Here is a 72,089-nt window from a genome sequence, read left to right as displayed (position 1 = left end):
AAAAGTATATTGATTTTTTATCAAATTAGGGCCGTTCCCCTGCCTCTTCTTTTCCACTGAAAGTTAAGCTCCATTAACATAGTTTTACAAATAAATTGCTATCTACCATATTTCAACAACAGGAACTCTTGTTTAGACAACACTTGAAATATCATTGAAGTTAGGCTAATAATTATATTTTTATATTTTTAGCAACAATTGTCTAGAAATAGATTTTGTTTTATGTAAATTTGCAATATTTGAGATATGATTGATGGGAAATTTGCAGACTAACTGAATGGTGAAAACAAAATGGAATATGAAGATAAGAAATAATATTCAAGTCCATTTAGACAATGCAAATTAAGAGTATAGCAAACAGAGCCCTCCCAAAACATCAGCGGTAGAATCAAGTGTCATGGAGAAGCATCCAATGCCAACTGCAATTGGTCACAGCCGCCGTGTACTCCTTTCATGAAAAATCCCGAAGAAATCCGTAGACAATTTGTGTAAATAATGGCTTTGAAATTAGTATGAAAAACAGTCATCATTTGACTTAATGATAAGTTGTATTTGCTGAGAAGGTCATGGTATCAACCGCCAACCTTGCGAAATGATATATTCAAATGAGACTGTGTATATTCATGTTTCATCACCATGTTTCTGAGTTGCTTGCATCGTGTTTAAAACTTTTCAAAGGTAGAGCTGTTCTTGCGTATCGAACTAACTGTGAGACATACCCCATATGTAGGTGATAAGGAGTACATGTATATTGCTGCTTAAAATAAGTAGTCTATCTGGCTATTAATACGGTTTGGTACGAGATCAAATTCACCATTAAGCACTTGGTGATCTCGTGACCAACCCGTAATTTATCCCGATGTATTTAAAAATGACCTCATTTCTTAAATATGTAGGATTTTTTTTTTTTAAATCGTTTTAAAAAAACCGGTGAGTTCTGCAAGTTTTAATTCAAAATGCGAGGTCCATGATGTCATAATTGGTAGTTAGTGCATTTATAAACATTAAGTTTCTAACGAGACTGTAGCTCCTCCGGGTTGTATTTATATTGCCCTATTCACACGGAGAGTTTAATTCGCAGTAAATTTATCTGAGGTAAACTAATGCAAATCAAAATAATGCTAATTAAATTGCGTTCAGCCGACAGCTAGAGTAAAGTACACAGGGCATAAGAGTGTAAGTTTGTACTTTTAAGAGAAGCGGAAAGAAGCATCTTGACTTGGAACATTAGGTTGAATAATGATTTTTGGTCTTGTCTCTTTTTAAAGTTAACATTTTTTGTGTTAGAATAGAAATGTTAATTCCCTCTAAGCATTTTAAGTCATATCTTTCTAATACTTGTCAGTTGATTCCCTGTAAGCATTTGAATTTAAGTCATATCTTTCTAATACTTGTCAGTCAAATGATGTTTAAAATAAAGAGTATTCAAATTTTTAATTCTTAATGTCTAATACAGTGCAAAAATGTACATTTTTTAAAACATGTACCCCGATGTATCTATTTTTCGACAACCGTATAAAAGAAATGCACAATATTGTGAAAAATATTTATTGTCCAGATGTTCCTGTTCATGACATATTGTATACAGTAGTATATTTCGTGAATATTTTTTTTTTTCAATGGGGTTCCCTATAAAGTAAAATTGTCCATGTGTTTTTTCTTCACCTTCGGAGAGGTATCTATATATTGGTGGATGTGCTATAAATAGAACAGGGAACCTCGTTCAGTGTGTATTTCACTACATGGTTTTGAAGAACATGTATTTGTCAGTCACATAACATCTGTAACAGTTATTCTGTATTGTTTTACTATCCAATATTGCCTGAAAAAGTGATATTATCAAAATTTTCTCGATAATTCGAGGAATTTATTTTAAGACCAGTGTTGCTATAAATCTTCATTTTGAAAGCATATTGTAGAAAGGTTAATGTTTGTTAAGTCTTTTTCTATGAAGCTCCAAATTAGTTAAAAACTGCCATTTTTCCAAATATTCAGACATATATCTATATTCAGCCTCTTGATACTACAAATAGAAATGGAAATCCCCCTCAACCATTGTCCACACCAGCTTGTGGTGCCCAGCTATTGTCATTAACATCTTATATTTACAATATACTTCCTAGTTTTGCAGCAATGACATCGAAGATTTGATTTTTTTTTTCAGATTTTTCTAAAATACATCTATTTATAGATACATGTTACTAAAAATGTAGAATAAAAGCCCAGTGGTATTTTACATGACCCGACACTACTACTTCTCAAGTATTAAAACAAACATAGGATTTGAAAATTTTCTGCGGACAAATTTTCTTCAAAATCTCAAAAATACAAATTCCCCAATTTTCTCAAATTTTAAGAGGAAATGTCAGGTTGTAAGACCTTTTTCCTACAGGAACAAAATTCTAGAATCAACGATTATATGCCCTGTGTACCTTAAACGTTCATGTTAACATATGAACCAATGATTTTATTATAATTGATTAGATACCCAAAAATATTCATTCACATTTCCTCAATTTTCATGCATTCTTTTAGTTGACAAGGGTAAAAAATGGGCGAATTTAATTGATCTCCCTGTCAACCGAGTGCATGTGTGGAACTTCCAATACCATATATACTAGTTTTGTTCCAAGACACACTTGTGTAAATTTCATATGCGTAATTTTCTTGCAAGTTAATGCATTGTGACGTCATTTATTGTGCCATTATTCACAAATACTGAATATGCCTTACAAAAGGCAAAAGAATATGTTATTTTTCAAAAGGTCGAATGAACACAAACTCCGATCCAAAATGTACAAATATATAATGAAAGAACTGCAGCAATAACATTTTAAAACATATTTATGACTATTTTTTTGATCGATGATTTGCTCAAATTAGAATACCATGTAGAAATTTCTGAGATTCAACTGTCTTCGGCAAAATTCGAACACATTGCAAATTTAAACAACTCGTTATTCAATATCTGGTATCTTAAAAGGTAAATAGTTATACAAAATGAAAGCACAAAGTCTCTTTTATATATTGATGATGAAAAATGGACTGAGGCTGTTGGCATTAAACTGATACGTGAACAGGGCCATTTTGTGCCTAAAGAGATCCTAGTTCTTTGATGAAAAGTTTTGACGACTAAAAAAGTCTTTATTGTAGAATTTTGAACTTCTTTTCTACCTTAGAAAGTAAAGAATGGATCTACTTTTTGCGTAAAAATTGGCAATATCTGATTTTCAAAGAAGGGATGTTTGTAAAACACCTATGCCCCCTCCCCCAAATTGTAATTTTTCAAAGTTCAAGGGACATACCTCTACCAAAAATGGCGCGATCGTACCCAAAACAGAACCTGACAAGATTTTCAGCAGATAAATATTTATACTAAATTTCATTTCAATGTGTGCAACATTTTGCAAAGAAAATGAACGGACACTGCAAATAGATGGAAGTTTTCTAAGTCGAAGGGGCATACATTGTATCTCTAACAAAAAAAGTTCGATTGTTCCAAAAACAAAACTTGACCTAGATATTTAGCAGATAAATCTGTATGCTAAATTCCTTTCCAATATGTGCAACCTTTTTTTGAAAATGAACGAAAACTGCAAATAGATGGAAGTTTTCTAAGTCGAAGGGGCATACATTGTATCTCTAACAAAAAAAGTTCGATTGTACCAAAAACAAAACTTGACCTAGATATTTAGCAGATAAATCTGTATGCTAAATTTCTTTCCAATATGTGCAACCTTTTTTTGAAAATGAACGAAAACTGCAAATAGATGGAAGTTTTCTAAGTCGAAGGGGCATTACTCTAACAAAAATGATTCGATCGCACCCCCCCAAAAAAAACCTGACAAAAATATTCCACTGATAAATCTGTTTACTTAATTTCATTTCAGTATGTTTAACGGTTGTGAAGAAAATGAACGGAAAGTAAATAGACCGACAGACCGACGGACAGAGCAGCAAAGCAATATGCCCACCCTTCTCCGAAAGGAGGGGGGTATAAATATGTTTCAGATTCTGAAATTAAATTCTAAGGAAATATTTGATAAAAAGAATCAAGATGTAAATCGAAAGGTTTTATAGAAGACACAAAAATGAAACTGTGTCAAAAAGAAAAACAGGTAAAAAAATTACAAAAAAGAATCGTTTGAAACTTCTTACGAATATGATTTATAAAATTACGTAAAAATACGAAAAATTATTGTCACACATCTTTTTTCTTTTTAGTTTTCCATGTCCTCTCTTTTAATCCTTCTATGTGCTCTCTCTCTCTCTCTCTCTCTCTCTCTCTCTCTCTATCTCTATCTCTCTCTCTCTTGGGTTGGACATACAGTAAAATGAGATTCAAAGTTTTTTTTTAGGAATGATGAAGGGAAAAATCTTACAAAAACGTTCTCATGAAGGAAAGAACAAGAAGATTAGAAATTTACGTAAAAGCTTTGTTATGTAGTATTGAATTAAGTTTGTTGAAATAAATAGCCCATAGAAAACGAGAGGCCCAAAGGCCACATCGCTCACCTGAGCAAATCGTCTGGAAAAAAAAACACAAATTAGATCAGAACTGAGAAGTTTACTGACATGGGGGGGGGGGGGGGGGGGGGGGGGGGGAGCTTGAATTTTATATTAGTTTAGAAAGCCTTCATATTAATACAGCATATGACTTTGCTGTTCTTGATAAAAAGATTTTTTAAAAACATTTTTCTTTCCTGGCCCAGTGGTTCTTGAGAAGAAGATTTTAAAAGATTTTCCCTATATACTCCTATGTAAAACTTTGATCAGCCATTGTGGCCTCACCCTACCCCAGGGGATCATGATTTGAATAAACTCGAATCTACACTATGTGAGCATGCTTCCACATGAGTTTCATCTTTCCTAGCCCAGTGATTCTTGAGAAGATTTTTAAAGATTTTTCCCTATATACTCCTATGTGAAACTTTGATCGGCCATTATGGCCCCACCCTACCCCCAGGGTTCATGATTCGAACAAACTTGAATCTAACACTACCTGAGGATGCTTCCACATGAGTTTCATCTTTCCTGACCCAGTGGTTCTTGAGAAGAAGATTTTAAAAGATTTTTCCCTATATACTCCTATGTAAAACTTTGATCGGCCATTGTGGCCCCAACCTACCCCAGGGGGATCCTGATTTGAACAAACTTGAATCTATACTATGTGAGCATGCTTCCACATGAGTTTCATCTTTCCTGGCCCAGTGGTTCTTGAGAAGAAGATTTTAAAAGATTTTTCCCTATGTACTCCAATGTAAAACTTTGATCGACCAATGTGGCCACACCCTACCCCCAGGGGTCATGATTTGCTTCCACATAAGTTTCATCTTTCCTGGCCCAATGGTTCTTGAGAAGATGATTTTAAAAGATTTTCCCAATATACTCCTATGTAAAACTTTGATCAGCCATTGTGGCCCCACCCTACCCCAGGGGGATCATGATTTGAACAAACTTGAATCTACACTATGTGAGTATGTTTCCACATGGGTTTAATCTTTCCTGGCCCAATGGTTCTCGAGAAGATTTTTTTTTAAATGCCAATAATTTTTCACTAATTCATAATTATCTCCCCTTGGAAGAGGGCATGGCCCTTCATTTGAACAAACTTGAATTCCCTTCACCTAAGGATACTTTGTGGCAAGTTTGGTTGAAATTGGCCCATTGGTTCTTGAGAAGGAGATGAAAATGTGAAAAGTTTACAACAACGACGACAACGACGGGCGACAGAAAAATTTTGATCAGAAAAGCTCAATTGAGACTTTGGCTCAGGTGAGCTAAAAAGAGGGCGACTAACCTTCCTCATACATACATTCTTATTGAAAGTTCCAGTTATTAGAATAGTAAATGTGAGTTCATAATATGAAAACTACGATTAAAATGCAATTTTACGCGTGCAGTCAATGATAATGTAAAATTACTTGGTTTTCTGTAAGCTATGTTGTCTATGATGTAAATGTCCAAGTGTGGATAGGAGCCAATACAAGATCTCACGATATCAAGTCTCGCGTTTGCCATGTTTCTCCAGAGCCAGGTCAGGTTTTGTTTGTGGTCATTGTGTGACTCTTTTCGGCGTTTAATTTTCTCCCCTGTCTGTTTTAATTCCTTTTGAATCTGTGTTCTCTCTTCTTCACTTTCTTTCAAAATTCTCACAGGAACATTTACTAGAATAATGATAAAAAAAGCTAAAGTATATTCCTAAAACTAACAGGCTTTGACATTCAAGGAGTCAAACAAATATATTTAAGTTCCTTTAATAATGATATGTAGAATGAATTGTTTTGTACATGTATCAAAATCAAACAGACATACATAATTATACGATTTTGCTGATTGCAGAAGCGGTTTTCACTTTTATAAAATGCATACTATTTTTTTCTGAATCAATGTTGAATTTCATTCGTGTCACTTTTAATTGTTTTCATATCAAGGATTTTTTAAAAGATTATTCTGCAATAAAACTACTCATATTGTATAACTCAAAATCACTGTGAAATAAAGGGGTCAGAGTTCATCATACTTAGGTACGTTACCATTAATTTGACCTTTTTGCATTTAGATTTTAAATCTTTTATTCATCACTTTCAGTCACAGGCCTTTGGATCGCTTAAAAAATTGTGTGTGTAAAAAAAAAATGAAGGTACTGAACTTTTACACCGGGTACCTAATTTCGCTAATAAAATATTTTTTATTCTAATGCTCTAAAATTCTACTCTCTATTTAAATCTATTCATAGATAAATATTCTTCAATTCTACCAAAGCTCATTCCGAAATTCCATATATTTCTTGAGATATTCTGAAATCAGTTTAAAAAATTACTTACTTTCTTTTACTCGACATTAGCTTGGACCCTTGCCCCGAGATCATGAAACAAACTTAGACTTAAGTCAAAATTTCAATTATCTATTAAATCTTTAAAACTTGTTAAAGGAAACTCATAATTTGCATACAACAGCAGACTGATGATACAAAATAGGAAAGCATTTTCATTTTGGGCTGCTTGACCTCTAAAAAAATTCAGCATCTAAGGCATTTTTTGACTTCAGCTTAAGATGCTTCATGATCTCTGGTCATTCACATGTAAACAGACGGTGTTTGAAGTGCGGCGACGAGTTGCATAGTATTTGCAAAATCTTTCAACAATTTAAATTTCTTACTCCAGATTGTTAAGTCCGTAATATATTCCTTTCGCGAGAAATTAATTTGAAAACGTCTACAGCAACAACTACCGCCATGTTGATTATAATGTAAATGAAGCCATGGTAGAACGATTTTTTCCCGGAATGCATTATATACCTTTCGATTTTCAAAACAATTAGACCGCTAAAATTTTGTTTATGACTTAGTTACACCATATGATCAAAAGAAAAACTTTGTAAAGCTTGAATGTAAATGAGCAAATATGAATTGAGTTTAGAATAAATTCGGGGGAAAATTTGTCCCATCGTCCCCGCTTTACAATTAGTGAAGGCCTAAGCTGATGTCGAGTAAAAATATTATTGTCAGTTTGGGAATTGATTTTAGAATATCTCGAGAGGTATAAGGAATTACGGAATGAACTTTGGTAGTGATGAAGATTGTTATTTGAATAGATATGGATATAAAGTAAAATTGTAAAGCATTTGATTTAAAAGAATTTTATTGGCGAAAGTAGGTACCCTATGAAAAGAGTTGGTTCCATACCTTTATTTTTTTTTTCAACACCTCAATATTTTTTCTAAGCGATCTGAAGGCCTGTGTTTCAGCTTAAATATATAGAGGCAACTTAGCAACATAGGATCCACATATGATTATCATATGATTCTCATAAGATTGGTTTCATATGAGACTCATAAAAAAGGGCATCATATGTGTATCATATGAAGCAAATCATATGATTTACATATGTTAATCATATGAAAGTAACTTCATATGATTTGCATACGAAAAATTTTAGTTCGTTTCAAGCCATTTACCTATCATTTGAAAATCAAATGATTTACATATGATACAAATATGTAAATCTTATTAAAATAAACTTCATATGATTTGCATACGAAAAATATAAGTTTGTTTCAAGCCATTTACCTATCATATGAAAATCATATGATTTACATATGATACACATATGTAAATAATATGAAAATAACTATATATGATTTGCATATGAAAAATGCAAGTTTGTTTCAAGCCATTTACCTATCATATAAAAATGATATCATGTGTAAATCATATTAAAAACAACCTATGTGTGTTCTCTTTCATTATTTGTCAAAGGGAAATACACATTTTTATACACATTTAAAAATCAGATATTTCAGCTTTAGATGAAAATTCATTACATTCCAACGATCTATCTTCATGGGGTAAATATTTGAAACTATCTTATGATGCTTACACATTTTTTTTGATAAAATTATTTTCATATATTATGGGAAATAACTTATTTTTCACAGTGTACATTCTAAACAAGAAAATATACAAACACGTCAGTAGTATTTGTCAATATATGTACATGTATTTAACTTATTCTAAAATAGATACATTGCTGAGATTCCAGCAAAATCATTAAGTAGTTAAACATGTATACATGTCCAAATGAATAACATAATTTGGTCATGTACAAATGTACTTGTATAAAAGTACCATATGACATGAACGTGTTCACAGCAAAATTTATATATCAGCAGTAACATTTGTCATGTATTCTCTATTGTAAATTTATGAAAAATAAGGTTATTTAATATTCCAGGATACAAATAAAATTGGGAACTCTTTACAGGTCAAATTCAAACAAGATTGTTGACATCTTTCCCATTTCATAATTATTCCATATATTTCTTGTTTCTTTTTCCTTCCAGTTCTCCCCTTCCTGAACAATTTCTTTGTGGCACAAAATGATCTCTTTCAAAATTTCAAAAGTAAAAATAAAATAATTCTCAAATTATAAAAATTTCTACTAGTTATATTAAAGTAACTTTTCATCAGCAAACAAATGTATTCCCGATTCATCGCCACAGATATGATACAAGATAAAACTAATGTAATTTATGTTATACTTGGTGTTTTGTGGAAACCTATGATGTAATTTGCAAGACAATTACACTGTTGGAAGATATGCTTCATATTGAAATCATAAAAAGCATTTTTCTTTTTTACAATTGAATATTGAATTTGGAAAGTTCAAAAAGTATATATTTATTCAAATGCCAAAAATTAAGAAGATTCTGACACAAATATATTATTTTTGGACATTTGAAAGAACGATTTGAAGTAATGCCTGCTGTTCAATCCATTTCTATGAATAATATATATATATATATATATATATATATATATATATATATATATATATATATATATATATATATATATATATACTTTAAAAAACTACAGACAAACTACAGGCAGAAAAACGGACTTTGTGATTCCAGGATATCCAAGACCTTGTTGGATCTTTGAATTTTTTTCTTATGAGAGGCTGACTGTATATTGAACCTGAAAAATAAATATTCACACAGTAGATATTTTCGAAACATAACTAAAACTTACCTAAACTACAAAAGAGAGAGAGAGAGTACAAATTTGTATGTTCTTAATAGTCTTAAATATCTTACATTTTACCTGAAACTAGGTTCTCTAGTGTTGGAAAAAAATTCTAAATTCCAGTCAATGAATACATAGATGTAAATATTCAATGGATACTTTCAACACATACACATGTTCATGTATTTGTACCTTGAAAGTTGCCATTGTTATTTTTTATTTTTAACTGAAATTCAAAAATTCAATTTACCCCCAACCACTGAAGTTACTGTATAGTTTCAGAGCTCTTAAAGCAAGCAAATTCTATTCATACTTTCTATATTTTATAAGTGCACTGGATTAAAATTGTTTTATATTGTAGAATAAAACTTCTATATTATTGAGAAGAATTTGTTTTTGATGAAGCCATGCAAACAATGTAGAATTGTAAAGAAACAAATAGGAAATTATCAAGAAATATTTTAGCATAAAGGAGTCATTACAGATGCACACTTTGATTTTTTATTGCAAGTATTTATTTTTACCTTTAATATTGTGATGATGCAATCGTCTGTCAAATCAGCTTTAGGATCAATCGCCAATCTTATCAGATTTGGGCTTTTGGACTTAATAATAAAAAAAGCAGCACTGTGACACTAAATTCAAATTGTTGAATGCATCTATAGGCCATAAAAACAAAAATTTATTCGTCAGTAAGCTGACGAAAGATTCGACTCGATAACGATCTCAACATACATAAATGCCAACTTCTATACAAGGTTTCTACTTCTACTTGTCTTTCAAATCAGTACGAAACAAAAGTCAAAATTAAAACAAAGCAATGCCTTTAGCCTAACACATGTAAACAAGTAAATTGTAAAGTTGACATCCATTCACTGATTCAAAAAGAACATTTATCCAAAATTACTTACTGATCCCCAACGTTAACTAGGTTTACGAAATGCATTAAGTTAACAATTGCAAGTGATGAGAGTGTTATAGAAATAAGTTCATGCGAACCTGAAACCGTAAATAAAGGATATTTAAACAATATGAATTAAATGTCTATAAAAATTGTTAGGAGATTTCTTACTTTTTCCAACACCCAGCACTTCTGTTGCAGCAGTGACGTCAAACATGACGTAACCTTTCATCCGATAGGTCAAAACCGGTCCGGAAAAAGATGCGGATTTTATTTTGATTTTACTCAATAACTCAAGTTATAAACCAAACCGAAAAGATTTCAAATAAAAAGCAAATTAATTTATCCTTTATCAATTTTGTCTGGGAAATGCATTATAACCGGGAAAATTGTGAAAGGTTTTTTTCGTATGGGAAAGGGGGGGTAAACAGAGTAGAATTTTATATAAGTAATTTCTAACAAATTCTTTTGAAATAATGTACATTTAAATATCTATTGATGTTCAATTGAAATTGCAATTTTACTAGAGTATACCAAGGGCAAATCAGTAAACACTGATTCATATGATTCTCATATAATCACTGATTCATATGATTCTCATATGATCACTGTCAAAATATTCATATAATTCTCATATGAATGATTTTTCATATGTGAATCATATGTACATTACTTCATAGGATTCATATATGTGTGATAATATGATCCACATATTATTTTCTACAGATGATTCTCATATGATTGTATATACATATGTTTCTCACATGATTCACATTTGATCCTCATATGAAAGGCAATGCATATGTGGATCATTTGTGGTTAAATTGTATATGTATTTTATCCAATGATTATAATTTTTTTAACGTATATTAGTTTGAATAATACTTATCATTGAAGAAATATTGGAAATTGATGCGCGTAAATCATTGTGCAATCATTTAAATTTGAACAAAATATATTTGGTATTAAATTCTAAATAGGATATTACATATTTTTAAATTAAACTTTAGAAAAAAAAAACGGGACTTTTTATATATCTTCATTTCTGGGCAGATTTTGTTTAGGGAGGTGTAATTTTTTTTCTAATAATATAAATTTACATTTTCAATATTCCTTGTATATCCAAAAGAGGGGAAAATATTTTCCGAAGAAAATTATGGGAGGCTCAAGTATATAGATATTAAATTTGATAAAATGCGGAGAATTTTCTGCTACATATCCTTCCACCACAAGATATAGTCCCTCATAAATCTTACTTGTTTGTGAATTTTGAGGAAGGTTTTCATTAGATGTTGAACAATTTTCACTGCTTAATTTAAATATTTTTTAAAATGGAAATATAATAAATAGAATTTTAGATTTTAAATTTAAAGTTAAAACGTTAAAAGTTTTGCCTGAACTTGTCTGAAAAGCTGACGTTTGACATACCTTGATATGAATGAGGAATTATTTTCGAATTACTCAATACGAAAGTTTGACACTGTAAAAAAATAACTAGTTAATGTCACGAAGAAAACTAGTAGATTCAGTATCCATACAATCACTACCTTAATGGTAGTTTTACCAGATATTGGTATATTTACTAGGTAAGATTAGTAAGTTTAGAATTGATGAGTAACTTTCACTAGGTATCTTGGTATCTCTACGACCCCCGCTCCTCAATTCACTATCTTAACCAGTAAACTGAAAGTTTACTAATCAGACCAATGCTTTACGAAACAAACTAGTTAAATTCACTAGGTTTTTCTTTCAGTGTATCAATTTCATTTTTTTAAAAATAGATATGACGAAATGAATGCCTGCATGAATTTGAATATTACGTATCATACAGAATTGTATTATCATGTGTTATAACATTGGGAAAAGTTGGCTTTTACGAATAAGAATATTGATGGCACTTCAAACAATTATTTGCCAGTTTGTGCCTTTGAAAAATTAGCTGATAAATATATTTATTATAAACCTAATTCTTATAAACTTAAAAAACTTTACCGCACTATTAGAGATCTGCGTGTCCTTCTAAAATATTTTTTTCTCATACGAACACAGTGTTTCAAATTAAACAAATAGATATAAACCAGTTATACATGCATGTTACACTTACATATTTGAGACACTTTATCACAGATCTCCGTGTCTTCCATGGTGACGTGAGTCAATATGTTCATCTGTAGACGGCGTATCAGAATGTCATCAAAGTAACTCTCATCACTACTGACACAATTCTCCCCCTTTTTTTTGTTGTATCTGCGTGATCTCAGGTATCTCTGTGCTGTGATTAAACTGGATAAATCAAACAGGATACCAGTACCACTGACACCTCTTGAAATACGGTACACGATCCAATCCTGTGCGTCCTCGGTGAGATTGCCCCTTGCTTGGTCCGCCCAAAGGTACTCACGTAACTTCAATCTGTTCAGTGTATGCTGTGCTTCCGCACTTGTTATAGGATTTTCTTTATCGTACACTTCCTCTCGTATCTTATTAAACATGTCTAGCCACTCAGTGTTAGTGAAGTCAGGAGGACCGTAGTCAGAACACATAAAACAAAATAATACCGTCACCTCGTCATCAGTCATTAGTTTGGAGAACTCCAACTCTACAAAATAAGTTTTGCATTGTTGAAATCAATTTAAGGTACAGTTCCGACAAGACCCAACCTGATACCCAAGCAGTCCTAGAAAGCAGTCCTCGTGACTGTTTTTGGACGACTGTGTGACTGCTCTGGAACCGCTGTGGGACTGCTCCGGGACCGCTATGGGACTGCTCTGGGACTGTTGTGGGACTGCTGGGACTGCTCTGGGACTACACAATAGAGAGTAGACCCAGCAGTCCAAGCAGTCTCTGTGACTGCTTTGTTCACTAATGCGTGAAGAAAGTTGATATGACATAATAACTCCGCCCCCTTTTGTATTCTGAATTTGCAGACTCCCTGTTCTTAATTTGTTTACTTTAAGCACAGATGCTCTTAAAAATTAAAAACAAGGATATTTTTTTAATACGAAAAGATCAGTATAGTTACTGAATGTCTTCAGGGGTTGTAAATTTACACAAATGCAGTCTAGAAATATTTTTTACCAAAAAATAAATAAATACATATAGTAGTTAAAAAGGGAAGTTATGAGATGATTTTAATCCAATTTAAACTAAATTTTTTCTTGAAAAAAGTTTGGACTTATTTAATTAATAAAGATGGTAATTTTTTTTTCTCAAATTTTACATTAGCACTATTTTAAAAAAATCATTAGAGTTACACGTAGATTTAAGAGTTGTTTCAATTGATTAAGCAACATGTAAAACAAGTACGGTGTCCTAAAAGAGTTTTTCATACAGCCCTTAAATTAAACCTAATAATTTATTAAATTACAATGAAATAAAATTATGCTACAATTCTTCAGGAACATAAGCAATGTGAACAATTAATTATACTGGTGAATTTATTTAAATGAATTAGTTTTAAATTATAATTAAGTTATTAAAAGAGTACATAAATAAACAGTTGAAGTTATCGGGAATTATGACTTTTTTTCTTGTTTTGCTTGTGTTTACCTGGAGGAATAATATGGTGAGAACACCTGCGGTTTCAATCGCCTTTGGTCATGGTAAGCAAAAACTCAATGCATATTATTTGGGTATCAGAGTTGTGCATCATTGAAAATGCTGGTCATTAATGACCCAAATTTCAATCTATGTAGTGCAAAAATATGTAGTCATTAAATATGTTTAACTGTCTGTCGGGATTAATTAATTCTGAACGTAATGAGGTTTCCATCATTGCGGTTTCCAGATGTACACTCAAAAGTTTACCTGATGAAACACACAATTCAAACAGCGTGCTATCGTTTTTTTATGTTAAATAGAGTAACTAATGATAATTAAATTGACATATCTGTAAAAATAATCATGACTGAAAATATTCGGCAAAATAAACAAAGAACTTCCCAAAAATCCATCACATGTACTTAAAATTATGCTTAAGCAGTCTCAGAAAGCAGTCCCCATGACTTCTATGGGACTGCTTTGTCTCAGGTTTGGTCTGGTCAGAACTGTCGAGTATTTTAAAATTTTATCAACATTTTATTGATACATTCAATAAACCCTGTTCTGATGAGACTTTTTTTTGAAACTCAATTCAAACTAGTGCTAATTGTAACGGGAACCGTTACAGATGTTCCCCAAACGCTCCCCAACTCCCTTTTAGTGCCATATTCCCTGTAATATACTATATAGGAAAGCATTCAGTCCAAAAGTATTAAAAATCACTCATTCAAGTGTATTTCTTATTTCATTCGTTCCAAATGCATGCACGTGCGTGCACGTGCATGATGACCATACCTTCTTGTAGGAGTCCCTTATATTTATCTATGTTCTGAATCCCATCCTGTTTGGTTGAAAAACAAGGGAGTTAAAGCCATTTCAAGTTTCAGCCAATCAGATTGCAGCACACGTGCATGCGCGTGATTTCATGATTTTTTTTTCTATATCGTATTGTAGGATATCCTAATGAATGACTATGTTTTAATTTCAAAGCATTTCGTCAAAAAACAAAGGAGATATAGTCATTTAAAGTTTCAGCCAATCAGATCGCAGCACACATGCATGCGCGTAATTTCTTGAAATTTTTTGTATATCATATTGCAGGACATCCTAATGTACGATTATGTTTTAAATTTCAAAGCATTTCGTCAAAAAACAAAGGCGATATAGTCATTTAAAGTGTCAGCCAATCAGATTGCAGCACACGTGCATGCACGTGATTTCATAAAAATTTTTCTATATTATATTGTAGGATATCCTAATTCATGACTATGTTTTAAATTTCAAAACATTTCGTCAAAAAACAGAGAAGATACTGAGATTTTTGTTTCAGCCAATCAGAGCGAAGCGCATGTGCATGCGCGTGAGTTCGTGCTAATTTGACAGTGTCACATTATCTACACTATTAATATATCTTTATATAATGAGTTTCAAATCATTTCATTAAAAAATTTAAAAGTTATAGCTATATTAAGTATATAAGTCATTTCACGTGTTGCACGTGCACGCACGTGCAGGCGTATGCGCGCAAAATGACCTTCGTTCCGCGCACCTACACTACACACCCATTAACCCTAAAAAGGTTTTAGGTCAGTTGGGTGAACAGTTTCTGAGAACACTTCCGGAAAAAAAAGTACCGGAGAACAAATAAGAAAAAAAAGAATAACTAGAGCAAAGCTCGTTGCAAAGCAACGAGTAGGTCTTCCGTCATGTTTGACCGGAAGTAGCTTTCATTTTTGACAAAAAAGAGTAATAACGCCCAAATATGGTTTGAATCTTTTAAATCCATGCTAATTAATGCAAAAATAAGCCATTTTTTTGCTACTTCCGGTTTGACCGGAAGTGACGACGACGGACAGAAAATTAATTTTAATGCTCTTAGAGACTTTGGTACCAAAAAAACTTATCAAGAAAGGCAAAAATACGCGTTTTCCGTCTACTTCCGGTTTGGCCGGAAGTGACGATGCCGGACGAATTTTGACGACTCCAATAGATGTAGCTTGACATTTTGAACAATTTTGCTTCTTTGACGTATTACAAATTCTCAATACTTTTTGAGATATTAAAGAAAAATTTTCGACCCCTCTAGGCCCTTAATTTTAGGGGTCAGCCCTTTTTTTGAGATATCATTTGAAAGATCTTGGAATTCTACACTTCTTTTGTAATACATGTTTTAACAAAATATTTCTAGGTAAAGAGTTATCGTTGAAAAGGTATCAAAATTTTTGAAATTCGTGAAATGACTATTTTCTGGCCATAACGAGCTTCAGTACACAGCAATTTTGGTGAATATGAAAAACGTTCCGCACAACTACATTTATTGCTCTATTATCACTGAAAATCTCAAGTTTCTATCTTGAGCTGTTTTCGAGAAAACTTGCGGACAAACTAACCCTCAAAAATTCACTAAAATGCACAAATCTTGGAACCGGAAGTGACGTCATCAAAATGAAAAAATATATGTCTAGATTTTTACATGTTCCATCAGCCCTGAACGTTTCATGAAAATCGAACAAGCCGTTTTCGAGAACTCGCGTGCACAAAATCGGTAAGAAAAAAAAGAAAAAAACTGTGGAAAAGAAACCTAAGAATAACAGAAAGGTCTTCCGTTGGAAACGGAAGACCTTAATAACTAGAGCCGAGCTCGTTGCAAAGCAACGAGTAGGTCTTCCGTCCTGTTTGACCGGAAGTTACTTTCTTTTAAGAAAAAAAAGACAAATGAGGTCCAAATATGGTTTAATCCTTCAAATTAATGTTAATTATTGCAAAATTAAGCCATTTTTGGCAACTTCCGGTTGGACCGGAAGTACCGTCGACGGACGGAAAATTAAAACTTAAGCTTCCAGTGACATATGATATCCAAAAACCTGTCAAGAACAGCAAAAATATGCAATTTTTGACTACTTCCGGTTTGACCGGAAGTGACGTCGCCGGACGTATTTCGACGACCCCATTAGATAAAGCTTGACATTTTGTACAACTTTGCTTCTTTGACGTATTAGAAATTCTCAATACTTTTTGAAATATAAAGGAAATACTTTCGGCCCCTCTAGGCCCTTCATTTCAGGGGCCAGTCCTTTTTTCGAGATATCATTTGAAAGGTCGTGTAATTCTACACTTCTTTTGTTCTACATGTCTTAACAAAATATTTCTAGGTAAAAAGTTATCTTTGAAAAGGTGTCAAAAATTTTGAAATTCTTGATTGGACTTTTTTCGCGCCATATCGAGCGTCGGCGCTTCGTACTTCCGGTAAAAATGATATACTTAATTCACTTCTCCAAAGGTTGCTCTATCATCACTAAAAATTTCATACCTCTATCTTCAACGGTTTTTGAGAACATTGCCGGACAAAGTGACCCTCTAAAAATAACAAAATCGCGAAAATCTCCGAACCGGAAGTGACGTCATCAAAATAAAAAATTTTATTTCTAGATATTTTGATGTTCTATCAGACCTGAAAGTTTCATAAAAATCCATTGAGCCGTTTCCGAGAACTCGCGTGCACAAAATCGGTAAGAAAAAAAAATAATAAGAAAAATAGTGGAAAAGAAACCTAAGAAAAACAATAAGGTCTTCCGCTGAAGACGGAAGACCTTAATAATAATAATAAGAAACAGAGTAAAAACAATATGTTCCCAAACTCCGTTTGGGGAACATAATTTTCCTCTATTGGTAAGATACACCGATTAATATTCTTTGAACTTGCACAAAATAAGTTGTCAGCTGCGTTCTATTATGTTCCCCAAACGGAGTTTGGGAACGTATTGTTTTTACTCGGTTTCTTATTATTAAGGTCTTCCGTCTTCAGCGGAAGACCTTACTGTTATTCTAAGGTTTCTTTTCCACTATTTTTATTATTGTTTTTTTTTCTTACCGATTTTGTGCGCGCGATTTCTCGAGAACGGCTCGATCGATTTTCATGAAACTTTCAGGTCTGATAGAACATAAAAAAATCTAGATATATATTTTTTTTATTTTGATGATTTCACTTCCGGTCCGGAGATTTCTGCGATTTAGTGATTTTTAGAGGGTCACTTTTTCCGGCAGTTTTCTCAAAAAGCACTTAACACAGAAGCATGAAATTTTCAGTGATGCTAGAGCAACCTTTGGAGATGTGCACTAAGTATATCACAACTACCGGAAGTACGAAGTGTCGACGCTCGCCATGGCTCGAAAATAGTCCTACCAAGAATTTCAAAATTTTTCACACCTTTTCTACGATAACTTTTTACCTAGAAATATTTTGTTAAAACATGTAGAACAAAAGAAGTGTAGAATTGCATGACCTTTCAAATGATATCCAAGAAAAAGGGCTGGCCCCTAAAATAAAGGATCCAGAGGGGCCAAAACGTTTTATCTGATATCTAAAAAAGTGTTGACAATTTGTTATGCATCATAGAAGGGAAGTTGTTCAAAATAATTAATAGCAGAGGCAGAGATCATTTAAAGTCGTTAAAATACCGTCACTTCCGGTTAGGTCGGAAGTATTTGTAAATGGCTCGTTTTTTGCACACATAACCGTAAATGTCTATCAATCTCGATATCATCTTCCTCAGAATTAGACGGAAGACTTATTTGTTGCTTTGCAACAAGCTCGTCTAGTTATTATGTTCCCCAAACGAAGTTGGGGAACATATTGTTTTTACTCTGTTTCTTATTAAGGTCTTCCGTCTTCAGCGGAAGACCTTCTTGTTATTCTTAGGTTTCTTTTTCACTTTTATTATTATTATTATTATTCTTTTTTTTCTTACCGATTTTGTGCACGCGATTTCTCGGAAACGGCTCGATGGATTTCCATGAAACTTTCAGGACTGATGTAACATTACTTGAACCTTATGCATTTTTTTTTATTTGATGACGTCACTTCCGGTTTGGAGATATTGTCGATTTTATGATTTTTGAAGGGTCAGGTTGTCCTCGAACGTTCTAAAAAATGGCTATAGATAGAAACGTGAAAATTTCAGGTATGATAGTCCGAAGTCTATAGATATGTAAAATTTATTTCATTTCTATCTGAAGTGCCGCACGTCGGCGCTCGGTATGGTGCGAAAATAGTCCTATCGCGAATTTCAAAATTTTTACCACCTTTTCTACGATATCTTTTTACCTGGAAATATTTTGTTAAAACATATAGAACAAAAGAAGTGTAGAATTCCAAGATCTTTCAAATGATATCTTGAAAAAAGGGCTGGCCCCTACAATTAGGGGACTAGAAGGGCCAAAAGTTTTTCCTTTATATCTCAAAACGTATTGATAATTTGTAATACGTCAAAGAAGCAAAGTTGTTTAAAATGTCAAGCTTAATCTACTGGAGTCATCAAAATACGTCCGGCATCGTCACTTCCGGCCAAACCGGAAGTAGTCAGAAAACGCGTATTTTGGTCGTTCTTGACAAGTTTTTGGGTAACATATGTCTCTGGGAGCATAAAAATTAATTTTCCGTCCGTAGTCGTCACTTCCGGTACAACCGGAAGTAGCAGAAAATGGTTTATTTTCGTATTAACTAACGTAGCTTTAGAGTATTCAAACCATTTTTGGGCGTTATTTCTCATTTTTATAAAAAAAAAATAAAAACTACTTCCGGTCAAAAGGACGGAAGACCTACTCGTTGCTTTGCAACGAGCTTTGCTCTAGTTATTATGTTCCCCAAACGAAGTTGGGGAACATATTGTTTTTACTCTGTTTCTTATTATTATTATTATTATTATTTTTCTTCTTCTTCTTCTTCCTGGGTACTTTTTTGTCCGGGAATGATCTTGTAAACTGTTCGTCCGATGTAGGTAAAACCTTTTTAGGGTCAGTAGACATGTTATGTAGATTTGCGGAATCAAGGTCATTTTGCGCGCACGTGCTTGCAACAGCGCGCACGTGCAACACGTGAAATGACCAATATAAGGGATATCGCCGTAACTTTTCTATTTTTTGATGAAATTTTTTGAAACTCATAATGTAAGGATACATTAGTAGTATGCACAAGCTGGCATGGTCAAAATAGCAAGAACTCACGCGCATGCACGTGCGCTTTGCTCTGATTGGCTGAAACTAAAGTCTCAATATCTTTCTTGTTTCTTGTCATAATCCTTTGAAATTTTGAACATAGTCCTACATTATGAAGATCTACAGCATGATATATAAAAATGTTCATGAAAGCTTGGGCATGCGCTGTGCTGCAATCTGATTGGCTGAAACTTTAAATGGCTATATCTCCTTTGTACTTTGACGAAATGCTTTAAAATTTAAAACATAGTCATGCACTAGGATATCCTACAAGGTGATATAGAAAAAAAATCATGAAATTACGCGCATGCACGTGTGCTGCAATCTGATTGGCTGAAACTTGAAATGGCTATAACTCCCTTGTTTTTCAACCAAACAGGATGGGATTTAGAATACTGATAGACGTAGGGGACTTCTACAAGAAAGTATGGTGATCATGCTCGTGCACGCACGTGCGTGCATTTCGAACGAGTGAAATTACAAAAACACTTGAATGAGTGATTTTTAATACTTTTGGACTGAATGCTTTAATATATAGTATATTAAAATATATAGATAGTGTAGACAAGATGATATGGTCATATCGCACATGTATTCACATGCGCACAGGTGCAATGGTAAAATTTGAATATAATTGGTATCCTTCTGGGAAAACGTTGTTAAAGTCATATATGCACAGAGTTTGTCTTATTTAATGAAGCTTACAGGGAATATTGCACGAAAAGGGAGTTGGGGAGCGTTTGGGGAACATCTGTAACGGTTCCCGTTACAATTAGCACTAGTTATTATTATTTTTCTTCTTCCTGGGTACTTATTTGTCCGGGAGTGATCTTGTAAACTACACATCCGACTTAGGTAAAACCTTTTTAGGGTTAGTAGGGATGTTACGTAGATTTGCGGAACGAAGGTCATTTTGCGCGCACGTGCTTGCAAGAGCGTGCACGTGCAACATGTGAAATGATCGATTTAATTGATATAGGCGTAACTTTTTACATTTTTGATGAAATGCTTTGAAACTCATAATATAAGGATATATTAGTAGCATAGACAATACGACATGGTCAAAATTGCAAGATCTCACGCGCATGCACGTGCACTTCGCTCTGATTGGCTGAAACTAAAGTCTCTATATTCTTCTTGTTTTTTGACGAAATCCCTTGAAATTTTAAACATAGCCATACAGTAGGATATCCTACAACATGATATATAGCAACTATCATGAAAACACGTGCATGCACGTGCGCTGCAATCTGATTGGCTTAAACTTTAAATAGCTATAACTCCCTTGATTTTCAACCAACCAGGATGGGACTTGGAGCATAGATAGATATAATGGCCCTCTACAAAAAGGTATGGTCACCATGCACATGCATACACTTTTCTTATTTGTTCTCCGGTACTTTTTTGTCCGCGAGTGTTCTCAGAAACTGTTCACCCAACTGACCTAAAACCTTTTTAGGGTTAATGGGTGTGTAGTGTAGGTGTGCGGAACGAAGGTCATTTTGCGCGCATACGCATGCACGTGCGTGCGCGTGCAACACGTGAAATGACTTGTATACTTAATATAGCTATAACTTTTACATTTTTTAATGAAATGATTTGAAACTTATTATTTAAAGATATATTAATAGTGTAGATAACGTGACACTGTCAAATTAGCACGAACTCACGCGCATGCACGTGCGCTTCGCTCTGATTGGCTGAAACAAAAATCTCAATATCTTTTCTGTTTTTTGACGAAATACTGTGAAATTTAAAACATAGGCATACTTTAGGATGTTCTACAATTTGATATATAGAAATTTTCATGAAATTACGCGCATGCACGTGCGCTGCAATCTGATTGGCTAAAACTTTAAATGGCTATAACTCCCTTGTTTTTCAACCAAACAGCATGGGATTTAGAACATAGACAGACGTAATGGACTCCTACAAGAAGGTATGGTCATCATGAGCATGCTTGCACGTGCATGAACGTGCGCTTCGCTCTGATTGGCTGAAACAAAATTCTCAATATCTTTTTTGTTTTTTGACGAAATGCTTTGAAATTTAAAATATAGACATGCTTTAGGATATCCTACAATATGATATATAATAATTTTCATCAAATCACGCGCATGCACGTGCGCTGCAATCTGATTGGCTTAAACTTTAAATGGCTATAACTCCCTTGGTTTTCAACCAAACAGCATGGGATTCAGAACTTAGATAGACATTATAGACTCCTACAAAAGGGTATGGTCATAATGCACATGCATGCACGTGCGTGCACGTGAAATGAGTAAAATTACAAATACACTAGATTAAACATATTTTTGGATTAAATGCTGTAATATTTAGTATATTAAAATATATGATTAGTGTAGACAAGATGATATGGTCATTACGCACATGCATTCAAATGCGCATGCGTGCAATGCTGAAATTGATTACCTCTGGGAAAACTTTGTTAAAATCTTAAATGTATGGCGTTTGTCTTATTTAATGAATCTTACACGGAATATGGCACAAAAGGGAGTTGGGGAGCGTTTGGGGAACATCTGTAACGGTTCCCGTTACAATAAGCCCTAGTTTGATAATTGATTTCATTGTGAGTTTGAAAACAACTATCTCTCAATTTACAAAATGCATTTTTCAGTCTTTTTGTAAATCATTTTAGGTGTAATAACCCTTTGCTCTGAAATTCCCATTTAAAAGAAACTATTCAACTTCTTTTTCGACCCCTTTCTAATGGTACAAAATAAAATATTCCGATATTAGCAGTGTTAACAAAGTTTTAGAGACTTGTTTACATTAATCATGTTTTTCTTGCGTTTATCCCATGTAAGAAAAACTTGTAAGAGATTCATGCAAAAAGCAATCCATTTTTATGAAACAGCGCAGATATGTGGAGATCAAGTTGATTTTGGCTTCGTGAAATGAATAGTTTTTTTACGTTCATACCTAAGACTAACCAAAAAGGGTGGATAGACTGTTGTTTTAGTCCTTCGTATGAAACAAAAAAAGCAATTTGAAAATAATCCGAAGATAACATTGTTCAGTGAACTTGCAAACATTCCGTTGTTGTTTTTTCCAACCATTTACAAAATTACACAAATTTTGATAAGCAAGAAAACACATCATTTGCAATAATTACGAAGATTACGAAGATTTTTTTTTTTTTTTTTTTTTTTTGCTTTTTTTCATAATATTAGCATTTCATATACCTCTGGTCAGTAAATTCTAATTATATTTTACAGGCCTAAATTGAATAATATATATATCAAATACAAATGTACCTCCATACTCCCTGTGGCGCTTTCGTCTTTGCCAACGTCTCCAAAATGCAAAAGATATCAAAAGAATCCCCACCAGTACCAGGAAAGATAAGACGACACCAAGGATTGTTCCTATGCTAACGGCTCCATCATCTATTGCAACCGTCGATGCATTGGAATAACTAAAATAAGGCATCTTAATAAATATAGGCCAGAAACTGAGATGCCAATTTTCCCATCATTGTGGTTATTCAGATGTTATAATAAATTGAAAATATATACCGGTACATATATTTTTAAAAATAGAAAGAGCTATTGTTTTATGGACTTTGAGACTGAATACTGTTCGTTATCTCCATATCTTTCCATCTTACTAAGTATAAATATATTTTGCTCTAGCAGAGGATAAGTAAGAAAAAAAAACAAAACTTATTTTCCCGATCAGGATAAGGAACACACGGCGGGTGTGACAGTTCGGCGGGGGATCTTCAATCCCCCATGGCACCGCAGGAAAGTAAAGGTGTGCATTGAAAATATAGACATTTTTGTGATTAAGATGTATTCATATTCACAAAGGCCTTTATTTTATTATATTATTAATATCGGATAATTGTAATTATGGTAAATAGTTACAAGTACATATTGAGGACGATTAAATTTTATATTTAGACTTGTCACATGATTTAAGCAATTTTCTTAGTAGTATTGATGTCATCTACGAATTTCACCAGTGCAAGGGGATAACCAAGTTAGAGTTTAAAGTTTAGTTTATAAATGATTTCAACACGAATTATATTTTCTGAAAAAAGTTGCAATCCTATCTAAATTCTGCAATTCCATTCTTAAAATCATATTTGTACAGTTCCTGAAACGTTCTACTTTCCCACCTGAACGGTGAACGAACGCTGAACGAACGCACAGCGAACGGTGGGTGAACGATGTACGAACATTGAACCCAACTTGGTGAACAATGTGTGAACGGGGAACGATGAGTGAACGCCGAATGCGAACGGAGCGCGAACGCGAGCCCAAATTGAACGCTGAACGAACGATGAACGCAAGATGAACGATTTATTTGGAATGCCTCCGATATTTTACTTGCATTGAAATTATTCTATTATTCAATAAGTCTTTTTCAGGTGCAAAAATATAAATAAAACAATATATAGATAAATAAATAAATAATAAAACCATTTTTTTTCTGCACATACGAGGGTTGATCCAAAAGTAATGTCACAACTTCGATACAATTTCGCCTAGTCGACGTAAATTAACAAAATTTTACACGATGGAAGCTATATTTATTTTAAATCAGTCCTGAAAAATTCAAATTAAAATGATTTATACTTTTCGAAATATCGAATTAAACACAAAGTGCAATTATGGTAGTCGCTGCACCTGAATAATGTCATAAAACGGATATGCGCTTCACACACTTTTAAAAACGCCTTCCTATCGTTTTATTTTAAAAAAAATGATATTTACAAAACATTCACCTATTTTATTTTCTTTAAGAACAATTGGCAACAATTGTACACTTTATCTATAATTTTATCCTTCATCAAAATTCTTTGAACAATACCATAAGACAAACTTAAAAGTGTTTCATATCACTCAAAGTGCCACTAATCTCTTTTACGACTACGTCGACGCCATTGAACGTTTCCACCCGACCTCCTACTCGGACAAGATGATGGAAAGAGAAATTCCAATTATTATTAATAGACTTAATTTTAAAATTAAACTAAATACGTAATGTGCTGTCATTATTTTAATTGAACAGAGAAATGGACGAGAGAGAGAGAGAGAGAGAGAGAGAGAGAGAGAGAGAGAGAGAGAGAGAGAGAGAGCCTCTAAGATATCTCTTGTATCAAAAATATTTTTTTATATATATGCCAAGCAGTAACTAATCAAATTTTTAAGATTAACAAATCCATTTGACAGTAATCATCGGCTTTTATTTTCCATCTTCAACTTCACACGGTTCACAGGAAGTCCACGTGCTTGTCCTGTCAATCAAATTCATTGGACACAGTCAAGGGGTGGAAATCTCCTTTCACTGAGCATGCCGAAGGCAAAGAGTCACTTAGTATTTCCTAGAGGTTTAAATATTTACCCTATCATTACTAGATCTGATTTTTGCATGCCTGTAACTAATGGAAATATATACTTTGAAGGATTAAGTTTGAAACTGAATTCGATGCATATTCCCTGCCGTAATTTATATTACAACAAAGTGTTGCCGTGCGTAAAGCATTTGTACATTGCTCTTTTTAATTTAATATTTTAGCATCGTTCTACACATATGTAGGTACGTAATGTATAAATGTCAAGGGAAATTTCATGGATAAAGTAACAGCCAAATTATAATGATAGAAATATAAATATCGTAGATAATTTTTGCAATGCAATAGGTATTCTTCAACCACGATATCTTTGTTATTTAATTTAAAAACGTGTAAATCCTTACCATCAAAAAGATAAGTCCTTTCACTTCGGACTTTCGAATGACAATGAAGACTGAACTATAAGTGAACGGTGAACACAAGGTGAACGCAAGATGATCGCAAAGTAAACGGAACGAAAAGCGAACGGTGAACGTTTTGTGAACGGTGAATGCGAGTGCAAGGTGAACGGTGACACGAAACTGTGAAGGGAGAGCGAACGGTGAACGCACTCTGAACTAAGGGAGAACGAACGGTGAGCGAACGGAAAAATGGGAAAGTAGAACGTTTCAGGGACTGTATGACATAATGCTGCGTTTTTTGCTGGTCAGAAATATTGACATCAAGAAATTATTTAGCAAGATTTTATCAGGATTGCAGCACTTTTAGATACATTAATACCATTTGAGTTGATCTTTAAAAGCTTACTATGAGCCATTAAGTGTATGCCCTTGCAGTAGACCGTTTAATAAAGACCCTCACATTAACCTATGATTAACTTTAATCTTTAACTTTAAAGAAATACTGTGGATTAATTTACATGATTTTGTGGATTCAGAGATACTTTAATGAGCACTTTTGATTACTTAAACTGCTACTTTTAAACACCTAGGGATCGGACTACATTGAAGCAAACTTTAACTGGATCAGAGGATTTACAAGTACGATATAACGGTATAGTAAAGTATCGTAAACTTAAGTTGAATATGGCACATTTGTATTGGGAAAAACTCACGAATGACACAAAGGATCTGCAACAAAACACCGGTACTCCCTCCTAAGACGACTGCAAGCTGGATCTACGTAGAAAAATGGAGTAGGGTTATTGTAAAATTGAATTCAGTTCATGTGGAAACTTTAAAGAATTCGACAAAGTCGTAAGGTTTTCCACTTCCAAAATTTTAAAGAATATCGATTTACATTTTTACAAGCTGTGGAAGTAGATCTCAATCTATCCAATCGTCGTTTTTTAAATGTACAAAATCGTCAAACTTTCAACTCTGACCACTTTTGCGAAATATTAAGACTGACAAATGAAATTGATATTGAAGTGATTTATTATACACATTGTAAGAATTACATACATTTATACAGGTCTGTACTTCTGAACGGTTCTGATGGGCATCCCTTTGTAAAATTTTTACAACTAATGTGGTCCAAAAATCCATCTTGAAATGTTTTCAGACAATTACCTGAGTTTGAGAAAGTATGATTGAATTGAGTTTAAAAAAAAGTCATAAATCAATACAAAAACAATAGATCCATTTTTATTGTATTTACATCAGTCTTTAAAGTTTCTGCTATTATTCAATTCAGTTTTGTGAGAGCTTGAGAGAGAGAAAAAGAGAGAGGGAAAGAGAGTTATTTCTTAACTTTCGTTAAGAATCTCTATAAACTATATATTTTTACCAGCCTGATAGAGTGCAACAATAGATTTGGTATAACAGAATTCCACAATGGCTGTCAGGTCTTCATTCGGGATACACACATACTGATTGCGTCCGTTCTCATCAACACTGCAATTTAGTCTAGTCGATGCCTCCGTTAAATTTTCTTTGCTATGGGGGCATGAGTCCACAACGTATCCGAATCCCTTGTAAGACATTTTGTCATCTGCAATTAAAATTATTCGTAGAAATCAGCCATGGACTTTTTCCACCATATGGAAGGCACAATTGTTTGCATATTCCAATATTATACAATTATTGCAGGTTTTGAGGTCAATACAATTATTTAGTCAACTGAGGAGTACAGTATTCACCGAGTCCGAAGGCCTCAAAAACAGCAATAATTGTTTTATTATGTGATTCAATGTTTGAATGAGTGTGCTTATTTCTATGGAATTAAATGAAGTTTAACCTCCTTCTGTTTTTATCTCATTCTTTTAAGTAACCTATCGTATATATCAGTATATGGACATGCAACACTAGCTAAAGAAATGATTTTTTTTCTGATTTGTTTCCAAATCCTGCAGTTTGTTAACTACATCAATAGACCAGTCCAAAAATAATAAACAAGGCAGTTCAACAAGGTCATGGTCTTTAGATGGGTGAACATTTGTAAACCCGTTTCAGACAAGAACAAAAGATATGCAACCAGTACAAAATCTTGGATTTTTATTTCCACAAAAGCCTAAATATTGAGTTTCCGTATTTTATTATCAATAATATATATGGTGGTGGCACTACCCCCCCCCCCCCAATCCTTTTTAAGAAAAAAAAAATAATATTGAACACACATTACATGTGCTGCTGTTTACTTCATTCAAAGAAAATGTGTATTTTGATCATATCTTTTAAAATGGTTACATGTACGATGCATGATTCTATTACAGATATTTTTGATATTATATAATAGGAGTAATGTAGCTTTAAATTTTGATCCAACCACACATAATAACAACTCTTTCGTATACAGTGTAGAGATGATTCTTCTGTACGTTAAATAAAATCAAGGATTTCAGTTACACGGGGTTTTCAAAATTTAAAGTAATTTTAAATATTTTAAACCCACAATAGTATTGCTCAAATGTTTATGACTCATCCTGCAGATATTAATTGATTTAGTCAGGCAAGCTTTTTAAAAAGCTGTTACTTGAAATAATTGAAGGGCAGGCCGTCCAATATTTTGTTTAACTACAACGACATCTTTTCTGCATTTCCTCATTCATAATGTGCATTAAAAAAGGCTTATGAAAGACATTGTTTCATCTCGCCCTGTCAAGCGGGCAAAACATAAAGTAGGCCGCCATACTTAATGGCCACATAAAGAAGCCCTCTTACTTTCATTAATGTTGAAGAATTTAACAAAGTTTTGATGCACCAAATTCGTTCACAGACCTGTTTACCCATATCGTTGTCTCTCCGTACTTTTGATTAGATTTGTACATAAGATTTGGCTTTTGCCAATAAGTTTTCATTTTCCGTCAATTTTACATATGTTAATGGAGAACAACTGCTTTTCTGATTGCTCAAATATGGTTTAATAACTTGGTCGTTGTCATATCATACCATTGCATTTTAGCACCCCGATATCAGTTCTGCGTTTGAAATCTTAATTCTTTTTTAAGCGTGAAATTGAGACAGATCATAAAGAAATCTCACTGCTAAATTCTAAACAAGTGTATTTCGGATTTTCGTATTTTCATAATAGCAAAACGTGAGACGTATTTTGGACTAAAAATTCGTACAAAATACGGTGAAATCGTAAGAGTAAACAGGTCTGCGTTCATTAAAGCATTGATACAACGGAATTTATTGGCACATTAAAAATAATCAAATTTAATGAAGCTTTAATCATTCATTAAATATCAAAACAACCTGATCCTTGTCTATGAGTAGGCAAAATGTTTTGAAATTTAAAAAAAAATGAGGTTTACTTCAATTTCTCTTTAGAAAATAAGTAATTAGTAAAAGTGAAACAAAGAGAGTACCGTATTACTTGCAACACTTCTATTAATATTCATATCTTATGAATCTCAAGGCGAAAAATCAAAACGAAAGTTGAAATTATTTTTAAAAAATAGAATATAAAAAAAAATGTACTTACGTTATAGCATCCTCTGTCTGATATACTTTATCTGTTGATTAGAGATTTTCTTTGGATATATAGTTTTTGTACTATTAAAGATTGCAGTCCCTATTTCTGTTTACCTTCAAAAGAAAAAAAAGCTCTGTTAAACACATTCATAACTGCAAGCTGTCTATGCGACCTTCAAACATTTTTTAAATAGATTGTATATTGATATTCGATAAACCTGTGGTCCTAGAGTAAAAGGTGGCGGATTTAAATGTTTTCGAAATACAACATACATTGATAAACGTTAACACTATTTAAATTATTATGAAATTTTCAAAGTCTGAAAATTAAGAATAATTTTTCTGGATTTTGTAAACATTATGCGCATAGATTTTTTGCATTAACATTAAAAATGGTCTGTTCCTTCGGTAATACAGACTATTCAGGGAATGTGTTCTGCGCGTAAAAAACAAAAAGTATTAAACTGAGTCCGACTGCCCTTTAAAGAAGACTGTTTTTCCCTTTAATCTAAAATTTTCTAAGTTCCTGCAAAAGATTGTTGTTCATGAATTTTCATTCAATATCAAACTCCATAAAACAATACAAAATGGAAACAAAGCAAACATGGACCTCCGAAACATCAGAGGTGGGATCTCGAAAATTTGATATATTGAGACGCTACGACTGGTAGGAGTTAAGCTTCAAATTTTCATGAAATGTAACCGTTTAAAAAAAACCCCACACTTTTAAGTTTGTGAATCTAATCTAGTAAGATTGTAAATTAAAACTTGAAATCGAATCAGTTTCATATTTTACATATGTAAGTAAATAACTCACATACCCAAGCATGTAGTTCCGAGCATACAGCCGAACATGCAGCTGAGTTGAATTCGATTTCATTTTATGAGTGTTCGTAAACTCTATTTTCGCAAATTTAATTTCTATGCTTAATATAAAACACAACGCCACAAATGGCAAGTCTACAGGATTTTTTACTATGGAGGGGCCACAATTCTTTTCTAAATTTCTTGTCTATTTTCACATCAAAATTTTTTTTTGTTTTCCAAACGAAATATTTTTTACGACTTATTTTTAAATTAAATTAAAAAATTAAAAGAACGTCTGATGATTTTTTGGTGGTGGGGGATGACTGATGGTGTCCCCTAGCTGAAAATATATACCCCCCCCCCCTCAACTGAAACTGCTTCTTCCGGGCGTGTTCTTCATTTTATTTTACTTTGGCAATTTTGCTTCCTATCGTAATTTTAACTTATCTAATATTTAAAATTATGATTCATTATACTACTTTTGGGTAACAAATATAGGAATATTCAAATTTTTGTAAAACAAAGAAGGACTTACAGAGTTAAACTGAGAAATCCAAATAAAATTTACACGGGATCAGGTGCTAAGGAAGAGTGAGCATCCCCTGCCGAACGGTCACACCCGTCGTGTGCTCCTTGTCATAATCTGGAAATATCTGTAGTCATCTCAATGTATAAATAATGGACTTACAATCAGTATCTAAAACATCCGTCAGCATTTACCTAAATGATTAATTATATTCGCTAACAAGGTCATTGTATCGACAATAGAACTTAAGAAATTATTACTTTAAACGACACTGCTGTTATTCTTCTTTCATAAACTTGTTGGTCAATAATTAACCTCCTTTTAGAAATAATCATACGTAGAGCATGCTCCTCTAATCAACTGAAATACATAAACTCCATATGCAGGTGATGAAGGTATTTTGCTGCATAAGTAATGGAAGTTGATGATAGAAAAGTTAAAGTCATCACGTTTATCATACAGGTTGGTGATTAGATTACCATGAATATCTTTTTCAAGTAAAATATCCAAATATGAAACGGATGAGTCAGATTTTGTTTTTTTTTATCCCAAGCTCACCAGGATATGTCGTATCGACATAAGAATGGTACGTGTAATTACAATTGTTTATTGACAATCCGTTGTCGATATATCTTAATGTCGAAGAGAGGGCCACAATAAGTGGCTAAGGTCTGCTAATAACAGGGTGCAATTGGTACCGATGGGAATTACCATGGGCTGTTGAAAGACCTCTTCTTGAAGAACAGCTTGTCAATCAGAAACTCGTGAATCTTTTTGATGTCGACTTCAGAGCACTTATGTGTACGATCAGAATGTTTTTTTAACCAAACAATTTTGCTAATGACCAATGACAAGGTACGTAAATTTATTAGTTCCATTTTTTTTTCAAAGAAGCTGTCTATTATATAAAAAAGCCAGGTCTTAAATTTATCGTGTGAATGGTTGCGCTTAATTTTAAAAGTCGTAAAAGACATAACAATAAATTAGCTTTGAATTCTTTAGCTCACCTGAGCTAAAGGCTCACGTGAGCTTTTCTGATCAATTTTCTGACAATATTTGGTACAATGGTATAAAGCATTCTTCGATGAAGGGGAATTTAAATTGTTAAAATGAAGGGCCAAATCGCCTCACAACGGGAGATTATCAAGAAAAGACAAAAATAGGTTAAAAATCTTCTGCTCAAGAACCACAGGGTCAGAAAATCTGAAACTTATGTGGAAGCATTCTGGGTTAGTGTAGATTCTAAATTGTTAAAATCATGACCCTTGGGGATAGGGCGGGGCCACAGTGGGGAATCAAAGTTTGACATAGAAATATATAGGAAAAATCTTTGAAAATCTTCTTCGCAAGAACCACTTTGCAGCACAGTTAAGGTGCGCAATGGAAATATCGACTAAATTTTGTATTTAAAAATGTATTCGTAATCGGGATGGCGATTATTTTTAGTACAGCTGTACATTATTTATATCGGATAATTGTAATTATGAATAATAACTATATATCGAGGACGATCACATTTTATATTTAGACTAGTCGTGTGATGCGACAGTCACGCAATTTCAGCCCATTGACTTGAAGTATTGATGTTACATATAAATGTCACTAGTGCAAGGGCATAACCGAGTTAAATGTCCAAGTTTAGTATATAAAATTTAATATTTTCAACACGCATTATAGTTCTGCAATAGTGCTGCAATCCAGTCTAAATTCTGCAATTTCATTGTTGAAATTATACTTGTATGACCGAATGCTATATTTTTTGCTGGTCAGCGGCATGAAATATTGATATAATTATATTGTTTTAAAGATTTCATCAGGATCGCAGCACGTTTCAGATACCTTAATAGTTAATAGTTGAAATGTAAAAACTTACTTTGATCCATAGAGTGTATGCCCTTGCACTAGATCGATTTATTAATTCCCCCTGCATTACCCTCCGATGTACTTGCATACAAATATACGGCAGTGTCAATTAAATACGTAATGTAGAGAAAATAAATTAATAAAATAGTAAGGAAGATATTAAATTCAAGTTATTGCCCCAAAGAATATCTGTAAATGATATTTTATTTAATTAGAAAATACATATTTTGTTGAGAAAATATTACTTGATCTGTCTCTCAATGCATACAAACTACGTCACGTTGTAAGAAATGACGTCACATTGACAAGTGTATTGCGATCAGTGACTTGTTTATAACTTGTTATGTGGGATTTAACTATAGACAAAACAACACGCTGTAGTAAGTTTTTATGTACTTTGATGATTTCTTACTGGTTAAAGAAGAAGGTATGGTTTTAGCTTTATTGCGCCCTAAAAATGTAATATCATCAAAAAGTTTTGAAACTGGCTTAAATATTAGTTAAATAAATGAATCGGATAAATCAGAAAAAAATATGGCATTAAGGTTTACCATTCTGCAAATATGACGTCATAAATGTGAAGCATTTTCTATTTTCAACAGAAAAAGCCTCAAAATGGCTAATTTCAAGGGTGATTTTCCTTTAGAAAACAGTGTCCACAGCCGTCGCCCACTTTACTTTTTTGATATTTTGTGCAAAATTCAATAAGAAATCACATATTTCAAAATCTTTGTGGGCGATGCCTGTGGACAATGTTATCTGAAAGAAAATTCCATTGAAAATTGGTGTCTTCTGCAACTTTTTAAGAAAATACGGGAAAATGCACATGTTTATGACGTCATAATTAGCATTTAAAAACACATGTGAGAAAAATGACTTGTATGATATTTCTGCATTGAGTTTCCATTATTTAAAAAGCACAAGTTTTCAACTTTTACACTAGTTTTATTTTTTTAGAAAATCATAGGGCAAAATTTGTATGGAAACCATACCTTCTTCTTAGCAGATAAACTCATTTTGTGGTATTTTAAAGAAATGTTGTGTGACGTATATTGTGTATGATGTCATAGTCAAGTTTTCCCGTACAAATTAGGCTCCGCCTCCCTTTTGTAACCTTAACTGTGCTGCGTTGGCCAGAAAAGCTGAAACTGGTGTGTAAGCGTCCTTAGGTAGTGTAGATTCTAAATTGTTTTAATCATGTCCCCCAGGGGTAAGTTGGGGCCACGATGGGAATCAAAGTTTTACAATGGGGAATCAAAGCATCCTATGGTAGTGTAGATTTCAGATTGTCTAAATTATGATCAACGGAGTAGGGTGGGGTAACAATATGTTTTAAAAGGGGAATCTGGTATAAAAAAACGGAATGGTCAAAGTTTCTCAGGTGAGCTATGTGGCCCATGGGCCTCTTGTTTATGTATTTACCGACAAAATTATTAACGGGACATAATCTGACATAACTTTCTTTTATTTGGAATGCAGCCCATCCCTTTCCCCGCAGGATCCTACGGTCATGAAGAAAATGAAATTGGAAAATATAAACAAAATGTAAGAGCTAAAGGTAAGAGATTTAAATTAAAATTGTTAAAATCTATTTCATTTTGAAAACAAGTAAAAAATAATAAGAGAATTAAATGAAGATATTAGAAAGAAAATTGCACTGATTCTCGTAAATGTACATAGTTTCTCATAATCAAATTCGACAATTGTGTCGACCTGACATATGTAGACTTGTCTTTGTGGCCTTTTTCGGAGCGCGGAAAAAAGTCCGGAAAACAAAGTTTATAACATAAAAATAAATATATAGACATTCATTATGTGAACTCATTCAACAAAGTTGTACATATACATGTAGAGGTGAAGTACATGTTTGGGTGTCTGAAGTGCCTTATGATACGATTACAATTTTGGATTTACAAACTTTTACATTTAAATATTTTTTTAAAGTAATACATGTACAACGTATTTTACTACCAATTAACCGTCACATGGACGTGTGAAAACAAATTATTTGTCTTTGTTCCTTCATGCGTAAAGTCCGGCGAGGGCAAAGGAGATAATTGATCATGCAAGGTGAAGCCTTTTTAATTAAGTGCTCAATCTTTTAGAATTGAAAGACGGTAGAATTGTTTGATAAAAGTTTCAGTTAGAGAGAATTTAATTTGTGTGTTAGATTTTCTAATTATCACATATCTTACTGTGTCGGCAAAGTTTTACTGGTGTCGCGCGTATTAAATTTGAATCGTTACTGTGTCAGAGAAAATTTTACTTTGTCGGGAGCAACACAGTAAAACGGCTCATGGAGAGCGCTGTTTATATATATAAAAAAATTTGTATACATTTACTTGCAGAATATAATTTATTTATCATAAAGTTAAGCTAGATTCTTAGCTTAATCTTAAATGTAATTCTAGTATTCCCTAATTCTGCTGTTTCGCAAAGCCACTACAGTCATATTTCACTTTTTCGTTATGTTGCAGAAATAAAAGATGCATTCAAATGGATGAAATGTGCACCTAATATGCTTTTGATTTAGTGAAGAGGAAATTTCAAATGTTCTCTGCTAGAACTTTTATTCGACAAGTGATGTAAATCAGACGCAGATGATTAAAATTCAAAGTTACTTCGGAAAATTTGAAATTACAATATTATACGAAAATTAACAACCAAAAACTTCTGCAGCTGTGCCCTACAATAAATTCAAAGTTCATTCTGGCATTTGACATTAATGAGACTGTTTTATCAATAAAAACAGACCTTATACTTTCTTAATAGGTATTGACCATTTGAAATAAAAAGAAGAAAAGAAATCATTCCATATTTACACACAGCACAAACACATACAATCGAATCCCACTGTTAGGGGTAAATGTCGTTTCTTCGGGTGAGATCGAATTAACCGAGGGCCGTGTCGCAAAAGGTGCTCGCACGAAAAAGATCACTCACTTCTCAGTGGCCCTAACTTCAGAGTAGAGGATTTTATTTGTAACCCTCACCTAGGTCTGCAGGAATGGGGTCTCGATATTAATGGAAATTCTCAACAGGGACGTTAAACAACAACAAACAAACACAGAAAAAAATTTGCGATCTCAACCGAACATTGCTGTTTTAACATAATAACACAGATAACATTTAGCTTCATTAGAATTAGACTGATAACGAAAGACGTTTAGAATATTAATAGAAATCAAATGATGGAGAAAGTAAAGGTTTCACATATTAGTCCATGAGCCACTCTGGGTGGTCAGTACCATTTTGGGTGAATAAACTTTATAGTGATATTTGGTAAGGTATGCCCCTAACTAGTGAGAAAATGTATGATAGCATCAAATCTGTTGTGGCTTCAATGCTGGAGACGCAGTTATTGCCCTTTATGTGCTCAAATTTCGTATTTTGAGCTAAATATATTTGCAACCTACAAAGTATTTCTCACACAGTTGCCAACCGTGATAGAAAGTTCTACCAGAATTACTGCGAGATATGATGAACATATTTAAAGAGCATTAACTGAATTACTAGCCGTGATTCTAAAATACATTGTATATTATTACCACCTTTATTAAACAACTACATGTACATGTACCTCAAAAATTTGTATAAATAAAAAGATAACTACCAATCCAGATGATGGAGTTTTTCGACTAGAGCAACACCCCCTTCTTTGTAAATCTCAGCTGGGATGGAGTATGGGGCCATCGCCCAGGTGTTTTGCCAGTTGACAACAGACTAATTGTTTTCTGAATCTCATCCAACGCAGGAACGGCATCCAGTTACTGGTTACTAGTAAATGGAACCTGAGCTATCGGTTGATGGCTTTGTCGCTGATGGTAGAAGGGCGGTTCAGAACGCCATTGAAATGTTCCACCCACCTGTCGAGTATCTTTTCTTTATCTGTGATGAGTGTTAACCCGTCATCACTGAGGAGAGAGGATGAGCCTGATGGAGGTGGCGCGTAGACTTCCCCAAGTCCACAGTAAAAGTTCTTCCTAGGCCTGTCATGAGATTCGGCCTAGCGTTGGATCTCGTCAGCTTTGGCATTCATCCAGGAGTCCTGCATATCCCAACGCTTTTGCTGTACTGTGCTGCGAGCGTTCTTTAGAGCGTATTTCTTGGCTGAGGAGGTGGGGTCATCTATATGAGCCTTGTAAGCGCGATGTTTGTCCTCTAGAAGCTACGTGATTTCGGTACGGTTCTCATCAAACCAATCTTTGTTGTTTTTTTTTTTTGGTGGAGGGCCCAAGACACTCGAAAGCTGTATGGTACACTCTATTACGAAGTGAGCTTCCACGCCCTGGTCATCCAGCACGGTGGAGTTCAGGCGTTCTTCCAGGGTGTCAGCTAAGTACTGAGAGGTGGAAGGCAACTTGAGCTTACCAACGTTGGGACGTTTTGAAGCCTAACTCTACTGAGTTTGATCCGGAAGTTGAGAGGTGAAGTTTAGAGACTATAAGACGGTGATCTGTCCAGCACTCCATGCCGCACATGGCCTTGCTGAACAAACGAACTGTCTGTCTGTCTCTCTTCCTGACAATGACGTAGTCCTGATCCTTGTTTCTTCTTGTTCTCTTTATTATTTCGACCGTATGTGTAGGGTACCCATCAGCTGGCAAGGGAAGGATGGAGCAGGCAACGCTTGGGATACCTTTAATAATCCGCTCTTTTTGCCATGGAGGTGAGCAGTGCGTTCCTAAAGAGGGCTGCTCAGTAGCACAGGTGGCTGCCGAACTCCAACGCTGCTCTGATCAGTAAGAGCGACCATATGGTCTGTATCGCCTGTGTGCAGGTCTGCGACTACCAACTTTCAGTGAACCCGCACCTGTCACCTTCGTTGCTCGCCTGTCGCCACGGGGCTTTGGGGTGGATGATAGAAGGGATGGAAGATGATCAATGATGACTTGCGTGATGAGTTTGATTAAAATGAAAAAGGGTTGCTCGTTGCCGACCGCGCTCTCTCGCCCGCAACCATTTATATCCAATGGCAAGACAGATGTCTGGACGTCTGGAGATGAAGACAGATGCAGCGGATAACCAAGACGTGCTTTCTGCCTTTCCTTGCTCAAGCATTCCACAGTGCTTGCTGTGTCCGCCTTCTTCTCCGTTGAACCATGACGGTTTCCACCACAGAGTCCGCCGGTGCACAGTCTTTACATGCGTTATAGGTAGGCAAGCCTTCAATAGACAGGGTTTGAGAACCGTCAGCGCATTGTGTAGGGATTGACCTCCTAGAGGGATCTCCCTTAAGAGTGTACGGGTTCCTTCTACCCGGACTAGTGGAGGGAGGGAAGGGGCGTCAGGCCATTCCAGGTCGAGAGACACAGCCCACTGCCCACAAAACACATATATGATTGTACATATATGTTGCTTAATTTTGATGTCAAAAATATATAATATATTACACGTTTAACTTAGATGAACATACACGTGTCCATTGTCATGATGGTTTAGCATGAGATTAAATAAACAAGCATTCAGCTAAATATCTGCAAGCGTATGTGAGAAATGTGCGGAACCCTGAAAAATTGAAAGGCTTTAATTCCGTAAAAATTCATTGAATCGGATCGATATTCAAACTTGATCTTTAACTCATCCAGATGCAACCACGTACCAAAAATCAGCTCAATATCGGCCAGCGTTTAGAAAAAAAGTGCGGAAATCAAGTGGGACAGACTGACAGACAGACAGACGGGGACAGACAGACAGCTAGACGGACGGATAGAGAGACAGACAGACGGACAGACGCAGAGGAAACCTATAGTCCACTCCGGATTCACCGGTAGGGGACTAACAAGCATTCTGAGAGTATTCATAAGCAATGCATGTCCCCTACCGGATTCCCCTTTTCTCTTTGTGGTGTCATTTTATTAGAGCCTGTGTATGAAAAATTGTTACTTAAATATGAACATTTTAAATATTACTTGAATATGAATGATCTGCCTTACAAAGAAAGACTCGTGACGTCTTTGAATGCCATTTAACACACACAAATGCTTTGATCAGAACATCTTATTTTACATGGTTGAACAACAATTTTATGCCAGAAAAAATCAAACTTGATCTATATTTGTCACTATAAAAGTAATCCAGCAAGTTTCAAATCATAATAATCTCGTTTAGAACATTAATCCAGTAGTGCATCACGACATTAATTTAGTACATCATCAACCCTATTGTGAACCCATAATATTTTTTTTAAAAAAATAAATAGAAATACCACAATTCCTTCAGAAAGCAATGAAGTAGAACAAAATGAAAACTTGATCTATAACTAATCAATTTATAAAAGCTATCCAACAAGAAGTTTCAATTCATGACAATCATGTTTAGAACATAAATTGAGTGCATCACGACATAAATGTAGTGCAACACGAACTCTATATTTAACCAAATTATAGAATTAAAAAAAAATAAAAATGCAATAATTCTTCCAAAAATCAATTAAGCAGAACAAAATGGAAACTTGATCTATTACTAATTCTGGTAAAGTCTCACTCAATATCTGCAAGCATTTAGGAGAAATGTGCGGAAAACCCTGAAAAATTGAATAGGCCGTAATTCCGTAAAAAAAATCATTGAATAAGAAAGATATTTAAACTTGATTTGTAACTCATCAAGATACACCCACGTACCAAAAATTAGCTCAATATCTGCCAGCGTTTAGAAACAAAGTACGGAAAACCAAGACTGACAGACAGACGGCGACAGACAGACAGACAGACGGACGGTAAGCTAGACAGACGGCCGGACGGACGCAGAGGAAACCTATAGTCCCCTCCGGTTTCACCGGTAGGGGACTAATAAAACATTTTACGTAAAGACTGTACAAGAAATCTTACATATTCACATTATCTTTATTAAGTAAATAAAGAATATACACACAGGGTAAATCAAGGGAATTTTCTTTCAATTTTCATTTTTAGGATAGGGAAAAAGATTTACTATTAGATCAAGTTATATATATTTGTTACTGAAATAATGTTTTGAAATGCTAATACGTGATAAAAATTCTTTAAATAAAATGACCATGTAATATGTTTTTGGTGTGAAAATTGTCACAGTTTTCAAAATTGCGTATTCCACTTTTATGATCAAGAATCATATTCCTATATAATTTACACGGCTCATTACAGAGCCAATATTGAATAATTATAACTGACCAGGGTAATAGCATGATCTGCATTCAAAAGAATTTTCAAGATATTATCATCCGAAATAAGATAGAAATTGCGTATTTAAAACCCAACCTTCTTCTTTCAAAGACACAGCTGAGACAACGAACAAGTTGGGTTGGTGTATATAAACAGCTGATACACCATTAAAGCCACAATCAATTGAATACTCTCATACATTTTCTGAAGGTAGAGATGTATGTCCTTCAAAAATTTACTATGAAAATTATTCACCCGAGATGGTACCGATACCGAAAAATTCGTGGCCTGGCTCATGGACTATATAAGAGATTTTGAATTTGTATCGGTTGATTGCCAGTTTCGATATTTTTGAATGAAGATATAATTTAGGAAGGATAAGAAGATAACGAACAGTATTCAATATCAAAGTCCATAAAACGTTACAAAATGAAAGAAGATCAAACGGACCTCTGAAAAATCAGAACTGGGATCAGGTTATATGGAGGAGTGAGCATCCCCTGCTGACCAAATTTTTGGGTATTAAAACAGGAATAATTTTACATAAATGCTTGATCAGCCGCCACTGTAGACTGTAGATATTCTTAGAGAGGTATTACTATCTATCTGACTTATAGTATAGAGGTTAATTGGTTTCATCACATGATCTAGACGGTTTTCAGTTTATCTTATAAATTAACCGTCAATTTATTAAGGTATACCACAGTAAGATAGCTCAGTCTAGAATCACTGGTACATGTACAATGTACGGGGACTTCCGCTTCAATTAATGGTTCTATAAAGCTTATTTCATCCTGATCTGTAGAACGTATTTTGTCATTTTCACATAAATTAATGTCATAACATGAATAATTTTTTATTGTATTTTCCGGTATTTCTTCATAAATTGTGTCCGTATTTTTGGGCTGTGAAATTTGTTGTTCCGGTTGCGGAAATTGTTCATTAAAGTCTTGTAGCTCTAAATTTGTTCTGGGTCTTCCTAGAATTCTGCTGCAATTATTAGTCTTCCTTATAAAAAATACTGATACAGAGATAGAAACTACGAGAATCCCAACAGAAAGTAAAACTATGGACAGCGACAATTCACTTGATATGTAAATATCACTCTCGGGAATTGTTGAAATCGAATGCATTTTGGCTTCCGTTGAGGTTATGTAGGTTAGCATGTCTTGGTTGCGATGATTTCTTTTTTCAGAAAATTTACTTATGATGTTTTGCCAAAATATGGTAGTCGTTGTCTTTATCTCTTGTTCTGGAAAATAGATAAGAAATACAATACTCTTCATAAATGTCCTATTTTAAAATAGCACATTTATTACATAATATGTTTAGTCAAAATATGCAATTCGAATGAAATTAAATGTACCTTGTTGATCTTTACAACCAAAGGCCTAGTGACAATCTTCCACGGAACAAAGACATTTTAATTGACAGTTTTCACCATAATTTGGATATAAACACTTTAATGAGCAAGCAATTCCTCTAAACTCCAGGGTACACTCTATAGAAAAATATGTTATAGACAATTGCTCATCGATGAAAGCATTCTTTTGTCAAATTCTCATCTTATTTTGATTAGAATTAAACTTTTAATCTAAATGTTTTCATAAAACCATAAAACTTTATTACGAGAAATTGCATAGATCTTAATTTACTTGAAACATCAATGCATAAAAAAGGAACTTAAAAACCACTATACAATGTACATACTTATACATTCTCCGACATTTGTATTCCACATAAAGCCATTGCAACATGCTGGGCCATTTGGTCTAAAGTATATAAATTCATTAAAAAACATCTTTTTAAAAAAAAATCCATTCATTATATTTTGTGAAAAAAATTTAAAAAACATTTTAAAAATATACAATTTTACCCTTCATCTTCTGAAAACAAAATTTTTTAGAATTCATGTTTTACCTACCCTTCGCAAAATGTGTATGAGGTGGACAGCCAGAAACATAGGTTAACACAGAAAATTATAAGTAATCTACAGCACATTTTACATGTTTATAAACTAGAGATGCAAAATGAGGCGAGAGCAATTGATAAACTTATCAATTTCCTTTTTGATGCAACAATTAAGCATAATGTATATGGTTCATTTGTTAACAGCCTAAAGGATTTATGTTATTTTATATTTAACATATTAAGAAGAGTTTGGATCAAGAAAGAATTTTTCTAACAAATGGGGATAAGCAAACTAGTATACCTATATATCTACATCTTAAATGAAAAAAAGTCATAAATCAGTTTAATTTTTGGCATGCTCAAGAACCACGTGCGCTGTGTCAATTTTATTCAAAATAGCCACAAAGCATCCTTGGTAAGGGGAATTAAAGTTTATTTAATGAAGGGCCAGACTCTCTTCGAAGGGGCGATAATTATGAATTATTGAAAAATTAATGGCATTTAAAAAATCTTTCTAAATAACCACTGAGCCAGGAAAATTGTAGTTCATGAGAAAGCATCCTCAGATAGTGTACATTCAAGTTTATTCAAATAATGACCTTCGAAGGTAGTGCGAGGCCACAATGAATGGTTAAAATTTTACATAAAAAATGTAGAGAGAAACTCGTTAAAATTCTTTTACTCAAGAACAGCAAAGACATAGTCTTATTTAGATGGAAGCATCTGCAGGTGGTGTGAATTCAAGATTGTTCAAATCATGACCCCAAAATGGTAGGGTTGGGCCAAAATGGTCGCTCAATGTTTAACAAATGAATATATAGGAAAAATCTTCAAAACTTCTCTTCTCTAGAATTAGCCAAGTCTCGATAAGTCACATTTTTATGGAAGCATCTACAGGCGTTGTACATTTAAGTTCAATCAAATCATTTCCTCCGGGGGTTATGCTAGGACTATGGTGAAAATCAAAATTCTACATACGAATATTGTAAACCAACTTTTCTTCGCGTAAAAAAATGTTTGCAAGTTTTGCGACCTTCTTTAATTCACGAATATTTATCGAAGCGATTTTTTTTGCTTTGTTTTTTTGAAGAATGTTTCCTCATTTGCGATTATTTATAGTCACGGATTGATATAAAACTGACGAATCGCGAAAAAAAAAATGACGCGAATAATACTAGGTTAACAGCATATTGAGAAAATCTTCAGAAAACTTCTCAAGAACAGCAAAGCCATGATTGGTCATATGAAAGTATCCCCTTGTGGTGTTGATTCAATTTTCTTTAAATCATTGGTAGGAAAAAGTCAGTCAAAAATATGTACGTAGCGAGTGTAGATTCAATTTCGTTCAATTCATTCTCCCTCTTCCTTTACGGATAGTACGCCGGGTTCCTTTTATATGCATTAAAGCTTTTTAAAACTAAATTGATATTTGGGTCTTTTTTCTAGCCAGTGCTCAGGTGAGCGATGCGGCCCGTAGGGCTATTGTTTTAATCTCATATTATCTTTGTCATGTCATGCACAATAGCCCATGCTTTCAAGAGGATGTGATAATTCATTTGATTTTTTGTTTCAAATTTTTTATACAGATAGATGTTATCTGAAAAAAAAAGTGATTCAAATCAGTGCATTGGTTCATTGGTTCTTTAAATCTGTCTATCATAAGGCGATTCCACAGAGAGGTAGAAACGGACTGAGCTTTGATTTACATAAATGATCAATGACGCAATTTAACGTGCTTAAAACTTTAAAATGAAATTTAATGAACTTGAAAAGGGTTATCTTGCCGTTTTTTTTTCACGAGTGAACACGTCACGGGTATTCCCTTCTACTTGTTATTGATAACGAAACAAAGTAAACACAATATCCCCAGTTACCTTGTAGTATTTCGGAGTTAAAACGCTAAAAATAAGACATTTAAAATATCTGATGCGCTGTAAGGTACCAGGTAATTCAACAGCAATTTTTTTCTGTATATTCTCTCTGTATGATAGACGCTTACAGAGACTTATTTACTTTTCAACACTAAACTGCACTTGAATGTGTTTATTAGGAATTTTAAAGTTATCAGCCTTAATGTGCATTCATTAATTGTTATTAAATCCGGTAAGGTTTCACATAAAGGATCATGCGTTTTATGAAATTTCAAATATGCGCTTTGCCTTGTATGAATCTAAAAGCAGCATGAGCGTTAAACTACTTATTGTTTTTATTTGTCCGCTGGGCATTAAAGAATTCGTACGCGTTTATGTTAAGATTAATTTAAGCAGGTTGGCGTATCATATGATAATTATGGTACTGTAAGTATATTAAGTACGAAAGCCCAGTTAGGCTAATTCCGAGAAAGAAGTAGTTGTCAAAAAATAGTTGTTAAAAAACTTAAGATAATTTTTATTGAACGAAAAAAAATGAACTCAAATTGAAAAGCAATGTGGGTTGACGGGTAAAAGTCGTTCAACGTTTCATTAGGAAAGAAAAGTTCTTGCAGTTTGTTTCTTTGGTCACCTCGATCAAGGAATAATTGTACACTGATCAGGTTTTCTAAGAGTAAATAATTAACCAGTTTGCAGTTGATTAGCTGCAGATCTGTAGCTCTCCGAAAAAATATATACCGGAGAGCTACAGAGCCACCCATTGAAAAAACTGTATATTTATTGCGCACAAAAAAGTGCGCTCGGTTTTCGATTTATTTCTCCATGTTTTTAAAACTCTAATCTCAAAATATTACTAACCGTGTGTTCCTAACATATTCTTTGACTCTTTCCACAACAAAACATTCCTAATAATTGTTGTTAATGGTCCTCCTGGTCCCGATATTGCAATCATCGAACATTTCGCTTATTTATACTGCCATTTTGGTTTCAAAGATAATTCGGTCCAATATGCTTCAATGTGCTTCGTTCAGGTGTCAACTACGAGAGTACTTGACTGAGGAGATAGGAATTTCATGAAATCTTCCATTTTTTGCAATTGAGGTAAGAATTTGGAAGAATTAATCAAGAACCGAGCGCACTGTGCGCAATAAATATACAGTTTTTTCACTGGGTGGCACTGTAGCTCTCCAGTCTATCAATATATATTTTTTCGGAGAGCTACAGATCTGCTGCTAGCAGTTGATGTGATGTATTTCAATGACCAACTTTTCAAAATAGTCCATACCATCATCGACTCATCCAAGAATGTTATATGATCATAAAGGGAAGATAATTTAATTGGGGTGGCAGATTTTGGCTATAAACACTCTATTGGAAATGTTATAAATATTGAAAAAAATTTAATTTGTCATTCACTGGACAGGAAATAAATATTCTGTCACTTTTCTTTATTGGTGAGGAATATATAAGATCTTTCTGTTTGTTTACCTGCTTTTTTCAGCATATATCATATCATAAACTTTTTTCGGACAAAAAAGATTTTTTTAATTTTTGTTTTGGGTTGTTTTTTTTGTTGTAAGTTGTTGTTTTTTTTGTTTTGTTTGTTTGTTTTTTTTTTTTTGGTTTGTTCTGCTGAGGAAAAGAGTGAATGTCATACTATTAGTATTTTTTTTAGCGTAAGTAAATATTTTTTAATGTAGAGTAAAAAAAAGTCAATAAGTGTTACTATTTAATGATTTTGTTGTTTTTAATCTTTCTAGGGCGTTTGTCCTGAAGACTAAGAAAGAAATGAAAAATGTTTCAGTTTCGAGGTACAGGTATTTTCTCATGGATCCTTGTCGTGTATACGTGTATTTCAAAGGTAATGTGGGAGCAGGAAGCATAATTTTGTATGTGATTGCGTCCCGTGAATAGTAATCGATCATTTTCTTCTCTTTTTCAAATTATTAATGTATTTCAAATCATAAATTTAAAAGTTATTGATCCCCCTTTTTTTTACGATTTCTTTATATAAAGGTTTGTAATTCTTCTGCCTTGAAATGCTACGCTTCCCAGCCGACCGAAACTGAGGTCCAGAAATGTCCTTTGACTCCGAAAGAACTTGAAGAAGCTACACAGCGAAAAAACTGTGAGATCATTGCGCTTTCCCAAAATTGTACGAAGCCAGAACATTTTAAGTATCACTGTGTACTCAGTATTAACAGACGATCTTTGATGGAAGTTTGTGCACCATTCATTTTTTCCCAGGGTAAATAAAATAAAAGTAATATTATATAACCCAAAGTAAACTTTTAAATTTAAAAAAAAACATACACTGTAAAAGAACCGAAAGACACCTTATAGCTCAAGCATTTTCAATTAAAATCTTCATCAGATTTTTTTTTAAAATGTATGAAAAACAATACAATAGTTAAAGTGATTAAGCTAAAGGAACAGGTGTCATTTTGTGAAGCTTCTTAAGATTTTAAATGACAAAAGTGCATGTAGTGTAAGTGCTGTGTAGGGAAAGTATAAATGCCATTTCTTTTGTATTGTCAGAATATTGTGTTGGCTTTGACACGCTAGGACTACAAATTCAGCAGATATTTGATAGTTCTTGTACGAAATTTCCAGACCCTTGTCCTATTGGATTTGCTTCTTGGAACTCATCAGCTTGTATGTTGCAATTGTTATATAAAAACAGTGAAGACAGTTTTTCTTTGGTACTCTATGCATTTATACCTTATCTAGATTAATTTTACTAAAAACATTAGCATAAAATATAGGGTGAAAACGAACAGTATTCAAGCTCGAAATTCCATTAAACAATACAAAATTGGAACAGAGAAGGAGAAGGACCAATTCATTATTCTAAGTCTACCTTTGTATTCATGAAGCAAAAGTTGTCCAATATCTAATACGTGTAAAGAAGAAAACACGTGCTGTGGACTTTAACCTGACATTAAGATATATCGTTTTGTCAATTAACAATGGCTTTATTCATTTTGATGTCGATACGATATTTCCCGGTTAGTTTGGGATAAAAGATAACCACAAAATCTGACACATCTTTCTCATATTATTCTACTTGAAAAAGACGTTAATTGTAATATAACAACCAAACTCTAACTATTCAATTGTCAACTTCCATTACTTAAACTGCAAATATACCTTCATCCCCGCCGAAGTTGTGAGGTCCGTGTTTGCTCTGCTCCTATTTTGTATTGTTAAATGGATTTTTCTCCATACGTTTCTTGGAAGAGTGAGCATCCCCTGCCAACCGGTCACACCCATCCTTGTCATTATCGAGAAATAACGGAATTATCCGTTGTCAATTAAGTGTATAGACAATGGACTGACAATAAGAATTAAAAACTTCAGTCAACATTTGACTAAATGATAAATTGTATTTGCTGAAAAATCATTGTATTGACCAAAGAACTTATGGAATAAAGACTTTAAACGAGACAGTTATATTTCTTATTTCATCTACTTGTTAGTCAATAAATTTCCTTGTTTTAGATAAGTAGAGCATGCTCTTTTGTATCGAATGACCTGAGAAATATAAACACCGTATGCAGGTGATGAAGGTATAATGCTGCATAAGTAGTGAAAGCTGACGACAGAAGTTAAATATTCAAACATGAAACATATGTCAGACTCTGTAGTGCCTTTTATCTCAAGCTCACCAGGATATATCGTATCGACAAAGGATTTGAAATTACCATTGCTAATTGACAATACCTCGTCGATATAACTTAGTGTCAAGTGAAAGGCCATAGCAAGTCTTTTTTTCTTTAAACGCATAAAATTTTGCACAAATTCTGCGTCATATGAATACAAAAAAGGTCTACTAATAACTTGCGTAATTAGTACCAATAAAAATTCCGATAGATTGTTTGAAGACCTGGTTTCCAAAAGTAAGAAAGATATTTAAAATCATAAACTCAAGCATTTATTTATGTCAACTTCAGAGTAATTGTGTGTACAATCAGAATAGCTGCTCTCCGCATCGAAAAGTTTCTTAAGTGAGCTATTTGTTTCACAAACAAGTTGCTGAAAAAAAAAATACCAACAGTCTCGATTAAAGACTTCTACAGTTCTTTGGTAGATGCAATGGTCTACGATTATGACAAGGAGCACAAGACAGGTGTGATCGGTCGGCATGGCGTGCTGACCCTCCCATTCCACCTGTCCCAGCTCTGGTGTTGTTTTTTTTTTTGGAGGGGGTGTGTTTGTTTTACTCTGATTTTGTATTGTTTATGGACTTATAAGCTTGAACACCGTTCGTTATCGTCATATATATCATGATTATACCATGCACGTTTGTAAGTATACAAAATATTCATATTGGAAATGTTTTTTTTTTCTTGTGACAGTTTCAGGCTGCTATGAACTCATAGAGCACCGGCAGAGGAAATCCAATTCAGGAGGAAGTGACATAAATACAGTGTGGTATAAGTTTTCTCTTTCGAAAAGTTCTTTTGAAAAGAAATAAAATATGATTAGCATATGGATATTCCTAAACTAATACTTTGACACAATGTTCAGGTTTGTTGTCGTGCCTATTGTAACCTTTGTGGTTGGCCTAATAATGACAGTGGTGACGCAAAAATTGTGCAGAAGACTACAAGGTAACTTTATTTTGTATATTTGTTGTCTTTGAAGAGTAAATAAATCTTTTTAAGAGGCTTGTCTTTACCTTTCAGTTTTATATGTTTCACTCTGAAATTTGTTCAGTGTTTGTTTGTCATCTTTATTCATGTTCTTGTCGTAAATAATGGGTTTTCTATGAATTTAAATATGTTGAGCATCTTTTCAAAAATCACTTGACAAATATCAACCAAACTTGTCACATACATGTTGCAAATCTCAAGCCCCCTCCCCCATCCGTGTTAACTTTTCATTACTGAACTGATTTTTGCTATTTTTACCCTAGCCAATCTACTTAGTTGATCGAGGTGGCCAAAAAGCCTCTTGTTACTCTAATGTTTTGCAAATCCTGTGCTTTTTTTTATTACGTCGATTATGAAACTCATTTTTTGCCAAAGATTTGAAGTAAATATCTTCTTTATGATAACATTTCATACGAAATACGTTAAAAATCTTATTTCATATAAAATTATTGAAAGATTTATTGAAAATATTTGGATGGAATTGACTGACACATCATTGCACTTTCAAAAAAAATTATTTTATTCTTTATACTTACTAATAGAAAAAGTGACAACCTTGTTGCGTACTAATGACAAATATTTAAACTAAAATCCAGAAATTCATAGTAAAAAATATTCGAAAGCAAAACATACACAGATTATATTGTCAGTACGTGCAGTTGTGATCAGCAGATATCAACAATTGAACACACCCGGTGAATCGTAAACATTTACAACAACAGAGCTTGTACCCTGTTTAAAAAAATTGTGTACGTTTCACTGGTGTGTTCAATTTGCTAAACTCTGTACACAACACTAAGGACGGATAGATGATACTTGTGAAGGGGTTTTGCCTTCGAACATTTCTATTCTGAATATAATTTTTTTTTCTGGATTAAATTTTAATATCGTTTATTAAAATCAAGATTGCCACTTTTCCTACGTATGAAGAATATAATTAAAATTTGTGAAAATGCAAGGATGTGTCAATCAAATCCATCCGAAAAATTGAAGTTTCAATAACTTTAAGATGAAAGAAGCTTTTATTTTATTTTCGTGAGAAATTTTATTATAATATACGAGAAAGTCGTGATATTATACAAAAAAATATTAACTTCAATTCTGTGTCTCTGCTCCTTAAAGTGCTAGGGCGCTCCATGAGATAAGCTTTCGTGTCAAGTCTGTGTGATGTACAAACACATGTAACTTTAATACATTTCAGATTTCAAAATAAGAAAAGGAAAAAATACTGTAATTATGCAGCAAGTGTTTAAAATATAGCAATTAAAGATTGATGATTGTTAAATGAACATCGTTCAGGTGATGTTGAAGCCCAAAATAAATGAACTGTTATACATGACGTGCCCTTTTCTCTTTCTAAAGCCTGCTCCATGTCCCTGGTTACTTCTGATCACTGTAGAGTGCCCATTTAACTCTCCTTCCACTGTTTCTCAATTTTTGTTTTAAATGTACGCCAAATAAGATTTCTCTTCGTATAAAGAGTCTATTCGGCATATGACGTTCAGTCCTTAATTGCAACCGAGCCCACTCCTAACATTTTCCGAGATCCAACTTATCTGCTTTCCTTTATAGGGCTTAAATAGATAGGAAAACTCAAAATTAATATGATGAAATTTGACTCTCAATCAACTTCCACTGAACATATCATTCAGAGACTGATGTAGAATATGAGTTGAGGCCTGCCGCCTCCTTGCACTTCTTTTCTGAATGAAATTTATTTATTCTTTAACTAAAGTTTGAAAATTTTATTGATAGCTAGACTGGTTGCCTTCCATCATCCCTTAAAAAGAAACTTTTGACCAACTCCCTCAATCCAGCTATCCCAAATAAATAAATTTCAAATTTGCCGGAACCCCTTTGCTTTTTATCCAGCATCACGGGTACCCTATCTTTTAGAAAGTCCTAAAATTTTGCAGGAAAATCAGAATGAAAATGAAAATTCCCAGGCCTTACTAAGTGGCACAAACGAGGAAACAGATATTTCTCTCACAGGATATGACGGTAAAAAGCAATAATAATATCAAATTGGAATATCTTCAATTTTGTAAGAATTCAAAATCGTATTAAACTCTAACTTCTAGTATCTCTTTAGCAAAATTATCTAATGGATCGCAGGCTTAATTTCATTTTGATGAGAGAAATGAAAATGTATTTCTATTTTTTTTTTACATACCTCAAATCAATTTGGTAACTGTCTTAAAACACAAATAATCATCAATGACATATTTTACAGCTACAGGATTTGATAAGGAGAGCTTTGATAAAGTTATCAACGACTTTCATTTAACGAGCGTTGAGGAATTATTTAAACAAAACCATATTGACTGTGTTGTTACCTTCCTTAATTTGGATAATGACAAACTGCAGAATCTTGGATTAGAAATAGGACAGCAGGAAAAATGTAAAAACGCTATTCGAAGAATACAGTGTGCTGCTTGCAACAAAATGAGACGCCAAAAGGGAGACAGTCAGACCAGCATGTCCAATAGCGAAAGATCCGAGTCCAGAGACCAATTTCCGTCAGCACAATCTGTCCCTACATCTACAGGGAAAAAGAAAAGGCCTTCTCATAAAAGAACATTATCTTATCCTACCTGAAACGTTTACACTGATTAGATAAACAAATAAAATTAAAACTGGAATATAATTATATGGTTTCTTTACATTTCGAGTATTTATTATTTTAGTAAAACAAAACACCATTTCTTATCACGAGGTTTATAAAAAAATCCCTTTTGAAAGTTTAACTTTGCCACATTATTATTTTCTAGTAGTATTTGTCTTAACATGTCAGATCTTTAAAGGAGAAGTTCTGATCTCATTAGGAAAAGTTTAATTTTGCAATAGCCAATACTGTTTATGAGAGGATACATAGATAAGCAATCAAGTGTCAATATTCACAAATATAAGTTCAGTAACTCCTATGAAAAATATTTCCAGATAGTTAATATTAAGATCAGGTGATTCGGTGCCCGAATATCCGTTTTGTATATATTTTTTAATGTTTAAAATTATTCAGAGTTTTAGGTACATTCTGATTTTTAAACCAGTTTCTAATCGTTTGAAAAATGAAACGTCAAAAAATTATTTAAGAAAAATAAGTGTTTTCCCACAAGAATTATATAAAAGGAACACTACCTTCTGATATCTTGCACAAATGTCTGGTGACGTACCTCAATGTTTAGTGGGAATCTTTTAGAAAAAATCATTAATAAAATGTTTAAAGATATTGCCATCATTAAGATATTGTGAAGTTGTCCAATCCACACAATTGTTTCTCTTTGCCCTGCAGTCTGATGTCAGTGACGTCATAGACGTACTGTTTAAATTCTCAGTACAGCAAGATCAAGTACACACAGTTGTCCGCGTGGCGCAGTGGTTAGAACGTCTGCTCTAGAGTCGCAAAGTAAGGAGTCAATCCTTACGTCGCGGGTTCGAATCCCACAGTGGGACGTGGAGACCAGTCCTTCGGATGAGACTGTATAAACCGTGGTCCCGTGTTGCAGTAGGTGCTGGCACGAAAAAGATCCCTCCCTGCTCAATTGCCCTGAGTGCCGAGCATAGAACAAAATTTGCAGCTCTTCACCGGCAAGTAGTTGCGTCTCCGTAAGAGTGAAAATTCTCGAGAGGGAACAATATACAATATACAATCAATCAATCAAGTAAACATACAGTTTTATTTCATAATAAACAGGTTACAGTCAATGTATCATGATAAATTTCTGAAGCAGATTTTTTTTAATTAATACTTTTTCATGTTAAATAGCAGAGACTCTATATCTAGATAATTTTGAATGTTTATGTTTTCGTGTGACGTCACAATTGATTTCTCGCACTCTGAAAATACAAACGTGAAGCGTTTTTATCATGCTTACGTCTAATTCAACGATGTCCTGTGCGATATTGAGGTAATCTTCACCCTATGTTATTGATGCAGTAAATAATAAAAATGAAGGACTAACATTCAATCATAAACTTTGAAATATTTATCGACAGAATTTTTTTTACAAATGACTATATACTATATGAAATTAAATACAAACTCTAATCAGGGTCGTATTTGTGCGTCAAAATCTTTTAGATAAGTCAAGAAATCCCATGACAAGACGGTTTTAAAATCTTAAGTACATATTAAATAAGTAATATAAAAAATACGAAAAAAAATTCATTGACAGGAATTTTTTCAGCGAAAGGCCCTGTTCCTCCTAAATATGCATTTCATTGAATCATTTCCCTTGACCTTGCTTTGCGTTACGATTCTGGGATTTTTATTGAGACTTATAGACTGATAAGTCGAAAACGATATATCCAAAAACAGCTGAGACAGAAGACATTGAGAAAAGGGGGCAAACTCCAAATGCGTGCCTCATATACATGTATTTGCTAATCAAAACTATTGTGACTTGATTTTTAGCCTGAAATGGTTAATACGAGGGTTGTTCGAAAATTAGTGAGACATTGTGTGTATTTTGCTTTCCAATGAACGTCTTTCTGTGAAATTTTGCTTATACGTTTGACACACACGTAGAATTAATAAAAGCAAAAAATATTTTACAAATTTTAAATATTTTCTGTACAATGGTCCATAAACGCGTCAATAGTAGTGATACCTGGAGCAGTCACGAAATCAGATTTTGAAAATATGTAACTCTTCGTGGACCCATAATAAGAGCGAAAATAATTCAGTTTATGTGTATAATTTTTCAGCTTTATATCAAATTCATGTTGTGCAACTTTGTTAGAATTTGGATCACAAATACGGAGCTCATTAAAGAATTAAGCGCGATAGAGAAATCTTTAAAGAACGAAAAAATGAATTTTGACGTCAAGGGCGGAGCAGTCAGCATACCTAAAATTGTGTGTATCGCAATATAGAACTCTTTTCCAGACTCTACGACCTGCTAAAGCAATCACAACGAGAAAAAATAATGTGTTGTTTTTTTTTTATTTCATTGATATACATTTTCTTTTTACAATTAATTCTTTCAGAGTAAAATCAAAAGCTCCGAGCAACCATCATTTATTAAGTACGATATCAATATCGTTACGGTATTTATTTCATTGATCCGCGTTAAATAAATCGGCACTGCGTGATTCTAAGTCGTCCTTTCTCACAAATGAAAATTTAACACTGGGGTAGCAACGCCATACATTTTAAAAGAATAGCTTGAGAAAAGAGACTGTTAGATTTTTGTAAAGTTATATGTAATAACAAAGAAGGAAAAGTATCAAACGCTTTGCGATCGTTTTACATGCGAAACCATCTCCTGCTGACGTGACGTTAAATGACGTAGCGATGCTGCTCCGGGTCGATAGACATATGCATGTTTATCATTTCACCGAATTTTTTTTTATTATCATAGAAATTAGAAATTTTTCATAATTATTGAATTCGTTCTTTATAAAATTTAGATGAATTTTCATCAAATTATCTCCGTCCTTTATGGAGTAAATGTAATTGTCTCAATAATTTCCGAACAGCCCTCGCACATGAAACATACCGACATTCATGTCTTTAATGTCTCACACATACTAGTAATAGCAATTGCTTAAGCTACTTTATCTGTTTTTTTTTATTTAAACGGACTGTCGCTGTATAGGAAAGTGCCTTTATTGCTCTTTGAAGCACGTTTTTCAAATTGTTCAATATACGTTTTACAAAGTTGTATTATGAGTAGTACTGTATTGTAAATTATGTATACGAAACACAAAATTTTAATTTTGATTTGTAGGGGGCATCTCAAAATGTCAAAATCAGTTTATTTTTTTTTTGTTTATATGGAGTACTACAAAATATTACAGATACAATAACTTTACATAAATATATATAAATAATTGAGAGAATCTGATATTTTAATGTTTTTATTTTCAGGGACTTATCTTATCTTGACTTCTTTTGTGACGTTTTTGTAACCTATTCTGTAAGTTGTTTATTTTATCATGAGGTAAAATTCACACACTTTTAATCGACCACAAAGTTAAAAAAAACCGTTCTAAGAATTTTATACATAATTTTATTTTATTAATGCTATTAACCTGTAATTCATTCTTTTTATCTTTTAATAATTATGTAAAAATTGCTTTAAAACAGAAAATATTTTTCATTTTACTGTGATGCGCGAAGCATTGCGCAATGATAACCCCCTGTCGCCCACCTTATTTGTCTTTTCTCCTATGGGAGAATGTCCGATGGGATATTTTCTCCTAAGTTTTTTTCCCATGAATGTATTCAAATGGAATACATCTCATGGATATTTACGATGAATTATTCTCTCCAATACATTGTTATAGTTGGTATAGTTTCTAAAACTGTATAAAATTGACAAAATTGTCATTGTCATATTGTGTGGCATATATTTCATGTTTCAAAATGTATGGGAGAAATTGTTTGAATGTAAATATTCGCGGTATTTATTCCTTTTGAACAAATTTGTTGGTGAACATATCCCATTTTACATTTTTTTTCTTACATGGGACAATGGTGGGACGGTTTGAAAATTGAAAATCCCACCATTCTCCCATCGGATTATTAATTTTAGGACTTCATTACATTTGTATCAAGAGAATATGTTTGTGAATTCAACATAAGACTCTGGGATACTGCTAAGAAATCCCAAATTTTATCAAAATATTTTTGATATTGCAATGCGAAATGGTAATAAAAAGTCTTAACTATGTCGTGTCCGGGGTTAAATGTCGTAATGTTATAAGCTATCTTCCCAAGTCAAGATTTTCTGTTCCAATCCCCTCCACATAAACATGCTTAAATCAAGTATTGCTGTTTAATTAAAATGATATCAGGTTATGTAATATGTCGCTCCGGATCCGTTTAAATGATTTCGGTTTCTACAATTTGAAAAGGCAAAAAACCATGACACTGGAGGTTGTCACGGAGCAGCGAGTACGATAAGATTGTGCTTTACATTCGGGAAACTTTTTTTGCAAACATTATATATATACCACGATCTGTATGTAAATAAACCGTGTGTTTGTATAAAACAGAAGATACAATTATTGAATGGTAGCGAGTTTTAATTGGACGATGGATTGTCTGCAAAGAAACAGACTATAGTTTAAATTCTTTTCAATAGAGTTAGGAGCATCATTTATCGTGAAGTGCGCTTCATTGTTGCAGAATAAATTGAGTGAAGTGGTTATAAAAAGAATTTGAAAACACTGACAAACTAAATCAAGCATTTGCACAATTGTTAGCAAACTAGGTGTTAAGTGCTGTGGAGATGTTTTCTTATGTAAATGAAGAAGGCGCTACAAACCGTGTATGAAATTAAAAAGCCGGGTAATTTTAAGAAAAAACTTTCTCAACGTTGTTTTTGTCATTACAATGAAGGTTAACCGTGCCTCGTGATAACAAAACATGTTGGTTTTAAAATTTTGCTAACATGAGTTCTATTTAATCAAATGGAACGAAACTTCATACTCCGACAAAATGAATATTGTTTTACTAAAATATGTCTTATAATTGTGTAATAATAATATAACGATGAGGAACACTGTTTATATTTTTTGTATGACCTTTGTAACATACATTAGCACATAATTATCAAGGAGTGCAAACGCAACAAACATCCAGCTGCAATATAAATCAAATAAAATTCTGCATATTAATGTTTCCTTTCCTTTAAAAACAGAACAAGCGATCAATTAAAATGTTTCGATACTTAGGAAACGGAAGTCTTTCAGTCTGCCTTTTTAATGATGTTGATGTACATTATCAAGAAAAGTGACGCTTGGTATAAATGGATATACAGTGTAACGTCGTTTTTAACTTATGAAGAAAAAAATAAAGATACAAAGTAATCGTAAGTTTTTACTTGCTTAATTTTTTAAACGTTTTTTTAAACTGTAATGCATGCTGTAAGACATTAAACTCATTTGATCTAAATAATAACGCTTATATAACTGGGATTTTTTTCGATTTCTTCGCTCTTTCTTTAATTGTTCCGTTTATATAACTGTATTCCAAACGATTACAATTATTTGCCACTTTGTTAGAAATTCGGGCAAACTATCGAGATCGTTGTTGCTTCATAAAAGCAATACACTTGGTTTTTGTGTCGAATCGTACAAAATGCACATATGTATAAAGACTTTTTCAAAATACATACCAAAGACCTGTCTATTATCTTATCTATTTAATATATTCTTCTACTGGTGAACCTTACTACAATCTAATTTCACCAAACATGGCAAAAATTTTCCTGGTGTTGAAAAAATCTATTTGTTAAAGGAGGATCCATTAAGCTTAATTTTTTAAAGCAAGAAAAAAGCAAAAAAAATGGAGTGAAAAGTTATTGAAATTTGTTTTCTTCCCTTAAAAATTTCACACGATATGTGATAGTTATTTACATGGTACATATATTCAAGTGTAAATGTGCCTAAAAACATGATCCTCGGGAAAGTCGGGAGCTATAATTTGATAATTATACTAATAAATATTTTCTATCCTTTTTGAGGCAATCTTGAGCAATATTACTCTCATGTAATTATATGAAAATAGCGAGAAAAAATTATGAACAGAAATGTAGTCGATTGAAACAAGATAGAGTGTGAGTAGGGCAAATACTACCCTTCAACACATCAGAGGTGGGATTAGGTGCCATGGAGAGGCATTTCTTAATGACGGTTCACACCTGCTGTGCGCTTTTTGTCATAAATGGGAACACAAGAAAATCTGTTTGCAATTCAGTGTGAATAATTGCCCTACAATTAGTAAAAAAATGTTTGACCACGTTTGACTAGACGATAGATATGTATTTGCTAACGAGATCATAGTAATGTCATAAGACTTCTTGTTCCAATGGATATAAAGATAGATCTCTAAAACACTAGAAACAATTAGCAACCTTGGGAATACCAAAATATTTGTGGTTGATTTGATTTCCAAGAACTATTATTGTAAAAAAAAACAACTTAATTATTCGAAGTAAACCGAATATTAGATATTGTTTATAAAAGTTGCAAAATAATTCTATAATTATCACCGTACATGTATTCGTTAAATTGAACATAAAATTTTCAGGTGACCATATGATCTATGAGCCTCATATATGTATTTTAAATACTTAATTCATTACGAGTCTGAAATAAAAGAATTTAATTAATGTTTGAAGTAAATTACTTAATTAGATTCAGATAAATATTTTGCCCATAATTTGGAACTTTTTAAATTTACTTTCTCAACGACATAAAATATTATTTTATTACAAAGCGTTTTTGATGAATTTATCAAAATGTTCAAACTGATTCTAGTACTTGGTCGGGAAAAAAAACCCATCGAAAATACAATCCGATTAATTTGTCAATGCCTATCTCTCCCCCCCCCCCCCCCACACACACACACTCTCACATTTTTTTAAAAATAGACCTAGATGGCAAAGTTATGTTAAAACATAGCTTATTATGATAGTTTGAAATTTGTTCTTGTACTAAACAGTTTTACGTGTGAACATCTTATTTTCTACATTCACAATGGGTTTGCGTCACCCATTATCATATTTATAGATATCACCTCTCGGCGCACCTCGGCCGATTCATACTGGTAGCGGAATCAGCAAAGGTTTGTCGAATGAGATTATTTATAGCACATGTATGCTGACGATGCAGTGTGGTCAGTTAAAATCATGTGTGTTTTAATTGGATTATATGGATTATATTTCATGAATTCGTTGTCACGACCTATGACATTCGGTAAGTACAAGATTTAGTATAGATTGCATAAAAATAAATAAATGCAAATGGTTAGGTTGAAGTTCAAAAAGGGTCAAAGATCATCGCATGCCACAGTCGACAAATTTCACATTATGTCGGCAGGGCCAGGTGTGCTATAGTACCAAAGACATCCCAAAATATGAATTCAATGCTTATATTTAAATTCTCTAATTTTCCTTTACCATAAATGTTTATTTCCTTAGTGTTTAATGTGAAATTAGCGCCATTCGGTATTGGTGTGCTTTTTAAGCGTAATAGCCGTTCGTTACGTTTGAAAGCCGTTTGTGACGTTGGAAATTTTAATAACGCAAATAAACATTGCGAGTAAATAAAATGACAAATTAGTTTTTAATGCACATTTGCTGCACTTTATGTTAATTTTAAAAGGGTATTTTTAAAAATGAAATTGAGTCAAAACAATATAAATTTTTGTATTCCTAAATATTGAAAATCCATGTAGTTCCTACTGTGTTTTCCACCGCGCTGTGACAAGGTTTCGCGTGTGTTATAGAAATTTGAACGTCGTGGATTTCTTTTGGATTTTATAAAGAAAATTACACTGAATGTAAATATTAAAATTTTAATATTATGTGACTGCTTTAAAGGATCTTTTTTGCTCTTATTTATGAGGATACTATTGGATTGAGGGTACTTAACTAAGAAAAACCACTACTTACTAAATTATAACTTCATCCAATCTGCGCCTTTTTTAAAAAATGAACAGCAGTCTGCAGGTGATCAGAGAACTTTGTGTTAGAAATTAAAAAAAAAAATATATAATTAGATAAAACAAACGAAAGATATTGATCAACACCAAATTAATTTGATATATAATTAAAAAGGAACAAAATATACACACAATTTTGTGTCGAATTAAATGTCAACTAAATTCCATGTTTATCCCATTTACTTTTTCAAAGGAAAAGATTTTAGGTAAGTTTTTTCCCCTAATTTTTCTGTCATAATGTCATAATGTAATTGAAAATTCATAAAAGACGGGAAAAAGTTTTAAACTTCTCTGTGATGTGTTTTATATATGCAACTTTTTCAAATTAGAATACCAGATTACTTTTCAAAGCTATCAAATCTTTATCTTTTTCTCTAAAGAAACGATATTGCTCAGGAAAAAGGTAATTAAATTTCCAGTTCAAGCATGATAACAATTTGAATTTAAATGTGTTTTAAATGCTGGTCTTTGCATTTCATATATCTTCATATCTAGTTATATATTTCATGGCATGCGGAAAACTGTTCAACGACATCCTATGCAACTTGCAAATTTGATTTGATGTTAACTGTTAAACAATTAAAACTATGGCACGAACTAGCTGCAGATCTGTAGCTCTCCGAAAAAATATATATTGATAGACCGGAGAGCTACAGTGCCACCCATTGAAAAAAAACTGTATATTTATTGCGCACAAAAAAGTGCGCTCGAATCTTGATTATTTCTTCCAAATCCTTACCTCAATTGCAAAAAGGGAAGATTTAAAAAAAAATTCTCTCTCCTTTATCAAGTTCTCTCGTAGTTGACATCTGAACGAAGCATATTGGACTGAATTATCTTTGAAACCAAAATGGCAGCATAAATAAGCGAAATGTTCGATGATTACAATATCAGGGTCAGGAGGAATATAAACAACAATTATGACGAATGTTTTGTTGTAGAAAGAGTCAAAGAATATGTTAGGAACACACGGTTAGTAATATTTTGAGATAACAGCTTTAGGAACATGAAGAAATAAATCGAAAATCGAGCGCACTTTTTTGTGCGCAATAAATATACAGTTTTTTTAAATGGGTTGCACTGTAGCTCTCCGGTCTATCAATACATATTTTTTTTCGGAGAGCTACAGGTCTGCAGCTAGGCACGAACAATCCAGTCAAAATTCTATTCTATTCTATCTTGATTTCATATCTTTTCATGACCAATATGTGAAGATTTTTGATTGCCTTATAAATGGCTATCTTTGATAAAAAAAAGAAATTAGGAATTTTTTATACTGTTGCCGATTCATAATGAGTATTGTTGACTGATTGTGGCCAAGTATTCAGCGTTATTAATGAAGTATAAATAAGCTACAATTTGAGCGCCTTGAGATTTTACGACTTACTCTACCTGGTGCATAAACATTGGTACGTTATGACCCCTGAGTCGAGGTCTCTACTAGTGAATGTCTCCTCAGCCTTGTAGCTAAATACTTCGGTACTATAGGTTGAAATTTTTGAAATGGTGTGTTAAAGTTGCGAAAGTTATTTAAAAATTAAGGGTAAAATCTCCCTCATGCATAGCTTTGATGTTCTTTTATTAGGCATTTGGCTACATGTACATTCTTTGGCACCCCCTCCTTTTTTATCTCTTTAATTATTTTTTTTTAGATATTTCAGATTTGACATAAGCATCACTTAAGAGATAATCTATTTGTCGTAATTCGCATCTGATGCATCAAAATCTGTACAGTTTCTAGATTGTTTACATATAGAAATAACAATGCAATCTTTTAAATAATATTATGGCTCTCTCAGAACAGAAATCATGTTGGTGAAGACAGATTTGTGCTGGCGATGGACCCGCCACAATATACACATTTCTGATCGACAAAAGATGCACTAGGCCCTATAAGTAAGACTACATGTCTTATAACCTACAACCCCATTCACATAAGCAAACGTTTTTGTAGGACAGTATTTTTCTTTCTAAGAATCTTGATAAGAGGTATATTATATGTGTTAAAAGAGAATAATCTCAGATATATTGTAAATAATATGAGTCAATCAACAATGTTATATAAAATAAGTTACCCTATATAAATATCTTATTTTCGGGTGTATTGAAACCAATTATTATTTAAATATGCAACCATTAAAAGCCAAGGACATGGTTAGTGGTAAAAGCAATGAGAATATGTGTTACAATAAATATTACTTTGCAAACCTTAAAAGTTTAAAATTAATTCAATTTTTTAATAAAGACAATTAAGTATCAGATAATCTGTTGCAGATTATCTGATACTTAATTGTCTCAGATATTTCTTCATGACATATGTCTGCGCCAAAAAAAATCAAACTCTGAGGGAGAACTCCATAATTATGTTCTTAAACAGAAGTATATCAGTTTTACAGACTTCAGAACCTATTTTCTTTAGCCTTGACGACACATGTGGGATATTTTAATTAAACCATTCAATGATTTCGAGAGAGAAATAGAAAAGCGTAAATATTTTGATGAGAAATCATAAAGCACCGATCTGCTCCAGCTCAATCTTAAATTATGATATTAATGAGAAAGATGAATATATTGAGCAGGCTTGCTGAAAGTAAATTCTAAAGTCAAAGAAGAAGGTATGGTTTTCATACAAACTTTGCCCTGTGATTTTCTAAAAAATGAAACTGTTGTAAAATTTGAAAACTCATGCTTTTTAAATAATTGAAATTCAATGCATAGAAATAATACAAGTAATTTTTCTCACATGTGTTTTTAAATGCTAATTATGACGTCATAAAAATGTGCATTTTCCCGTATTTTCTTAAAAAGTTGCAGAAGACACCAATTTTCAATGGAATTTTCTTTCAGATAACATTGTCCACAGGCATCGCCCACAAAGATCTTGATATATGTAATTTGTTATTGAATTTTGCACAAAATATCAAAAAATTAACGTGGGCGACGGCTGTGGACACTGTTTTCTAAAGGAAAATCACCCTTGAAATGTGCCATTTTGAGGCTTTTTCTGTTGAAAATAGAGAAATGCTTCACATTAATGACGTCATATTTGCAGAATGGTAAACCTTCATGCCATATTCTTTCCTGATTTATTAGAGTCATTTATTTAACTAATATTTAAGCCAGTTTCAAAACTTTTTGATGTCATTACATTTTTAGGGCGCAATAAAGCTAAAACCATACCTTCTTCTTTATGTAAAATGTGTCCATTTTGTCATCTTTCTAAAATGAACAGAAATCACATTGTTTCTACACGGAATTGATCCCACTTCTTTTTGTGTCCGTGTTTGCTCTGCTCCCGAATTATGTTGTTTAAATAATTTGAGCTTGAATACTATTCGTTATTTCAATATTTCATTCCAAGCTATAATATTTTTATATATATATATAATATTTTTCAGATTTTTCATTCATTATACAATTTTATACAATTTCGTACATTTCTAGAAATTTTGTAAAAATTGGATTTCATGGGTACAAAAATGCTTGTAACGTGTATTTTTTTTTTCATCTTTTACTTGTTCTTAAATGTATGCATAAAGTTTATTGAAACCTAGCAGGTGGAAGCTTTTCTTGAGTACGATAACATTGAAGAAAAAAAATGAATTCTATTAATCTTCAATTTGTTGACCTTGCTATTAAACATAATTATTAAGGTTTTGTAGTGTTATTGGATATAAAACGAATTACCTGCTTCTTGTTCTTTGAGATGTTTTAAACCTGTAAAGCTATGTTTTTAGATCCAGAGGTAGAAATGATTGAGAATACTCTCTACATCTCTGCCGACATTGTAACAGAAATGCCGCAATCAAACCCTCAACAAAATAATACCCCTACGAAGAAAAACGGAAATGACGTGTATGCTGTCGTCAACAAGACAATGAAAAATGTGAATCACATCCCCGTGTATGCTGAAATTCGTAAGTCTCAGCCAGGAGAGGGTGTGTACTCAAGGGGCATTGAACACATCTAGAAAATTTCATCTATATTTCAAGTTGCGGTATTTAACTTTGATCGTTGGAATAAATAGTATGTGATAAATGTAAACAATATGTATTAACACTATACAACCGACGTAGCATCCAAAATGTATTTAAAAAGCAATTCTCGACTTTATTTAGGAATTGAGAAAGATTTCTTCATACTTTTCTGTAAAAAGAAATGGCTAGTTGAAAACTATGATTATAAGGATCAAGTTGCTTAATAATGTGATTTTTGTTATTCTTGATCATGGGTAATGAAAACATTAATTTTAAGGTGCAGTAATAAATATGAAATTTTCAAAAATCTTTATACTTTCTAAAATGATATGCACGAAAGGTAGCAATTTTAAAAATCTTGTTGTTTAAAAAAAAAAAAGACATGTGTACAAAGCTAGCCAAAAACGTCATCTGCAAAGTTTGAATGTTCACACGTTCATTAATATTAAATGTATACTTAATACATATGCATTTCCGAATATACTATGTTTTCCCTCTAGCCTTGAAATGTGACCTACTTCTCTAAATTTTTACCTTATTTTACCTTGTCATAACTTTTTAATGAGAGAATATAGGGCTTTCATATTTCACATAAACATTACTTTTGACAATACTTTTCATACATGTTATATACTTTGATTTTTGACCTCAACCTTGATGTGAAGATTGACCTACTTTTCTAAAAATTAACATTGGATAGAACGTTTGAATGAGAGAAGATAGGGTGTAAAGACGAATAATGACCCCCATCGAATAATGACCGGGGGTCATTTTTCAACGACAAAAAATGACCCCCTACCCGTAGAAAAAAAAAATCATTTTTTTGTAGAAAAAGTGTCATAGGGGTCATTATTTTATATGTTAGTCCTATAAAAAATTGACCCCCATTGAAAAATGACCCCCTTAAAAGTGAAAAGAGATTCTTTAATTGTCAAGCAATAAAATTTCTTTTTAATATTCCTCCTTATAGTGTTTGCTTCAAAAATGATATTCTACTTGTTTTTAGAAATCAAACCATGCAACAATCAGGTTCTAATACTCTTTAATAGAAAAATTAATTTTTCCTTCATTTCATCTTTTAGCTTGTTTAAGTTTTGCAATATCCTATTTGACAATGAAAGAGGAGGTAATTTTCAAACACCCAACCCCCCCCCCCCCAAAAAAAATACGTTAAGGATATCTGATCCTCAGCCAGGAAGGATTACTCTTTAATTTAATTCAAAAAGTCTTAAAATAAAGCCTGAAATGGAAATTTTTTCATGCAACAATTTTCATTTTAAGCCTCTACGTATGATTCAACGTTCTTTAAAGTTTTAACAAACCGTATTAAAAAAGTTGACATTTGAACCTCATAAAACTAAGTAAAACTTGCATATTTAAAAAAAAATCAAAGTTCTTTTAATTTAGCCTTAGTTACCAATGTTTATAAACATGATTTGAAATTAGAAGTAATTTACGGTGTTTTCTTTGTAAGGAAACACTTCATACACTATGCATTATGAAGCGATGGAAGTAAGTAAGAGAAAGTAAAGTACCGAAAAAGTATAAAAATCATGCAATTTTCTTTAAAAGCCTTGTTACCTATGATTTTTATTCCTAAAATGTATTTCTTGATCAATTATCAATAAGAAAATATGCAGTAGGTAGTTCAAATCACATTTCCGGAAAAATTATTTGAGATTTACTAATTTTCCCTATATAATATGATTAAATTTAAAGATGAAGTTTAAAGAAACACTGTGGATAATACATTTTACTTTGAGAATTTAGAGACATCTTTGTGAGCATTTTCAATTACTGTATAGGGGGAAAATAACTCGCGGTGTTAATATTCGCTATATTCACGGTGATAATAAATCCGTGAATTCAAAAAACAGTGAATAATTTTTCAATAATCTCCATGTTTTATTTGGAAATTTGAGAATAGACTACGATAGGTTTAAATACATGTAACACAGTGCATGGTCGTTTCAGTAATTACGAGTAGTACTTGTCATTCAATTATTTTAATTAGCACGCTTTACATTAATTCAAGTCAACAGATAATAACCTGTATTTGTTAAAAGGCTTTTTAATTGCCAACGCTACATGTTTCATCAATCAGAACACGTGGGCCATGAGTTTTGATTACCCGTGCGTAACTAATGTTACCACACACGATGTGTGCATTACCTGCATTATCATGCATATTATAGTTTTTATCGACATTTTGATTTTAAAAATCATTCAAATAACTATCGAACTTACTGAAGATTTGGAAGGATATTATTTCGTCGACCTGCATTAACACATTTAATTATTACCGTCCAGTGGTTTTTCGCCGCGTTGTTTTGAAGATCTTTGGGTGTACATGCACTTATTGTAATAGCATACAGAAAAGTCATTCAAATGACGTTTATAGTCAAGGACTTTTGGTAACTGCACCTGTTTTAATCAATCGTCAATTATTTATTAAGTCTAACTATTTTATGTTAACCTAACCTGTTTTCGTGAAATAAAGACATAAGAATGATGAATGTCGTTTACATGTAGCTATGGTATGGATTAAACGGATATAGACAAGGGAGGTAACTTCTATAACATAAGAATTCCGCGAATTCAAGAAACCGCGATCGTGTCCGATGAGAGAAAACCGTGAAAATTACAACCCGTGAAATTAATCCCCTATACAGTACTCAATGCCTGATTTTCAGAACCTGAGGATCAGATAACCTTAAATCGAAACAAAAAAAAAAATGAAAAGCAAAAATATAAATAAAACTCTATACCTTTCAATAATACTGAAAGAGGCTCTAGATAAAATATTGAAATGAAGTTAAGCCTTCACACAAGTTCTATCATATCATAATTTACTTTGCCATGATTAAAGCATACTTAAAATGTTGATTGGGGTATACTTGAAAGTATTGTGGCAAAGTAACAGTTGAAAATTAGTAGAAAAGTAGATTATTTTAAGAAAAATAAAGCTAGGGTAGTTTTGTGTTGCTTTTGTTGATAATCGACTTCCTCCTAAATAAGTAAGGGGGTGGGATGGGAATAACACCTAAAAACATGCTCTGTAAAGCTATGGGCTAGTGTAAAATACATATTCTAATGCAAAAACTATACATGTAGACATACCTTATGATTTAGCACACAGTATTCATTACATTTCTTAATTCTTGTTTTGCTCCACCCTTTTACCCAGTTCTGAGTATATTTTTCAGAGAATTTAATATGAAAATCAGAACAAACATTTTCATTTTTGTAACGTCTTCTTTATACTGTATCATAATATGTAAAGTGAATTAAAGACCATTTCTTTTTATGTCCCTGTAATCGTAGATTCGGGGGTATATAGTTTTATCATGTTCGTCTGTAAGTCTGTCTGTCTATCTGGCGGTCTGTTTCTCCGCAAAAACTTTAACCTTGACCATAACTTTTCATTTATTGTAGCTATGCCTTTCGTATTCAATATGTGTATATTCCTTGTGACAAGACCTTACTTTGGGTACCACCAAATTTGACCTTTTGACCTTTTCCTTGGAGTTTTTCCCATTTTACAAAAAATGCCAAATTTTTAGTTTACTTTGACTATAACTTTTAAACGGTAGATACTAGTACTCTCATACTTCACAAATGTAATCCTCGTTACATTAAACATTTCTTAAGAAACCATCAACTTTGACCCTTTGACCTTTGAGTTTGATCTACCTTTCAAACACTTATCCTTAGCCATTCATTTTGAACAAGTGGTGCTAGGGCTTTCCTATTTTGCAATTGTATTTCTTGTGAGAAGACCCTACTTAGAGTACCATAATATTCAAATTGTATTTAAGAAATGTTTAATCTTCGCTATGTTACCATACAGGGGCATAGCTGTTTCACAAATTCATCTTTTTATATATGAGGAGTTGCGGATAACATATGGATACCTCAAGGCGTAACAGACGGACGGACGGACGTCCCGATCACTATATACCCTCCCGCTTGTCAAGCGGAGGATATAATAATATATGATACTGCTGATTTTTTTCTGTCAGTACGATGATTTCCACCATCGAAATCAATGTTTACCTAACCCTTTAGGCTCGATAAATCTTTACTCCTTTAGATACTGAATCATCGCATTGACCTTAAAATATAGCTATAATCGTATGTTAAGAGATCAACATATCATCAATTTATTCCAAATAAGCTTAGGTGAGCATTTTGGCCAATATGCCTCTTTATCTATTTTTTTTTTTTTTTTTGCCCCCTAAAAATTTCAGCTCCCTCAGGGAGTCATTTTTCTACGGGGGTCATTTTTCTTCACGTGGGTTCTGCAAATTTTTAGGGTGTTGACACTTTTTCTACGGGCAAAAGGGTCATTTTTCTACGTCGAAGAATGACCGGGGTTCATTTTTCGCTGTCGAAAAATGACCCCCGGTCATTATTCGATGGGGGTCATTATTCGTCTTTACAAGGGTATTCAAATTTTACATGTGTAAAGCCTGTGATTTGAACCTAGAAGCTTGACTTACATGTATTTTCAAAGGTTTTTCATATTTTTTTCACAAATGCATTACTTGTGACAATAACGTTTTGACTGTATTTTGATGTTTGGCTTGATGACCTGCTTTTTGAAGTTTGATGCAGTTTCAAGAAGCAAGACAAGACAACATACACTAGGAAAGTTACTATATACCATAAACAGTTGCATCTCAACCACTTAAACACCAAAAGTGGGGGGAGGGTGTTCAGATATTTTCAACTCGCATTTTTCTACTATTGATATTTATTTCAAAGTTTATTTTTCAGCTTGTTAATATTTAGGACTTGGCGACTGTAACAAAATTCTTTGAAGAAATCACAATGAAAATAAAGTTTGTTTTAAGAAGAAGGTACAAATAAATTTTTTTTAATTTTTACAGAAAAAATAGAAATGAACAAGAAGCCGTCAGTGAAGGAAAAAATAAACCCAGACAAGTAAGCATTTTGACATTGCTTTTTATTGGCAAAAAAGGTACCCACTGTGTACGAACCTACTTAGATCAGCGACATCTATATTGCAAATATGTAACACCGGTTAATTTTCACGCAAACATCGTAATGTCTGTGCAAAAATATATTCCCCAGTTGTAACCGAGTTTGGCCCATTCGTCATTCTTCGGAGAGACATGAATCTAAACTACATGTACATTCATATCTATTTTTCTAAACGTGATCAGGAAAATTCTTTAAAAATCTTCTTCTCAAGAATGACAAAGCCATAATCCATCATATTTATATGGAAGCATGCTCAGGTAGTGTAGATTCAAATTTGTTCAAATCATGACCCCTAGGGGTATGGTGGGGGCAAAATGGCTGACCAAACTTTTACATAAAATATATAGGAAAATTCTTTAAAAATCTTCTTCCCAAGAATAGCAAAGCCATAATTTATCATATTCATATAGAAGCATCCTCAAGTAGTGTAGATTCAAGTTTGTTCAAATCAAGCCCTCCCCCCCCCGGGGGGGTTAGGGCGGGGCCAAAATGGCTGACCAAAGTTTTACGTAGAAATATATAGGAAAGCTCTTTTAAAATCTTCTCAAGAAGCCCCGTGAGGATCCGGGTAAGAATAGGTCCTCAGTACCCCTTCGTAAAAGGCGACTAAATGGGGCGGTCCTTCGGATGAGACCGTATAAACCGAGGCCCGTGTCACAGCAGGTGTGGCACGATAAAGATCCCTCCCTGCTCGAAGGCCCTGAGTGCGGACCATAGGCCTAAATTTGCAGCCCTTCACCGGCAATGGTGACGTCTCTATACCGGTGAAATATTCTGGAGAGGGACGTTAATTAGTAAACAATCAATCAATCAATCTTCTCAAGAATGACAAAGCCATAATTCATCATATATATAAGGAAGCATGCTCAGGTAGTGAAGATTCAAGTTTGTTCAAATCATGACCCCCAGGGGTAGGGTGGGGCAAAAATGGCCGACCAAAGTTTTCATAGAAATATATAGGAAAGTTCTTTTAAAATCTTCTTCTCAAGAATGACAAAGCCATAATTCATCATATATAAATATATATATGGAAGCATGCTCAGGTAATGAAGATTCAAGTTTGTTCAAATCATGACCCCCAGGGGTAGGGCGGGACCAAAATGGCCGACCATAGTTTTACATAGAAATATATTGGAAAATTCTTTAAAAATCATTTTCTAAAAAATAGCAAATCCATGATTGGTCTTGGGACTTCTTTTGGATTTAAACTTTACAATAAAAACCATTTTCTACTTTTTCCTAGTCTTAGTGCTCAGGTTAGCGATGTGGCCCATGGGCCTCTTGTTTTTTTTGCACTTTTCTACCCTGAATGTTCCTGGTTATAGTTTTAATATTTTTCATTAATACACGACAAAACTTCTACTTTTTTTAAGTTTAAAGGATAAATTTAAAAATTGTGAAGACTTGAAATTCGAAGTTTCAATAACTTTCAGAAAAAAAGATTTTTATCATGCTTGTTTGAAGTTTTACAGCAACATATAAGTCATAGAATTACACAGACATTTTGAGAAAATATTAACATCGAAATTTTTGTCTATACAGCATTAATACACAAGAGTCACTGAAAATTGTGTCGATTCATATGAATACTTTTTTCGTACATGTATGAGCTTATTTAGTACACAATTTACGATCCAAATAAATTTTTTCCAGTCGCACGAGTATTCCGTCGCTTCTGCTCGTGTGCTTATTGTGAAAGGGCCTTAAAACGATGTCAAAAAATATTTACAAGTGTCGTAGTCCCTTATTAGCTCGAAATTGAATTACTGAACCTGTTTTGTGATAGTATTGTTGGTTCGAAATATGAAATGGTTGTATTCTAAGAATAAAAAGTTGTAAATTTATTTCGATGCTTTAAAATGTAATACAGTGTAGCTAAATCTGATTCTCTAAGTTCAATTTTCCGTAGCTACTAGCATAAACACCAATCCTAAATACTCATAGCTTTCAATTCTAAAAATAGATGACATATTTTTATGGACAACGATACCACATTTTATTCTTCAGAATGTAAACAACAGTGGAATGGTATGTTTAGAAATAGATTTTGACAATACGTTCTCAAACAGAAAAACCACCACACAGGAAGTAGAAGACAAAATATCCTGTACTAAGACATCATTTTGATAAAACATGCTCATCCACTGTGAAAGCGTGTCGGTGTCGAATAAAGAAGATTAAAATTTTGACTTCCTTCGAAATGGAATCAAATGCGGGATGAATCGGCTGAGAACATATGCATCGTTTAAAGATCATGCTTTTCATTATAACTGCAATAACTTGTTTTTTATATAAATCATTTCAATGTATAGAAGTAAATTTATTACCAATTTACATCATCTTCATTACAATGCATTTCTAGAACAAGGTTAGTTTGGATCAAAAGAGAAAATATCGCACTTTAAAAGCTTTTGTTACTGCTTCACCAAACTCATTCTCTCAGAGGTTTCATACTGACTGTTAGGACATTAATTATGTACACATTGAATTGTCAACAGAATATTTCCTTTTCCTGTTCATGATAAGGAGCAAGCCCTGGGCGTGACTGTTAAACAGGGAAAGTTTACTTCTCCATGGCAACTGATCCCACCTCTGTGTAAAAGGTCCGTGTTTGTTATGCTCGTTATACTTCAATGGACTTTTGAGATGTTTATAAATTTCAAATTGTTCAAAACGTTCATGGACGATGTCAATTTTCGCCCTACATGTACCACAAGTATTAAAATAAGCTCAATGTCATGTAACAAATAATCATTTTGTTGAAATTGAAGATTCATTTCATTCGATTTAATAGAAATCAATTTTCTTCATTTTAATATCAACATATATTGTAACCACGGAGCACGTTTAACGTCAATGTCACGTCAAAAACAGAGCGTTAAGATTTTTTTCTTCAAAAATACTATCCCTACACGTTCAATAAAGTACATTCCAATAACCACTCTTTAAAAAACTTTTTCTGTCAAATAACATTTATTTTTCTAATAGTTGTTCTCATTGTTTAATTTCCTTTGTCAACGTTATAATTTCTTGCACAGCTCAACTGTGCATTCACGGGATCAGCAACTAACTTGGAAGCGCCTATGTCTTTTCCATGATGTTCCAACTTCTAAAAGTTTTTGTTCAGATTTTTACAGTTTAACTTTTTCTTCACACATTGTTCTCCTCCGATAAAGAGTCTCACTGAAATACCACATGTACACATTTATACACGCAATCGTGACGTACTTCAGACACATCTTTTATTCATTTAACATTTTTATTACTTTAACATTTGAAGACTTTATTCAGGATTTTTTCCGAGAATAACACAAAACTGCATCGTTAGTTTAAGAAGTATTTTATTCAAAATATACAGAAGAGTATACAGTGAATATGGATTGAACAGCAGGCCAACGGCCTATATTAGTTCTTTCCATTGGAAATCAAGGTACAGATTACAGATTTGAGTTCTACAAAGATATATATGATAAACTAATATTAAAAGAGTTAAACAGTACAAAATTGGAGGAAAATTGAGAGGAAGCAGTGGGTAAAGAAAACAATTAAATTTAATTTTAAAAAATGGACAGAAAAAAAACAAAACAAAGAACAAAACCAAAAAAAGAATGGAAAAAAAAAAAACAAATAAAGAAACAAACAAAAAAAAAATCCCAAATACCAAAAAGAAAAAAAAAATTAAAATAATAATAACTAGATCTAGAGCAAAGCCCATTGCAAAGCAACAAGTAGGTCTTCCGTCCTGTTTGACCGAAAGTAGCTTTCATTTTTAACAAAAATGATAAAAAAAAACGCCCAAAAATGCTTTGAATCCTCTAAAACTATGTTAATTAATGCAAAATAAGCAATTTTTGCTACTTCCGGTTTTACCGGAAGTGACGACGACGGACGGAAAATTAATCATTATGCTCCCAGAGACAAATGTTTTTCAAAAACTTGTCAAGAACGGCAAAAATACGCGTTTCCCGATTACTTCCGATTTAGCCGGAAGTGACGACGCCGAACGTATTTTGACGACTCCAATAGATTCAACTTGACATTTTGAACAAGTTTGCTTCTTTGACTTATTACAAATTCTCAATACTTTTTGAGATATAAAGAAAAGAATTTCGGCCCCTCTAGGCCCTTTATTTTAGGGGCCAGTCTTTTTCTCGACATATCATTTGAAAGATCTTGAAATTCTACACTTCTTTTGTTCTATATGTTTTAACATAATATTTCCAGGTAAAATGATATTAAAGAAAAGTTGTCAAAAATTGTGAAATTCGCGATAGGAATATCCTCGGGACATAGTGAGCGCCGACGTGTGGCACGTCCGATAAAAATGAAATACCTTATACATATCTATAGACTTAGGTCTATCAAACCTGAAAGTTTCATGTTTCTATCTTGAGCCGTTATTGAGAAAACTGCCGGACAAAATGACCCTATAAAACTCACTAAATCGCAGAAAACTCCGAACCGGAAGTGACGTCATTAAATAAAAAACGCCTTAAGTTCATATAATTTGTCATAAATGCTGAAAGTTTCATGAAAATCCATCGACGCATTTACGAGAAATCGCGTGCACAAAATCGGTAAGAATAATAATAAGAAAAGTTGAAAAGAAACAATAGAATAATAAGAAGGTCTTCCGTTGAAACGGAAGACCTTAATAAGAAGAAAAATAG

The 72,089-nt window shown here is 33.1% G+C and overlaps 2 protein-coding genes and 2 long non-coding RNA genes across 6 annotated transcripts in view; 1 reads left to right on the top strand and 3 right to left on the bottom strand.

Moving 5' to 3' along the window:
• LOC134276921 (uncharacterized) overlaps positions 1 to 13,009 on the bottom strand; it is a 30,333-nt gene extending 17,324 nt beyond the window's left edge. The window contains exons 1-2 of the mRNA XM_062759197.1: positions 12,535 to 13,009; positions 5,925 to 6,167 (exon numbers count right to left, since the gene is read on the bottom strand). Of these exons, the coding sequence (XP_062615181.1) occupies positions 5,925 to 6,167; positions 12,535 to 13,009 (718 nt within the window). The remainder of the gene's footprint in view (positions 1 to 5,924; positions 6,168 to 12,534) is intronic.
• Positions 13,010 to 26,402: 13,393 nt separating this feature from the next.
• On the bottom strand, positions 26,403 to 29,371 carry LOC134276911 (uncharacterized). Its single transcript, XR_009994140.1, has 4 exons — positions 29,215 to 29,371; positions 27,076 to 27,279; positions 26,751 to 26,858; positions 26,403 to 26,465 (listed from the first exon to the last, which is right to left on the bottom strand). It is a non-coding gene; the product is annotated as an uncharacterized LOC134276911 (long non-coding RNA).
• A 10,949-nt stretch (positions 29,372 to 40,320) lies between these two features.
• On the bottom strand, positions 40,321 to 41,476 carry LOC134276910 (uncharacterized). The gene is made up of 3 exons (XR_009994139.1): positions 41,253 to 41,476; positions 40,909 to 41,043; positions 40,321 to 40,794 (listed from the first exon to the last, which is right to left on the bottom strand). It is a non-coding gene; the product is annotated as an uncharacterized LOC134276910 (long non-coding RNA).
• Positions 41,477 to 43,193: 1,717 nt separating this feature from the next.
• Positions 43,194 to 50,673, top strand: LOC134276909 (uncharacterized). Of its 3 annotated transcripts, XM_062759187.1 has the most exons (9): positions 43,196 to 43,391; positions 45,085 to 45,185; positions 45,341 to 45,572; positions 45,863 to 45,979; positions 47,683 to 47,758; positions 47,855 to 47,937; positions 49,181 to 49,209; positions 49,896 to 49,980; positions 50,213 to 50,673. In XM_062759187.1, the coding sequence occupies exons 2-9, from the start codon at positions 45,120 to 45,122 to the stop codon at positions 50,575 to 50,577; spliced, it is 1,053 nt and encodes a 350-aa protein (XP_062615171.1). In that variant the 5' UTR covers positions 43,196 to 43,391; positions 45,085 to 45,119; the 3' UTR covers positions 50,578 to 50,673. The 3 variants fall into 3 exon arrangements, with proteins under 3 accessions (XP_062615172.1, XP_062615171.1, XP_062615170.1); XM_062759188.1 differs by lacking the exon at positions 45,085 to 45,185 and having other exon boundaries at positions 43,194 to 43,391; XM_062759186.1 differs by lacking the exon at positions 43,196 to 43,391 and having other exon boundaries at positions 45,044 to 45,185.
• Positions 50,674 to 72,089: the final 21,416 nt, after the last annotated feature.

The sequence above is a fragment of the Saccostrea cucullata genome, unplaced genomic scaffold, assembly GCF_032062105.1.
Source record: "Saccostrea cucullata isolate Sc308-1 unplaced genomic scaffold, CSIRO_AGI_Scuc_v1 ctg1186, whole genome shotgun sequence".
Classification (NCBI taxonomy): Eukaryota; Metazoa; Mollusca; class Bivalvia; order Ostreida; family Ostreidae; genus Saccostrea; species Saccostrea cuccullata.
Note: the sequence above shows the minus strand (reverse complement) of the source record. Positions and strands in the feature narration are given on the sequence as shown.

Coding starts and splice junctions, on each gene's coding strand:
- LOC134276909 (XM_062759187.1), top strand. CDS start 45,120: ATGTTTCAGTTTCGAGGTACAGGTATTTTCTCATGGATCCTTGTCGTG. Junction 45,186..45,340: donor TGTATACGTGTATTTCAAAG/GTAATGTGGGAG, acceptor CTTTATATAAAG/GTTTGTAATTCTTCTGCCTT. Junction 47,759..47,854: donor AGTGACATAAATACAGTGTG/GTATAAGTTTTC, acceptor CACAATGTTCAG/GTTTGTTGTCGTGCCTATTG.